At 38.5% G+C, this 72,089-nt stretch overlaps 1 protein-coding gene across 1 annotated transcript; it reads right to left on the bottom strand.

Annotated features, from left to right (window-relative positions):
- Positions 1–16,743: 16,743 nt before the first annotated feature.
- Positions 16,744–69,649, bottom strand: MPDZ (multiple PDZ domain protein; the record flags this gene model as incomplete). Its single annotated transcript, XM_009698489.1, has 34 exons — positions 16,744–17,160; positions 18,021–18,144; positions 19,158–19,270; positions 19,391–19,495; positions 20,422–20,544; positions 21,627–21,667; positions 22,331–22,427; positions 23,819–23,905; positions 27,053–27,200; positions 27,461–27,654; positions 27,762–27,845; positions 28,182–28,327; positions 30,762–30,939; positions 32,363–32,437; positions 32,531–32,623; positions 33,727–33,807; positions 34,147–34,237; positions 34,527–34,618; positions 36,716–36,912; positions 37,543–37,702; positions 40,404–40,475; positions 41,681–41,782; positions 44,403–44,486; positions 45,014–45,124; positions 47,272–47,449; positions 47,931–48,023; positions 48,829–48,933; positions 53,396–53,437; positions 56,329–56,527; positions 60,761–60,884; positions 61,798–62,082; positions 64,991–65,149; positions 67,695–67,811; positions 69,440–69,649. Coding segments are annotated over 34 exons (4,257 nt in total), but the record flags the coding sequence as incomplete, so codon positions are not given.
- Between the last annotated feature and the right edge of the window lie 2,440 nt (positions 69,650–72,089).

The following is a 72,089-nucleotide window of genomic DNA, read 5'->3' as shown; positions in this document are numbered from 1 at the left end:
ACTGTACTGTGATAGTTTCTACATCTAAAAGAGTTTCAGAGTTCCTTCGGTCACTTTGGTTGAACTAACTTTATCATCTCTGTTCTCTAGTGGTCACCACCACACGGAAAGGATCTTCTGTCAACACCTTACTGCACATCAAGCACAACAAATGGTAAGCTCTCCCTTGTCCATGATATGTCTTCTGTTGTCGCAGTTGTTTTTGAAGGGGCAAGGGGAGTGAGGCCTGGGGGCTAAGATTATCTGTAAACAAGCTCAGCTTTCTTTTTAACTCTACTCACAGGTCACCACGTGCCTCTCTTCCAAGTCCCCTTCCTCTGCTCTCAGCTCCTCTCCTTCAGACCTCCTCTCTGAAGGAGCTGTCCCGCAAGGTGCCAACCTCAAGATGCAGCGCACGCTGCTTCTCACCTCTCCTGGCGTGCCTGACCCAGCCTTGCGCAGTCCAGCAGCCTGCTGGCATCTGACCCAACCTTTCCTCTGCCGTGCCATGGATGTGGAGCATGATGGGATGGGACCTCTGCTGACAGCAAACATGCACCAGACTATGGGCTACAACAGTCCTGTTTCTCCAATCCAAGCTGTAATGCCTTTTGAACAGAAGTGGCGCACACATTTTACCTGGCAAGCAGAGGTTATTACCTGGTCCTTTTCACTCCCCTAAAGCAAAAAGTATATATAATATAGACTCTAGGTTTTAAATTATCATTATAATTTTTGAGTTGTCACAGTGTGTTAAAATGCAACACGTATGCAGTACAGTAAATAATAATTGTGTAATAAGACAAGACAGAGAATACCTTTAATAACGTGCAAATATGTACCCATGGCAGTGAAAAGGAAGCTATTAAAAAAGCTCCTGAAAGCAAACACTTTGAAGGTACTTGGAGTTTGGAGAAATTATTTGGAAGTTTGTAATAAGTAACTGTGTGAGGACTATTTGACTTTAAAGCATTGCGAGAGCTAACTCACCCAATTTCTACTCAAGAGACTTTATAGTGAGACATTGCAATCTGCTTTATATGGCTCCATGTTTCTAAATAGTGCATCCAACAGCAACAAGATGAGGGTAAATACAATTGAAACAGTGTGTATATATATGGACACACTTACATAAAACAGTATCTATATACTATATATGCTTTTATATAGAGATATAGTGTATACATTTACTATTATATATTAGACATATGTATGTACACTATAGTATAGTGTACAGTATAGTATACTATAATGTAAATATAGTATATATGTATACATGTATACTATATATACTGATAGTATATAGTGTATATTCATACTGTATATATTTCTCTCTCTCACACCTCTGACTCAAAAACCTAATTCGAGATTTGTATCTTACTAACTTAGAAATACTGAAGCTAAGACACAAAGAGTAACCTGTGGTTTTGTGACCACTCACTCACGGAGAAACAGCAGAGAGAAAAAAGATCTATCCTCTTCCTATGATGTCTCCATTAAATAAAGAAGCATAAGATGCAACATCAGAAGCTACTGATCACAAAAGCAGCAATCTACTTCACTAGATCTTCCCTAAACTGCTCCAGCAGTGTCTCAGTAGTATCTTCACAGCTAACCAGGGCAAAGTGACACATAGAGCTGACAATCCTTGAAGAACTATTGCTGTCATGTTCAGCAGCTGTTGAAAAGCACAGAAAAAAAGAGAAGGGTAAGAAAGCCAAAATTTGTGTTAACCTAGCAGACCCCACTGGCCCTCATCCCCTGTATCTGCAGCTATGAACTGTGAAACGTTGCCCTGCATCACAGTGTCTGAGCATTGTCTGAGCAGGATGTGAAATCCAGTGCGTGACAGGGCCAAGCTGGAGTGCAGCACCTGGAAAGTCCTCTCGCCCGAGAGCACAGTACCATTCCCTCCTGGTGAAAGACACCAAGTTTCAGACTTCAGCAGCATTGGCATCTGCACTACTTCTACCTACTGTGGGTGAAACACTGCTGCTCCGTTCATCTGCCTGAACCCTCTTGCTCAGTCCTTCACCATTTCTGACTTTCTGGCTGGAGCAGATGGTACTGATTTCAACCCACTAAGCTCTAAATAAAATTTGGGCTTTGCTGATTTTCCAGTTGCTTCTCCTTTTAGCACTGCAGCTTTACGAGACACAGAAGACAGGCAAGTGCATCTTCTCAAAAGAAGTTCTACATTATAATCTTGGATATGAACCTCATTCCCTGTATAGTCCTTAAATAAGCTAGAATTGTTGATGGACTCAGTGTAACTAGTAATAAGTATAGGGTCTAGGTCCAATTCAAAGAAGAGGTGATTCATCTTTGGCAAAGAGCCAGGGATACCACCTCCTAGATGCTGTTTATGATCTGTCATAGTGACTTACTACATTAAGCTGAGGACTGATTTGTGAAACTGCAGTGGCCAAGTAGTTACTTGGAGAGACAGAATCTACATGTTGTAGAGATGTACATTTCAATGGCATTTCCTGAATGTCATCTAATATTTCCTTCCTAAAACATAAGCAAAGAAAAAGGATTCATTGTTTTGTGGCTGTAAAACATGGAAGCATGTATGTTGAGGACAGAACTAACGCACATACTTAAATCTGATCACTTAGATGCTGTTGTGTATAAGAATGCACAAACTTTACCTAAGGCACAGCCTAGTTCCTCCCTATTTGCATGCAGTCTCTTACATGCAAACACATTCATTATGTCCTTCATCTGAAACAGGTTAGACTTGGAGCTCAAGTGAATGTTGCCTCTTTTTATCAAGGCACAGATATCGTAATAACAAATCTGTTATTTAAAACAGTTTCTAAAAATTATCAGCAATTTTGATTGCTAACAACTACCTTGTATTGACAAAACTTTATTGCAAGTATATGTATTTTGTCTGTGTTTCCCTGCTGTTTGGATCAGGAATTTATTCCTAAATTTTTTGACCATACTCCTACATTTCTGACCATACTAATTCACCTCATGTAGTAGATCACCCAAACTGGACACCTTTTGGAGACTAAAGCTGAAGCTGTGCCACAGGAGCACTCAGCTGAAGAAGCCACATGAGAATTAGTAAAGAATAACTACACTGAAAAATAAGTAAGATGGGTATCTTCAAAACAACATTCCCACCCTACAAATTCATTTATTTGGAAACATGTACCTTATAAATGCAGTCTGCAGTTTAAATGCATCTCCTGTTGGAGTGTTTCTCCAAATCTCCTGGAATAATGAAGTCATAACTAAACAGTGTTGTGGCAGGTAGATCTCAGCAAAGTCAAGCCATTGGAATAGCGTGAACTGCAGCTGTGCCTATATTTGACTGTATGACTTCCTCAGGATGACATCTGAAGCCTCTATCAAAACTGAAATAAAATCCTGAATTCCATGACATTGTTTGGAATAACAGACAGTCCTCAAAATATGGTAAGACTTTTCTGGCAATTTACATCCTATTTGTCCCAGAAAAACAAAAGTATTTAGTAAGGATTTTCTTTATATTTTATTGGGGTATCTGAACAAGTTTCTTCATAAAGTTCATGAATTTATACCTTCAATTGGTGGAATCATGCAGCTGGATTCACATTACAACTACACTTTGGCTTAAGAATATAAATTTGAATGCAAAATGGCACTTGCTCTGGCCCCTTGAAGGCCAGGGAGCCCTGATGCCACCCACTGGATGGATCATCCCTTAAAGCATTTGGACTGTTTATCAATTATTTTTCCGTAACAGTAGATCCAGGGGATGTTTGCAACACAACTTCTGGAAACTTTCATTGAGCAGATGGTATGGAGTGTGATACTTTTAGTTGGTTTGGCTACAAGGCAAATTTATGCTTTATAAAGATGATTCAGATCTGCTCTGCTTGATTTAATCACTAACGCAAAGACAGCTGCTTACAGAATGGCAGAATCACAGAATGGTTGAGGTTGGAAGGGACCTCTGGAGATCCTCTAGTCCAACCCCCCTGCCAAAGCAGGTTCACCTATGGCAAGTTGCACAGGTGGGTTTCCAATACCTCCAGAGAAGGAGACTCCACAGCCTCTCTGGGCAGCCTGCTCCAGTGCTCTACCACCCTCAAAGCATAGAAGTTCTTCATCATATTCAGATGCAACTTCCCGTGTTTCAGTTTGTGCCTGTTGCCTACAGCTGCCTTAAATCCAGTTACAGGTTTTATCTACTAAAGTGGTAATTACAGACCTTTGAAAAAAAAAAGCAAGGAGGGAAACAATAATTATACAGATGGAGAGGGAAGACTTTCCATCTGAAATTCAGATGTATTTTCCCACACCACCTAGCTTAGGAGCCTATCAATAAAGCATACAATACATACACTACTTCTCTCTAGAACTGAGCTTGGCTTTAAACATTAGCCATCTTTCAGATTGCTGCTTGCTTTCAGCTCGCCTCATCTCTCATCTGAATGCCACACCATAACCTGAAGGCAGTTACTTGGGGTAACTGCACTTTACAAAAGACACGTCCTTTTGCTTTACTTTGGTGGTGTCCCTGCTTAATCTTAACTGGGCTTTAGGAATCAAAATGCACAAATCTGAATCTCTGGTGTGTCTGTAAGATGTGTGGAAGACAATGAAATGAAAACAGAAAGGAGATTGCTTAGTAGATCTCTCCACTGATTTTTAAGTGATATAGCACAATTTTCCCAGACTACCTGTTGTCAGCAGAAATACCTAGGCAGGAAATTTCTTGATCTTTCTGAGCCATGCCTTACTCATGTGCACTGTAAGCACTAGAAGAGTGATTATAAAGCACCAGAAAGGCAATGCCAAGCCTTCCTGCACCTTTCCTGAGACAGGATAGCATAGTGTGTGGCTCCTGCAGTTTTCAGGCAGATACCTTTGCTCATCCTCACTTTCTGGGTTGTCAGCAACCACACATACCACCACTTATGCAGTGTTTTACCGTATCTGTCTTTCAGACACTTTCATTCCGCTTTTTTGGGAACCACACAAGTTGTTGACAAGGATTCTGTCTTTTCCAGCTTCCATCTCCCTCCTGCCAAGCCCATTTTCCTAATTAAGTATATGCTGGGCAGTGTACACAAGCAATTACCCACATGATCTTGGTGCAAGCAAGTTTAAGACCACAGCCACAGCAGAGAGGAAGTTGGGTTTAATCATCACTACTAAAGTGTGTGAAGTGTGGGTTTGACAATTGTTTTTGTTCAACAAACCATACAATTTTCTTGTGTGGTTGGCTTTCCTAGGTCAGGGCTTGAGCCTAGCTCAAGCTTTAATCAAAGTCACAGGTTTTGTGACAAAATCTCCCTACTTTCGACCCTTCTTCCCTGCCCTGATCCTTCCTCACAGATAAAGACTACATTACCCATCATTTTGAGACTTCACTGTATTGAAGATACAGCCTCAAAGACAGCCTTAGCCATCTTTGGGGACTGAATACAATCAGCAAGGAGGATATGTGACTTCCCAAAGACTCAGTGGTAAATAGGTTAAGGAAAATAATTTTGGCCCTCCAGCTATTGAGGTTGTTTCGTATTCTGTTGCTTCTGATGCTTACGCATGTATCATTCTCACCTGGCCTCACCACTTCACCCAGAGGCTGGCCATTGCAACTCGCTTGACTAAACTTTTAGTTACAGCAGTGTTCCTGGGATTTTGATTAACAGTTAATTCCCACAGCAAAAAGTGCATCCAGGAAAAATTTCCCCATGGTGATTTAAGAAGCAGTCCTGCATGTAAGTGAAGTCATACCCAATGCAAATGGAACAGCATTTGAAACAAAAGGGAGAGCCAAGTGCCCACGGCCATTTTATCATCTGACGTACAGAGGTGTAAATATGAAAGGTCTCTGATGTAGATTAATAGGCATCACAGGTATGTAAATGACCTCCAAGTTTGGCACTGTGTAGAACTTACTTGTTCTTAGATCTTAAAATATCTTAAAGTGTGACTTTACAACACAGAAAAAAACTGTTCTTAATTCCCTACAAAAGTCCATGTCCTTTTGAAATAAAGTTAGTTAGAAGAGAAACCTTACACGTACTTTAAAATGAATATTAAAGGTCAGCAGTTACTTACTTGGAAAAATCCTTGCTTCAGGTTTCACTACAGATAAGAAATACTATCAGAAATCAAAAAAAAAAACTAAAGCACCAGGCTGTCTTCTCATTTTTCCTAGGCTGCACTGGTGCAATCCCACAGCTCTCAGGAGTGGTAGTTTGGTTACCTAGGCACATGTGCCTTTACTTGCTTCTCCTCTTGCAGTAATTGCAGGTCCTTCACAAACAATAGCATCCAATAGCACATTTAAAAACTGGCTAGGATTGTATATGGGCAACTCAATTACATTTTACTACCTGTAATAAGCAAGAAGCATGCTGTCTTTTGCCCAAGTGTATGTGCTGTACCCCTTTGCCTTTACTTAGGAATACTCCCAGTTTCAGGCCTCTCATGGGCTTCTGGGCACAACCTCACTACTGTTCTGAATCTACATGAAAAAGACCCTTAGTGCACTGACAGTGGGTCCCCAAAACGGGGACTCTTACCCCACAAGGGCTATTGAATTACATAACTCTTAGTCTGCAAGGCACCATCCCCCACCTCACCCCATGAGGAAAAAACAAAACATCACAACAGCCAAGATGCTGAATAAAGGTTTCTGTGATTCTACCATAATCTGCCTATAAGTTGTTTATACACACATGCACAGACATACACACACAAAGGTTTTACATGTCTCTTGGCCTTTTCACTTTCCACCTGCAAGTTACTGGGTGTTGGAACGATGTCAATATATGTCACTTTAAGAACAATCTTTTATGTAACCCAGATTAAAATTTAACTGGCCTGTTTCACTATGCAGTATGTGCAGCCTTTTCAATGGGATCTGATAAAGATCAGTTCTGCTGGAACTTGTTTTCAAAACACTTACAAAAACAGCTTCCCTACCACTGGCACTTGGAGCAAAACAAATCACAGAACAAACTCTAAAATCTGCTGCATTTCAGCATGAAGTATAGTAGTGGTCTGGACATGCTTAGTATAGTTTTATACATGCAATAAATAAATAATGCCAAAAAGAGGCTGGAAGAATTTGTGGTACAATGTCAGTCACTAATCGTGCTTTAGCTGCACTGCAACGCTAGTTCACCTTTCAGTCCTATGGGTAACCGCTTCGCTGGCCTGCCGACTGCAAATAGCTGTCAACTAGTAAAGTATGCCGGAAGCAGGCTGGAAATGTGATTGACAAACCTTACACAGCAATATGTTTGCATAATTGACTCTTACCACCAAAAAGTTGAGCCCTCCAAGCTGCAGCTGAGGGACTGGCATGGGAGAGAAAAGGAGGGCTGAAAATCTTCATTTAAATTGTGAAGAAACAGACGACCAACCTTCAATGCTCTTAATTCTCTTGTTTAAACATACACCTCTCACATACTGATGGGAAAAGGTGAATTTCTACAGAAAGCTGGTAGGTAATGATATTCTGGATGTACTGTAAGTGTTAGCAATCCTCAAAGATACCCATGCATCTCTTGATAACAGGCTGTCATTTCTGCAAGAAACGGCTTACTGGCTGAAAGAGTTCACCTGCACATCAGCCCAGTCCACTGGGAGTTCCTGTGAGCTTCTATCAGTGACAGCCAAGACTGCAGTCCTTGAAGTCCCTGTACCTAAGATGAAGCATGCATATAGCAAATAAGCCACTATACAGTTGCATGTTTTGGTATTAGTCTGTTTAATGTACTTTAGAAGCAAGCCACAAGATCCAGATGCCCTGAGCTGATTATGAATCTGCCCTTCAAGACAAGCACTTAGGAAACATTACTCTAGGAGTTCAAAACCTTCAATCTTCAAATTTTAGACCCTGGCCAAAAACTCTTGAGACATGTTATCGAAGTAGGATATGGCATTTGGGTATGCAAACCCTGTTAATAAATAACAGAAGAATTTGTGATGAGCTGCACAGTATTTTGAAACCAAAGTCAGGAATGCAGTTCTCAGAGGAGATTACCAAGTTTCTTACCTTGCACAGCACCATGCATCCCTGCATATATTCCTCAGGACTGCCAGAAAAACTGTTTATGGATGTGCAGATCAAAAGTACTCACGTTCATTAATGTTTGCAAAAGGAGTGCAAAACCTATGAAAATGCACAGCATCAGCAGGCAGTAAACGATGCCTTTCTCCTAAGACCTTTTTGTGTTTCCTAAACCCTTAGAAAAAACTTCATACGGGGTTTCCTGAGAAGCTATCAGTAAGCAAGTAGAAGTTGTACCCTTACTGCTTTTCATAGCAGAGATTAAAAACATCAGTTCTTGGCTTCTCACAGGGATGGTCAATAATGATTTCTTCATTACCTTAAACTCTTCCTGGAAAGCTAAAAATGCCAAATAATTTTGCAAGGGATAGAGTAAACTTCCAGAAAGTGACAGGCACAGATGACTTTTTACCCTTTCTGAAGATGAGTTCTGTTGAGGATATGTTTTTGGAGGTATAATTTTGGAAAGCATATAACCCTATGGATATTTTCAGAGGCATATTTTTACTTCAATTTTAAAGCATTCATTTTGTGATGGCCAGCATGAAACATCTTGGATTTAATGCACATTTTGTTGAAGCTTGTGGCCTTCAATAAAGATCAAAAGTAATAAAAAAGAGGGCTGGAGTAAGGTAACTGTTCATGCTACTTCTATGGTTTTTTTGCTCGCGAATACATCAGTGTAGACATTTTAAATACACCAGAAGTTAAAAAAACTTTCTCCAGATAGAACAATTTCCATTAGGCTGCTGATCAGAGCTGAACACCAACAATAGACTCCAGTGTTTGGTAGTTTTGGAGAGTTCCGAGTTCATTTAAATCTTTGCAACCCATGCTGTTTGACTTACTTTGATTCTCTAGTGCTATCTAGTGGCTAATACTGAAAATGATTAATGTGTAGAAATGCAGCTACACAAAAGTCAGCGTCTATGGACAAATCTAGGTCCCTCTTCCATGGCTAGTCTGACTTCAAGGTGTGCACGTGGCGCTGGGTACTACAGACAAATAGCCTCTCCCACAAAGTTTCAGCACCCCAAGCTCCCAGGCTAAGCGCCCAAGGTGAAACCAGCAGCTGACTGCATAAGCACTTCTTTTCGTCTCGAAATACTAAAGAAATACTCATGCAGGTAGTGTTATCTTGGTTGCTGGTGGCCACCTCCAGGCCTATTTGTGCCTAAATGGGTGATCACTTCCCCACCCCTATTCCTGTTCACTTTTGAACTCGAAGTTCAGACTAGTGCAGTGCCAGCCATGTTTCACTACAGAGAAAAGCAAATAGGCTGCCAGGCACCAGCAAATACCTTTGTCTCCTTGCCATCTCTTGCCTGAGATTTTTCTTCATTCATCTTCTCCTTGACATTGAGAAAGAAACAAATCTAATCCAGGGTTGCCATTTTTGGGCTTGGACAAAGAGGTCTGCTAGCTCGGCCAACAAATTTAAGATTTAAGCTCAAGCCTGAGTGTCAATAACACACACAGGCACGTGAGTTCAAACTATTAAGTGAGTAAAATTGAGTACAGTTCCTATATACAAAAGGAACAGTCGTATGAATGTGAGATCTTTGACATAGGCCTAAATAAAAAGCTCTTAGCAGTGAGGAAGTCCGGAGCATATTCATACTTCATGAGTTGCTTTTAGCCCCACCAACACTGCATCAGTATCCCAGACCCAAACATTTCTCAACTTCAAATAGGATTTCATTGCCCTGAAAGCACAAACTATAAAGTATTCCATTCTTAAACATACCAGTCTAATAGAAAAGATGTACACTCACATTAGAAAAAGGTTCATCGGGAATCACGATAATCTAATGGGGAAGAAACAGACAATCCATCTGCTGCAGTTTTCCCTGACATTAAAATAAATCAAATATTCACTCTCTTTTTTAAAATCCTTTGAGATGAGACCTATGGATAAAAAAGGGTTAGAGTGCCTATTTTAATTTCTTCTATGAAAAAAAAGTCATGCCGGGAAGGAAATATCTGCAGGCTAATACTACTATTGCCCAAACTACACATATATACACACATACACATGCATGCACATACACACTCCCACTCTCTCACACAGAATATCGCCCCCATCCCCCACGCCCAATCAAAAGAAATGGGAGCAAAGGAAGTGCAGACAGGAATGGTCTGGCTGCTGGCAAAATAGCTTTGAAGAGTCTCTGACTTTTTAAGGTGGAAAGAAGAGGACACCATACGACAGCAAACAGTAAACTGTTCATGAGTTATTTCTACTAAATGTTAATATTCCGTAAATCTGCACTTAAAGACAAAGGTCCAGGTATATTTTTTCTTCCAGCTCTAATAACTGCAATAGGAAAAGTAAAGGCCTTTTTCCAGAGGGAAAGACACTATATACACAGAATCCTCATGGTCAGCTGCCATTTGACACATACAAAAGCCATGTTGTTCCTAGGGAGATAAGGCACAGATTGAAAAGACAGCATGCTTAGTCATAATACAAAATTCAGCTCAGTCCAGGAGGTTCCCACCTTGTCATGAGCAACGCACTTTCCTGGCCAGGGCACACTTATACTTACTGCAAAGATTTTGTTAGACACACAATTTAACACAAAGGCAATCACGAGTGTCATTCACAACTGTGAAAGGGGCTGTAAAAACTTCACTAGGAGGCTGTGTCCACAAACACTTTTGTGAAGTAATTAACATACATATTTGGTTAGAACAACCTCTGACTACATAAACAATAAATTCGAGTGAATTACTTCTCATTATGTATATGCTTAAAAATGGAAGTATATGATAGAACAAAAGATAAAGGTAAAACAAATGCAGGTCTTCTGCATAATCTTTAAATTAGAGCCAAGACATTGGACGCTAGATCTTAAAAAAAAATCCCACAACCAACTAACAAAACCCCGACTTCTAGGATTGCGAATGAAGTTTGTCAGATTTGTGGTACACATCTGTATGCTGACTGAGGTGAGCCAAGTACATCAATCCCATCAGTGAGTGACTCTGGAGCCTGCTATGCCTGGGGCTGGGTTTCTAAGAACCACATCTCTCAGAGAGCAAGTCTGTCAGGAACAGCATCAGAGCTTTTGTTCACCTGGGCCCTAAAACTGAGAATTTTTCATATAGACAGAAACCTACAGTTACTCTTCCAAAATGCTGCTGGACCTTATTTTCCATTAAAGCATGACTTGCAAGGGAAATGGTGGACCCTAAGCCTTATTTTTACAAGACCTTTTCCAGGACATGGGAATTCAAATAGTGAACCATCTAGGTGCATGCAAAAAGAAGAAGCTGTAGATGCAGCTGGTATTATCCCGCATTTAAAATCACCATGAAACAACACTAATTTACTACATTAAATGTGTCACTTGTCCTATTTAAATCCCCAGCTACCAAAGATGAAGTCTCCGGCCCAGACACTAGGTTTGCAGTCACTTCGATACCCCAAGAGAATTCTAACATTAAGAGTGACATTTTCTTTCACTACCTGTATTTGTATACATTTATCAAAACAAAGAAAAATTACTTACCTGAAACAATGACTGAGTAATTTTTTTCATTCCAAGAACATCAGAATAATAATACCTTAAAAGCTCTTCGCAGGTGCTTTACCCTTGAGAAAAAGTATAAAATCTGGGAAAAAGAGTTGGTGCGGACTTACTAAAAAAGCATAACAAAAATATGAACACTATGACTTCTAACCATCTTCTGGTTTTGGTGACAGTAACAAAGGTTAATGCTTCCCCCATATGACAATCTTTATTATCATCTGTTCTCAGTGGTTCCTGTCACAAACAGGAATTCCAGTGAAGATTTGCTGCTTTAACCATTAGGATTATATTGATATTACATAACTCATCTGCAACACTGACCTTTCTACTCCCGACACACATATTCACATTTAACACAGAGTAATGAATATATTTTTTTAAGCCAAAACAAAATGTGTATGTCTTTGACAGTTTCAGACAAAGATTCTCCCAAAACAGAGAACAACTCATTTCCTATTAACTACGCAGGATGCTGCTCCCATTGCTTTTTGTAAAATCCCCAATAATGTGAAACTCAGAATTGTTGGATGTGGTGGCTATGGCATCCCTGTGATGAGAAGGTACTTGAAAGTCATAGCCTGCGAAGACTTTTAACTTGCCTCAGCCTAAGTGCTCATGTGAGGTGTTCAACAAGAAATTCAGGATCCCTTATCTCTGCCTGGTATGCAGTAGTGGAAATCTGACAAAGCATCCTGAAAATGTACCCTGTGGACTCAGTCCTCCCAGCCCTTGTATTGTGCAGTCTTCTGTGGCTACGAACAGTGAGGAGCATAAAAAAATGCTATGAAAACACACCAGACTGTGACACTCTCCTGGTGACCAGTGCTGAGAGTCTCAAAATGGTATCCCACAGAAATAATCATGAAGAACATGCACTCCCTTTCAGCTATAATGCCTACCTTGCTCAGTCAAAGTGTACTCTTAACTAAATTGAAATACACTTAAAAAAGTGTAGTCTTAACTAATAAACTGTGAAAGGCTGAAATACCAGAAGACATTAACAAATGCTGACAAATTCAAAGCCTCCCACCTTAGACAAAAACCTTTCACTTTTCTATCTATGGGTAAACTGGACATTTAACTGCTAGCACTTAAAATATCCAATGTAGCACTCTCAGTGAAGAACACAGGTCAGATTTGCTGTATGTGGTTCAAACACTCCTTTTAGGAAATAATATTAGGAAATAATAATAAAAAAAGTTATATATTCAAACTACCTATCCGAAGATGAGAAAAAAAAAAAGACTGACCAGAAAGCAGTTTGATGAGAAAGACTAAGTGAACGCCTGCTTAGTTCACTTTCCAAAACCAATTTGCTGCTGCAACTTAACAAAAAATTCTGAGTTAAAAATTAATAATCCAGTTTGGGTAATTCTGTTATCTTCAACTGAGATGTATGCAGTTTTCAGGATTAGTGGCTTATCAGAAATTATTCTCCTCTTCTTTCTACTGAAATAAAAGCAGCAACACCTATTTTTTTTCTGCCCATTTCACATGACCATTTTCACTGGGAGTAGAAAGTTCAATAATATTGTGGAAGATTTTACCACAGGAGAATGAAAACCTTAAAGGTCCATTCCAACCTAAACGATTCTATGATTCTATGATTCCATGATACTAAAACATACGGCAAAAAGTTAGGAACCTCAACCTACTTAGGCATCATCTTCCACTAGTAGGTATACTGTTCTCAAGCGTTCAAAATAGGTAAGTCTAACCTGACACTGTTAGCATTTTCCTGAATATTGGTGGCACAACTTCACACGCTAACACATAACTCTGCAACAGTGGCTATGAACTAAAATGCGTTAAAATCAAGACCTACACAGCTGTTGAGGAACATGCATGGTCCCCAGTTCAGAAAGAAATAAAACCAGCTTGTATATACACTGCAGGTGTTGAACATGCTAAGGACAACATTGTTCACAGTTTTAACAGCATCTGTAAAGGAAGTGAAAATTTTTATCTATTCTTAGTGGTTTCAAGTGCTGCCTAAGACAGAAGTGCTCCCAATATGTGATTATTTTAGATGCTTCAAAGAATTTTTTTTCAAAAAGCAAGAAAAAGTGTGTGTAGGAAATCACTACCTGCCTCTTTCCAATGTCACTTTCACTTTGAGAGAAGGCTTTCTTTGCAAAACTTAAGAATACTTAAGAAGTATTAAGTTCTTCCACGTTACTTGCAAGTCTCTGTCAGTAAAACAAAACATCTTTTTGCCACTTAACAACAAAGACAACAACTTTTTTCTTCTTTTACATTTGTTTGGTTTTGGGTTCTTTTTAGGCAAGTCCAGGTCTAGGTCTGCAGAATATACAGATTCTTTTTTTCTTTTAAAAGGAGGCTGCATAGGGTGCAGGGAAGGGGATCCTCAATGGCTACTAAATTCCACCCACTCTCCCAACTGGCAATTACCAATACCATTGCTTCCACAAAGCTAACCCAGAAATGAACAGGAAAGCAGCCATACCAATGATACCCGCTCACTGCGAAGAAATGAAATATGTGCATTCCCATGAGCCAGCTGTCCTTCGTCCAGACCCATGCTTACAAAAAGTGACCGTCTCTGTCATTAATAGCACTCTAAGATTCCTAGCATTGAATAGGTAAGAGGTAAGCAGAGTCAGAAGAAAGGACTGGGTATCTGAACAGACAATGGGCTGTAGCCTTTAAGATGCCAGGCCCTTCAGCTCCAACCCTGTCAAGTCCCATAGTTAACACAGTCACATCGAAAAAACGTAACCAAAACCGGAAGATTTGGTAGAACTGAGGCCACAGTACCCAGAACCTTACAGGACTAAATCCTGTGATATGAAGGTTGCATTGAATACCAAATGATAAAGAAAACCAAACATCCTAAGCCTGCAAAGTTTATTACATGTCATGGTCGAGTGCATGGCAGTCACTAAGCAGTGGTCATGCAACAGCTTTCCTGGTGTGCGGCTCAGGGGAGATCCTGTGCTCTGAAGCAGCAGCGTGGGTCACAGCTAAAAGCAAAGTCCCAGGCTCCCTGGCTCACTGTTTTGATCCCTGATGGCAAGTCTCATGCCTGAAGAAATGCTTTTTAAACAGACCCAATAATGACTAATGCTGTCTGTTTCAAAAAAGCAAGAGTGCTTCATATTAATTCCTAGATAGTTCTGGTATTTGGTCTCATGGATTTGCTAAGAGTTTGCAAGCGAAGATAAAATCTTAAAATCCAAATAAAGCAATTTTTAGCAGATGCTTTAAGGTTCATAATAAGAGTAATGCCTTCTTTTTTTTTATAATTAATTTAAATTGTTTTCAATTACTCTTTCACAACAGAATGAACAATGCAAGCATGCCATTGTAAAGCAACCAGAAACACACCTGTGACCCTTTCTTCATCATGACAGTTGGAATTTATTCACTTAAATCCCCCATTTCGACACAACAGCAGTAACAAAGTATCTGTACACTACTTCTGTTACAAATATAGATACTATTTAAAGTGACTTTACATACTCTAATGTAGGCATTTCCCACTCTAACCAAGGAGTAAGTATAAAAGAGCAATTCAATAACAACATCATCCAGTAACAGTACCATCTGTTTTCTTTCATCTTAGTCTACCACATGTAACTTCTAGAATAGTTAAAGAGAAAAGAGGGTGGGTTTTTTAGTTAATTCAGTTAGACATAGCTATCAATTTGTTAATACTATTTCACAGACATTCCTAATACTGTTTTTATGTCCCACTAAAACAAATGCTAGCCTGTTGTATCTTCCCCTAATAATTGCCCGCATTTTCAGTTCAGATTTCTCTTAAATGACAACTGACATGGTGGCCTTCTTGCTACAATTTTTTTTGCTAATTAACGCAAATGGTCTTGCTGCTAATTAGCATGCTAATTAGCTCGGTATCTTTCTCCCTTAAAAGACTGGGTGAAATTTTTCTGCAGGGAGGTAAATCATGGGCAAAGTGTGCTTTATCTGCCAGATTCCTAAGAGCCAGTTTGAAGGAGCAGTGGCAAAGGCAGGCTACAATCAGCTAAAGGTTTCAGTGAGTGCAGTTTTTGCATAAAGTTTTAGTGAGGATCCCAGCTTAGGAAACTGAGGATGTTGACAGATCTATTGACCACACTGCTGCCCAAAGAACAGCTCCATGGTTGCATCACACTTACTAGACACTGCATTGTATTTGTGTCTCTAAAATTATTAACCCCAAAACAGTATTTGTGGGTCTCAAATCTCCTCTTCTGTTTAATGCTGAGGAAGAAAGACCTTAAGGGCTGTCTTACTACTCACCTCCACTGGGAGGGATTTTACTCACCCTGAACTCCAGGTTTTAGGCCTCCTCAGTCCAAGGAGGACGCTACCTTTGCTGCTACTGATAATGGCAGCAACACTATAACATCAACTTCTTCCACCTTGGCCTAAGCAATATCCACAAGTCTCTATCTGCAGCTAAGTAAACCAGCCCTGAGTCGTTTGTTCGCAGCTCTGATCCAAGCAGCTCACAGAAAAATCTGCACTGAGTCTGTACTTAATCTTGCACATTGAAAGAGGACAACCTTCGCTTACACACATTTCATATTGGGAAGGTCACTTTCACAGTCATACAGGCTAGAAAACACTACTATTATAAAGGAAAAGTCTAGTTCTTCTAATACTGCAGTTGCTGGGCACTTTCATTCACCAGGAATACCTTCCACTAACAAACGGATTTTTCAGCCCTGAGCACAAGCCCTCTCCTTTCAAACAAAAACACACACGCCCCTGCCTAAAAAAAAAAAAACCACGACAACCAAAAACCAAACCCTCAAACTTAAGCCAATCCAAAACACAGTTTTCATTTTTTGGATACACCATGACTTAGCAAATTTAAACACACAAACAGACAAGCAAAAAACCCCACCCAAGTTACCCACTCAGCTCCTTCTATTTGGGCATTGAGAAATAATACAAATAACCATCTAAGTTCATTAATCATCTGCCTCCAGATTACATACTTATCCTTCTTTTCCCCAAATCCCATATTTTGTTAATACTTTCTTTCTTCAAAAACCTTATTTCTGTTTTCTGACTACTGCTGCCCACGCCACCTCCTTGCTGACTTGGTGACTTTATCATTTTTCCAACGTATTTCAAATATCTAAAGCCTTTTAGCAAAACATTCCAGTTTCACTGTGTGGTTATTAATGCAAACATTCCTTTTTTCTTTTTCTTTTTTTGGTGGCTTACAAGCATTCATTATAATACTAATAGGAAAAATATCCATGTCTTTCCATAGTTGACATAACGCCATCCCAGTGGTTTGACAGTAAGAGAAATACTTCTATTGTAACCATATACAAAAATATGGTTAAATGTTATTTTTCTTCAGTGTTGTAGCACAGTCCAGTGAAGCTGGAAGAGCAAGAAGGTTATATAAACATTTCCATTCTCTTTGCTATATGGAATGTAAATAGTATAGTCTTATTGACTCTACCCCTTTGGGCAGCCAGTTCATGACAAAACAGTCAAAGTGACTGTTCCTTTTGTTCTTTTCAGAATAGCAACCGCTTCTTCATGAGTCACGCCTTCTAAACTCTGCCCGTTCACAGCAATGATTTGATCCCCCCTCTTCAGGCGTCCATCTTCTGCTGCTGCACCCTGAAACGATACAACATGTAACTGCAGATTCATGCCTTTCTTTTTCTCTCTGCCACACCGTCCTTATGGTCTCAGTAAGATGGGTTCAGTACACAAAACCCCTTAAAACATTTTTGATTTTCAATGATTCAAATACAGTCAATTATAGTACAGCCTGCTAGCGCTGCAGCATGCCCTGCCCTAAGTTTTACAACATCTAGAAATTGAATCTATGGGACTTTTATATTACCTTAACCCTGCTCGTCCAGCTAGTTTAACATTTAAACTCTACTATCATAGAACTAAGATTTTCAAGACCTGAGGAAATTTTCAGCAACTGGTATAAGAAATTCAGTAATCAAAACCCAGCTCCATACTTTTTTACCATAAAAGTCTGCGATTCTTGATTCCAGTTTTCTCTGACTCAGGGTTGTTTCCTAAGCCAGTTCAAACTATCAAATCCAGGTCAGTATCTGAACTTCTCCAAAGATCCAGACTGAGTTCAATTATTTTATCTTGGTGTACCTTTCAGACTCTCAGTCAAAATAAAGAAAACAGTCCCTTCTACTACCTGAAGAAAATACACTCTAAACATAAGACAAGGGGGCTGTTTTTCTAAGTATGTGCAAAACTCCAGTTTTGAGAGTTGAAGACGACTGCCATATGCGGAGATCCATGCAACTGGAAATTCTGAAACGTCCTAAGACTATAGCCTTCAAATGCTGCAAGCACATTTTGACCAGCACTTGCACTAAGGAAGAAAAGCTGTGAGAAATTGCAACAGTCCTTTGGCTTCAAACTCAGGCCATGATTTCAGATAGTAGCTGCTGTGAACTGTGAACTAACTAATAAATGGATTGATGGAACAAATTTACACTTACCTTTGCAAACACTGTTTTCACATAAATGGGTAAGTCTCCATGGGGACTGCCATAACCGCCCACAATACTAAAGCCTAGGCCATCTGGTCCTCTATCCAGAGTGATAGTCTTGTACTGAGGAGGTCTAAGAAAAGGAGAAAGAGTATTGTAATGTTGTCTGAACTTATGATTTAACATGCAGAATATTCAACAAAAAGTATTTTTCCTTTGAAGCTAAGCAATACATTTCCCTTTCCACAATAACTACAAATGCTTTTATTATAATGAACTGGCTATTTTAGTTCATGTAAAACACTTTAACTGTCTAATGCCCTAGTTATTACTTAAAGGTAGCTATTTCAAACATCTCTTCCACCCAGTTCAGGGCATAGTTACCACTGCAATGTCACACTAACAGTGCTTACTAGTGAAGTAGAGATGCAATACCAATATCTCAAATCTCCATAACAAACATCTACTTTGAAAATCCCGTAACCCATTATACCACCTAAAAAAGACTAAAATTAGCCCGAAGAGTTTATGTTGTAAGGTTTAATTGCTTCTCTCCTCCTTTAATATATGACTCTGTATTTGTATGTATGCATTTATACAGACTATTTATAGGTACATTTCCCCACATATACTTTAACTGTAAGTTTGAAGTTCTGTCTTTCAAAGTAGATCTGTGTGGCTAAAGAGCCTCATTCTCCCTTTCTCTGTTCCTAGAAGAAATATACTCAGATTTATGACAGAGTTTGAGACAAAATTTGTTTAGATAGCTGTACTTTGCAGTATATCAGAAGCAGTATACCTTGTATACCACAAAAGTCGGATGCTCCTGATAGCCGAATGCCAGAAAGCAATTATGGAAACACAGATACCACTGTGGAAAGGGCCTTGCTATTTAAGTCTGAGAAAAAACATTTCAGGTGTAACAATAGATCCTAGCTACCAAGGCTCAGTGAAACAAAGGAGGCTGTATTTACAAAGAAGAAATCAAATCATATCAAAACTTTACACAGGGGCAAAATAAAGCAGCACAGGAAATCACACGATGAAAACAACTCATTCATTATTTGCTAGAATTTCTAAGTTTTTTAGGTTGAGTTCCACCTAAAATAACAGGCTACAGAGGTTGTATATTCTATAGTTACTGACCCTAAATCATCCTGAAAAATGCTGGTTGAAGTTAGTCCCGCAAATGAAAGACTGGACGTAGGTGGATCTTGCTGTTGACCAGTTACGACACTCACTTCTCCTCCAGCTACAACCTAGGAACAACAGAGCTTGTAAACCAGTAAAATGAGAATGCTGACACTAAATTAATTCATCGTAGCAGCTGGCAAAAGAATACTCAGAAAATATTCCAAATGTCACTGAAGATTTTTTACCTGCAACTCAATAGTGCCTGAAGCATTTTTTAAGAGGCTAACAGCTTGGGAGTGAGTCATGCCCTCAGTAGATGTTCCACAGATGCTCACAATCCTGTCCCCAACCTGCAGAATAAAATGTAGAAAATCTAACTAAGTTTATTTACACAGATTTATTTGTCACTTTGTTTCAACAACAGCAGATCTGTGTATTTGCATTTAGCCAGATATTATCAGTGATATAGGGCAGGAAAAAAGAAATTAGCAACTGTTCACAGTACATTTTCTCTTGAAGGCAAATCATCTTTGAACTATGTAATGACCCAATACAAAAGTACAAAATTCAACATCACAATTAGCACATTACACCAGTTTACTGTATTCTGTCTAAAAAAAGTAATGATGCTTTAGAGAATTGATTCTACATACTTTTACAGCATATACAAAAAGAGATGCATTTTGCACATCACTTGAAGATAGACTGTAGTAGTAAATTATCATCAGAGATTGTATGTTTGAATTCATCCTGAAGTAACACTGTCATTTTCCAAGGAGCACAAGTCAAATTTAACCACCTCTGGTAAAGACTGGATACAGTATGCATGTAAGTGCTGTATTAGACAAGACCTCCCACTTTAACTCAGAACATAAAAAGTACTATCTCTATCTTAAGGCAGATAAGCATAGAAAACATGAGAGATAAAACACACTGCATACATATAGTTGCAAGAATGATCGCCATGCTCATCAGTGGAGCTCACTTACAGAATCCATCATTCTGAACCACTCTCTCTACTTTTCATTTTCACAAACTGACTATCTCTGTGATTCAAGATTGCTTTAGGACTTCCTTCCCAAAGTCAGTACATTTCAACAATTACCTTTTACCATGCTACCAATCTGAGTTACTGTTTCATCAATCCAAACAGCACAAATTCTTGTCACAGCCAGAAGCACTTATGATAGTATCATTAAACTGCTTATTGCCTGCCTAGAGTAATTACCGTGCATTACCCATGCAAACTTTACAATCTTCTTAACAATTAACTTACTCTGAGTTTCTGAGTCTGAGCTGCAACTCCATTTGGATGCATCATGGCAATAAATATAGGAACATCTCCAAGAGGACTTCCTACACCTCCAGCAATGCTCACTCCTAGTGAATCTGCAGGGCCCTGTTATTGTCATGAAAAAAAATTAGATTTTTCTGGAAACGAAAACACACACAGGGAATTGCAGGCTTATCTCAAAAAATACTAAAGCCTCTATGTTATGAAAATCAGAATTCCTGTGTCTCAAGCCATTTTTTAAGCTCATACACTTTGCACCATTTTATGAAAGCACAGAGAGCACAATATATGTTTCTTCCTATCAGTGGTAGGTGACAAGTCGCTGACTTAGTTTTATGTTTTATCTTAATCAAACTAAATACTTCCAGAATTCACCGTCAGACCCTTAATGTCAGCATCGAAAGCCTGGGCAAGGAAAACTGGACAGATGGCATTGCTTGTCCTTAATACTGTCTATTTCAATCTTCTATTAAAAACCTCTCAAAGACTAGAATTAATCTTTATGCTCCCCCTAGTGTCCTACTGTTGAAGAAGAAAACTGACTGTTCAGTACCATACAACACCTCACCACCGAACTGCAAAAACTGCTACTGTAAACCAGTATTTGCACATTCTACTGTAAAAAGAGAATGGATAAATACAATCCATGTAATCAAGCAAACTAGATGCCAGGCAAAGTCAAATAAATACAAATATTTTGGACAATCAGAAGCAGTCTGTGACTTAGATCTCATGTTCCTGTAAATAAGGAAGTCGACAATTTCGTAAGTTGAAAACCTGGCAGATGTCATGTAAGTAAGAGCCTACCCATTACGTGTGAAGAAAAATATGAAATCCTAAACAATGGGCTTGTAACTTTGGTACAGTTCCCCTGACTTCACTAAAAAAGAGTCTAGATTTAACTCTGTCTTATAACAGTAAAACCAGGCCCCATTATGTCTTACTAATTCTTCCTCCTTTTACTTTCAAAACAGGTCACAAAATGTGATAGCATAAATCACACTGATTTTACATAAAAATATAGGCAGTGGAGACCTGAAAAGACAGGCAAATTAATTAGCTATTGCCCTATCAATTCCTCTAAAAAAAGATTAACAGGGCCAGATTTCTTCCTTTCTGTAAACATATCCATTTACAACATCTACAAAACCTGTTCCTGATAAATATCACTTCATGCTGTAACTTACCTTTTTTACTTCAACTGTTCTTAATCCCTGTATTTCAGAAGCTGCTGTCGAATTAAAAAAAAAAAGAGAAGTTAAACTCGTATTTTTAGAAATTTTTTCCATTAAATTTATCCAAACCACTATGATGATTCTAACTTTCTGTTGGTTTATTATAGACATACATTTTAAGCAGATTTTGAAAGTGGCTGCCATTAACATAATAGGATTGAAATACTTCTAGAGCGGGTAAAAAAGTAATTCATTCTCCCCATTTAAATAACTTTTGGAATAAGACTGCTAAACATGCTCAAATAGGACAGAAAAAACTACTATTTGCTAGCAATAGTTTGGTCAGAAGAAACTTTGTTCTAAATTTGAGCACCAGACAGCTATTCCACATCTATTCTAATTTAACTATACAGTATCTGGATTTCTATGAATAAGACAGCTTGATTGAAGATGTATTTACATTAAATAGAAAATTATGGCTCAACTTAGATTCTCAACATCTAAACTGCTGGTATAACAAGCCACTAGTTTATTTTATAAAAAGCTATTCAAAGATACATATGATGTACTGTACAATAACCACTCCTGCAGAGTTTTAATGACTAAAGAATCACTTTCAGGCCTACAGCACACAATGACAATATTTTAGGGAAAGTGAAAGATCTCAGCTACCAGTTCACATATATAAAATACTGAAAGCACAAAAGAAACCTTACTGGTATTCTTCTTTAGACCATTTTCAAAGACCTCAGGTGCACTGGACCCAGAAACCGCGAAACTGAACGATGAGAGACTGCCGCTTCCTTCACTGACCTAAATACAGTGTCAGATTGGGATTAGAGAGCAGTTTCAGACATCCAATTGATAAGAGTAAAACTGTAACTCAGTGTATTCAGCGGATTCTGCTGTATTTTACTTTTTCTGTGCCCAGCTAAACCTGACACAGTGAACCTCCATATATTTCTTGGTCACTCTAGAGGGCTCCTTGTTTGAAACGTGATGAGATCAACAGAGATTGCATGCCTACAACCCCATGCAATATTTTGAAGCACTGCTTCTGAGGGCCGGACTGTGCCCTTATATTTGCACCTTCTATCACCTCATAGAGATCTTCTGGTGCAAAAGTTAGCCGTGATTATCAAGGTAGGGACAGAACAGAAAAGACAGATCTTTATACATCCTCACGTGTACTCTCACGTTCACCCACTGCATGAGCTAAAACCAAGATTAGGCTCTTCACTCAGCTTCATCTGCACAATCTCCAGAAAGATTTTCACTATACAGGCAGGGTAATGTAAAGGAACAAAATGGCTCCCAGTAAGACTAGTTCACTGACTGTTACAGACTCTTCAAAACATGCAACATGTGAGCTTCTTCTTACTTAATCACTTATATTAAGACTACTCACAGTATCCATGTTCTCATTTTGTTTGTCATTTCCTGTTTTGAAGAGAGCCTAACATTTCAGTTTTATCCACTCTTAACCTGCTCATTTGAAACTGTTTAATTATGATTTGTCTTAAAACTATTTACCTTCAGTACCTCATGATTTGCACCAGTTTAAAACTAGAGAAAGTTCTAAGGTAACTTGTGAGCTCTCAGAAATATAGCTCCTAGTAGAGAGAATCATGATGCGAGCTCCTACCACATGAAGGATGCATTCAAATGCAGAAACTGATGCAAGTTTGTAACACTCCACCATTAGAGCAACAACAGAATAAATAAACTTGAGAAAAACCTGATGGAAAGGGTACAGGTTTCCTGCTTCTGATGACCAAGATTACAGTAATAATATGCAAGGAGTAGAGAAATTCCCTAAGTTTATGGAAACAATACTCCACTGCATGCCAAGCACTCCTAAAGTAACACAGAAGTTTAAAGACCACTCCAGTTTCTTCTGGTATTGATGAGAATCAGAGCAAGCTCTGCTTCCCAGGCTGGAGCCATAAAAAACAGACTAGGTAACACAGAAAAGCCATTTCTGGATTACGTTTTTGGCTGGATTATGTCTTTAACAGATACAATATGCTAAAATGAACATATAAAATGGTTACTGAAAGGCTGCAAAGCAGATGAAAACTGCTTTTCTTCATCTTGGATCAGATATGCGGAAAATCATTGTCATCACAAAACCAATTCTTTTTATTTGCTTTCATTATTTAACCATCATTTCTTCCAAACTAAACAGTTTTACAGTTACACACCTGGCTGCACTGCGATGTTCTCCTCTCGGAGTGGAATGGACCAGCTTTTATTCTTCCAATCTCTAATCTTACCGTACCTAACGAACACTAAAGAAACAATCACTTATAATGCATCTCTTCTGTCTACAACATGAAAGACTATGACAATATTTAAGTCACTAATTAGATGGTGGAAGAAGAAAAAAATATGGACAGAGGGGAAAACAATGGGCTAACATCCTTGTGACGAGCACTGAGCAGACAGCGTTCATGGCAGGATCAGAGCCACACAAACTAAGTACACCATGATATTCAATACTGAGCAGGGTGCTTTTTGGATTAACCAGTATTACAATACAGATGTGAAAATTACACAAGAAGACTAATTCTTACCGTTCACTTAAAGGGGAGTAGTTTTGACTTCTCAATTGTAATGTCAACACATATTTTCAAGATGTCATTTTTCAAGCAATAGTGAAATTGACTATTCTCACAATAAACACTAAAACCAGTGTAACACCTCTAAGTACTCACCATTATTTCTGTTGATATGACTGAGAACATGGTATTTTAACTGGTAGTTACTCATCTTTCTCCTGCTTTTGAAATTATCTGTTACTCTGGATCCATACCAACATAATGAAAAAAATTTTGGGCAAGAGGTTTTCCAAACATTTCTCTGTAGTTTAAGTGACCTTTCTGCATCTGACTCCCAACAGGAAGCTGGGTGATACGGACTGTTTGCACATTGGAAAATCCTTCCTCTACTCTTTAAGCTTTTAATTATACTATTAAGTTTTTACATAACTGCATAAAATGCACATATCAGAAGAAAATTCACCCTGAAATCAAATATTTAGAAACCAAGACAATAGGCTGATTTTGGAAACAGATACGTAAGTTATTATCACAAACAACATTAAGAAAACTCGACTTTGGAAATAATACAAGTAGTGTCAAAAGAAGACCACCTATCTGCAACATATTCAAATACAGAAGTTTCAAAGTTTCGTTGCTATTATGCTTTTCCTTCTTTCTTCCACCGGGAAGTCGTTAGTATGAATTTCTATAGGCAAAGACCTTAATATTACCTAAGTTTGCTTTTATTTATCATGCTTTAGCTGTATTATCCTAAGAGAGAGTCATGTATTTGCCAGAAACCTCACAGTAAGAAATAGACCGATATATAAAATCATCAACAGGAGATAACCATTCAAATAGGGTTTCCATACCTCATATCCTGTTGCTATTCTCTCAGAGGTGACACTAAAACAGATTTATTACTAAATTGCTTTTTACTTTTTAAAATAATGTTGACTTCTCTATGTCCTTGGAAAGACTTGATCAAAGTTCAGGCAAAACCATTCTCTCCTGCTTGTCTGAATTGACTTGTATTAAACCATATGGACAACTTTTATCCAAAATGGAAAACTGAGGAAGTAATCCATGTACCTAAAACTACCACATCCTCACATAAAATGCTAACCCACAGATGAGATTTAAAAGTTATAATGTGTGAAAGTGGGAGGTAATACTTTCCAACTGAACTTGTGAATAAATCAATTCATATTTAGTTTTATGATAGCTTCCTCTCTCTTCCTGAAAACTCCCATTTGATAAATCCGTAAGTCAAATGAGAGGAAAAAATGAGCAGCTTTTCACATGTTTTAAGGATACTTAAAAAGGAATACTGCGAGATCAGGTGGAATTGTCAACCTCACGACACTTTCTAGTGGTCTCACGCTACTTAAAATACATTGGGATTTTCCAAAGATTATAAATAATATTCTAGCAAAATACATTTCAGGCAGTTCAAGACAATTTGCTCCTAGATCTTACTCTCGTGAATGAAAATGGAACTGACACCTGAACTAAAAGTCGTGACTGTCTACATGTGAATGATCATGCATTACTCCATTCATACTGTGTGAACAAAACAGAATCGTTAACAATAATATATCTGAGGTGTTTTAAAAGCCTCATTTCTCAGGGTTAGCACAATTAATTACAAGTACTACTGAGTGGGATGAAGTATTTGAAACATGAATATACAAATAATAAGTGGGAACCAAGAATCTTCAATTAGATTCTCCAAAATGCTTGCCAAAATGAAAGAAACTTTCCAGATAAAACGGCATTTTAATTTAGAGGGGATGTAAAAATGCAGTGTATGAAGAAGGAACACACTGTCCTTAGACAAAATAAAGTATCAGATAAGAAAGGAAAAGTATACTATTACCCCAGAAACACAGATCCAGTTCTGGCATTCTCACTTATGGGCACATGCTGAAAATACAGAGAAAGTGCTCCTACCTCCTCTTTCTAAACCCACTCTGTGCCCCCGGCCTACCCCCACCAAAAAAAAAAAAAAAAAGGGAAAGCTTGAGGAACTGTTCAACTGTTCAAGACCTGCAAAAATACGCCTTTGAATGTGAGTACAAAGAAGCATGATCATGTGTCTATGTATCCAGGAGTCAGCTATGAGTAGTGGCTGTTAAATTTTTTCCAGTGGAATGGTGTTCCTTTGGAAAATGCTGACTCGATGGAATCCTTACCATGCAAGAACGTCTCAAAATCCTGGGTGGAAAACAGACAAGCTGCCTGACCAGCTGAAATTCCTGCCAGACCACAGGAAATGTTGTATACCTGACTTCATTCTGATTTGAAAACTGGGGGAGGACATCAGAAGCACAAAATCTATTGAGAACAGAAATTCTGGTTCCAAGAGCCACACATAGGAGTTATCTTTGTGAGACGGCTATTTCTTATACTAGATGCCTTGGTCACTGCAAAATGCATTGTAATATTTAATAGATGTAAGGTGACACTAGACATACAGAGAAAAAAAAAGATGAACATTATCAACTATGAAAGTAATCACTTTCTGGCACTACTGTGATCAATTCTCGATCACTTAAAGTCAGTTCTGCGTACCTTTCTAAAAACGTGAGGAGACAGTTAACCAGTTATTAGTTTTTTGGAGAAAGCGCACTGTTAAGTTTTGGGTTGTTCTAGGTAATGGTCTTCTGTTGCCATATAAACATATGGCTCTCTGCACCATGACTACTCTCATCTTCATGAGGCAAAGTATCAAATTCTGAATGCTCCAGACTTCAGGAAACTTAAATTTGGACCCACAGTTCATTCTCACTTATATCTCAATAACAGTCTGAACTCAGTCTGAATAAAACTAAAGCTTTCAAAAACTCTGGATCTCAGTTCTCCACTTTAATCCACCATCTCTTTTCCCAATACCTTTAGCAAAGCTGCAACAGCCTCCTGGTTAGCATTTCGAACATCTTCTCCATTCACTGTCAGTATCTGGTCTCCTTGCATCAATCTCCCATCTGTATCTGCTATTCCTCCTTTGACGATGTCCGAGACAAACACGCCTGTATCATTTCTGCAAATACACACACGGATTTTGCATCTCAGTATTGTTTGAGGGCCATTTTTATGGCTTGCTATTTGGAACACAACAAATACTGTCTCATTTTTCTGTTAAGAAACACTGGGCTAGCTCCTCTAGGAATGGCCAATTAGCTTAGGCACAAAAATGACATGTACGGCCTTCAAGACCACAGGATCTGAGTATCAGATCCCAACAGAAACATGAGCACACTGAGCAAGTCCCAGACATTGACTCTCCAGGTACATACGTACCTTTTCCCAACAATGCTCAGCCCAAGGCCTTTGCCAGGCTTCTTTTGGAGCTCTACATTGAGTATATCATACATGTCTTCCTCCTTGTACTGGGCCTCATCTCTGTACACAGTCAGACGAACTTTTTGGGGAGTCTGTCTGAGGACATTTATTGCTTCATCATGTGTGGCATTCCTGAGGTCAATCCCGTTCACCTGCAATGAAAGCAGACAATGATAAAGTGTGCAAGACCTTCCAGGAGACAAATAGAAGATGTCTAGCTAGCAAATGACAATAAAAGTGACCAAAGAAACCACCACACCTCTAATATCTGATCCCCAGCCCACAGTCTTCCATCTTTAGATGCTGCTCCTTCTTCATATACCTCATGGATAATGATTGCTCCCTGTGGATAAAGAAAACAAAAATAAATTGAATGTTGAAAGAATATGCCCCTACTTTGAACTAAGAGCAACTGAAAATTCCTACTATAATTCACCCGTGATAAACAAAAGAGTCAGATGTATGATGAACAAATTACAACAATATGTAGGAAGTTCACTTATATTTTCAATTTTAACAGTGCTTTTCTCTTCCTTTTTTTTTTTCTCCCCTGAACTGGTACCTTTGATATCGTTCTCTAAATGCTATAGAAACAAATTAAGAAAAAATCTCTTCTATCAGACATTTCAATTTTATTCTTGTATTTCACTTGAGTGACACACATATTTTTCCAACCAACCAGCAAAGTATCTGCTCCTCCAACAATGCTCAGACCAAGACCAGTCCGCCCTTTGGAGATATCAATGGTTGTTTCACATCCAGGAATGATGGGACAAGTAGCAGGGTCAGAGGCTAACGTGGCTGGAGTGGAAGATCTGCTTGTGTCTAAAACAACAATTAAACATCCTGGTTACAGTAAGAGGGCTTGATATTAGAAAACTGACTTTAAAACAGCATTTTACGAATCCATTGATAGCTCTACAGCAACAGCTGAACAGCTGAGCTACAGAGAATGATGTTGCCAACTCCCCCTTACCCTCAGGCAAGTACTATCCTGTAGCTTTAATCACATTTGTCCCGTTTTCATACCATCAAGTACCTGCAACACAGTCTGGATAGCCAAAGAAGCTACTCTACACAACAGATTCTATTTAGGATGGAATTTAATTTAAACATCTACACCAGCAACTATGCAATGTAGATCAGAGATAAATGAAGTACACAGTATGTATTAAATACATAGATTCAAGGATGTCAGCCCTGTACTTTTGCAATGGGTCAAGTCAAGGTCCATCCAACTAAATATTCCATTTCAGACTCAGATCTGTACCATGAGAAAGAATGTGAAGTATGAATCAAATTTAGCAGTACTTCACAAGTCCAGCAATCCATGATCAATTCAAAGGTTTTATAAACATCATTGTATTTAGTGGCGCTGAAAAACAACTTTTTACATCAGTCCAACTTTTAACTGGCCACTGACACAGCTGTGGGATGCAGTAAGTTTGGTGGTGTAAACAGATATTCTCACAGTGCAAATACATATGGCATCCTTACATAGCAATTTATCTGTAAATTCAGTATCTCTGGTATGTCACAAATGGATCTTTGCTTCAGTATTTTAGTCAGATCTGTACCCTTCATCAAAAAAAAAGCTAAAATACTAGGAAGGGATATTGCGTAGCAACTAAAGGAAAGAATCAGCAATTAAAACGTCTGCGATGTTCAGATTAACTCTGTCACTGGCGTCCTCTGTGCTTTAAAGAAACACCAAAATTACATTTTTTCCAAAAGGTAAAAACAGGCATCTAGATCCTTTTGAGGCACTTTAAAAGGGCATTCATTAAAAGAAGTTCCACTGAAACTAAAGGAGGACCTGATCATTCAGAAATATGGATTCATATTGCACAAATACTTAAGTATAGTGTGAACAACAGGTCCTGCAAGACAGTAAGCCTCAAAACTAAGAGCCTTGGCCTCTGAAGGGAACCAGAAGAACAAATAAGACTTTTTAAGGGTAAAGCTTCTGTGCAAGTACAGAGCAGGTTTCTCTTCTGCTCTGTTATGCAAGTTCTTTATGCGTATGATGAGCAACTGCTTATGCCTAGTTCGAGCTAAGTACGGGAGTCAAGGTTTAAGTATTGCAATTCTGTCCAGAAGGCGTAAAATGTACACGAAATACAGGAACTGAAGAATTAGAAGGGAGTCTTGGTATGAAAGGTTGATTCCTTCTAGATAGCTGCACCTGTACTGGGCCAAAAATTGCCTGCATAGCACTGCTGGAAACACCAAAGTTGGGCAGAGATGTAGTAGAAATCAGATGAATAGGGAAAAAATAGTTAGGGATGGGTTGCTTATTTGGAAGGAGTCAGTGCAGAGAAAGTAAGATGCAGGGGCAGCAAAAAGGTGGGTTTGGTAAAAGAAAGTGGGGGAATAAATTACACAATCAGGTGGAGAACCAATAGGAGGGAGATATTCCAACACTTGGGTTGTGGATGCCTGTGAACGGTAGTGAAGCCACACTGCAGTCACAAATCCCTAGGATGGTGAAGGGTGCACTGCTGGTATCTTCATCAGGTTTTTACACCTAAGACTTGCTGTGGCAGAGTGGAGATGGAAGGGATAGATTTGGACAAAGCAATACATTTTATTGTAAAACTAAATGCAGAAAGGAAGACAAAAGAATTATTGCCCAGTAGGTCTCCTATGTGTTTCTTAAGATTTCTTTATAGCAGTGTAACTGTGTATCAATACTACTGCTAGTAATAATCAATAGAAACATGACTCAGTAACACTTGTAGTGATGTGCATATAAATGAACTCCGATGTGCGCATTACTCAATTTAGTTATCATTAGCTTCTTAGTAATGTGTTGCTTAACCAATAATCATCATCTATCAGTCGCATCTTGACTCTCCACTCTAAAGGGGGAGAGCCAAACGTGGCTAGTCATAAATGGCAAGACAGTCTCAACCATTCCTCTGTTCTAGGAAAGGTGATATGACTTTTCTCCCTCATTTAAAGAAATGCCTCCCACTTAGATCTTCATGACAGAGGCATCTGCTGCACATCCTTTGGGAGGGAGGAGGAAATCCCTCCATTCTCCCAACTCTACAACAGGCGAGTGGGAAAGCAAGAAGTAGGTCTTTGTTGTGGAGCCTCACTGCTTTATTTATACGGATCTGCAATCTGAAAGTACTAGAAAATGCAACTCAGAAGACAGCTGAGTGCACACAAAAAAAGAAAATTTGTTTACAAGCTGGATCTTCATTTTTATGTCACAACCCCAGTGACGACAGACACACAAAGAGAATCTTACTTTTGACTGCTTCTGGTTCTGGTGAGCTGGAAGAAGGGACAGCTGCTGGTGGCTGCATATTCCTTCTCTCTGTTGCGGCAGTACTGGAAGGTACTGGTGCTGCAGCCAGGCTATCCATCTCTGCTGAGTTGATGGTAAGCCTCACCATAGTTTTGGATGTCTTCAGGAGACTAATAAACTGAATGATAAAGAGAAAAGCTGGTGAAGAGTATAACTGCACTGTTCAGTTGTAGAACAAAAATAAAGCGGAATAACTGTTCTGCAAACTGGAGATACAAGTCACAATCCTGCAGGTGTTCTTGGTAATGAACAAGGACAAATATTGATGTTTTTTAAAAGAAACAGCAGTAGAGTTAACTGTGGGCTAGACTTGGCTGATGTTAATTAAGCAGTTTTCATGAAACTTCACCAAACTATACCAGATGAGAATGTGGAAGCCTTGCCATAGTTTCTCTGGACAAAATACTATGTTCATAGCAATTATTAGAAAAATCAGAAAACTAGTGTTGTCTTTTAACACTTGGGTGGAGCTCAATTCCGATCCTACAGAAGTCAAGGTCAAAACATCTACTCATCTAAATAAATGTGCTACTGCCATCCTAGCTCCTTAATCAGACACACATCTGGAAGGAAAAGCTGAAAATATTATCTGAACTATGGGAAGGAGAGAAGGACACTAGGGTATAATGCAAAATCTACTTTAAAGGGATACTGAAAAAACTTAAAAATTAATTGCTCACAGAAAAGACACCAAATCCTCCCAAAACTTTACAGTTCAGTAGAATTAGAAGTATTTTCAGAAATTACTTACTCCACCTCTCTCTCTCTTCTTCCAAAGCCAACCTACTTCGCTGCAGATAAATCCACTCTCACTTACTCATTTACTGCTTCAGAGATAGCAGTGCATCAAATAGTGAGATGGATGCTCTCCTAATTGCCCTTTAACAAACAGAAAGTAATCTTCTCATACCTAAAGAATCACTTTTCTTGGTAGAAGGCAGGTGTTAGAGAAAGCCCTCCTTTATTCATTAGAGAACTCAAACTGACTTTGCAGAGCTCGAAGTTAAAAATAAATCTTGTTATTTAGGAATAGAAAGAGTTTTCTCCAAACTGTTGAAATCATCAGGCATGGAATATAATGAGGTCATTATTACTCACACTCCCCATGTATAAGTTCATGACCTGATTTACCACTGATGTAACTCACTCATGTAAATTTGCACATATTTATTTTACTGGTTCTAATACTTTTAAAGGGGAGTAGCTATGAACAGTTATTATTGAGTGACAGGTCACAGCATTTATCCCACAAGTAAGTGTCTTTCAGTCACCAGATCTGAACCATGGGGAAAAAAAGAAATCACATTTGTAGCAGAGAGAGAGATGATACATGTAATGCATTAATGTAAAATAGCAGGCTTTAGGTTATCCTGCAGTAGTTTCCTTATCCAGATAATGCCTGTGGATCTTTGGTTCTTTAGCCAGCTTTGAAAATGAAGTCAGAATATAGTCACAAAAAACCTACTGGTTTGTTTAAGACACAATCACCTCCTACATTAAGTGGTGTGATTTCTGCAACATTCCTGACACTTCAGAAGCACCTTTTCTACTGGATATCCCACAACGATTTCATCATCCACTGCCAGGATCTGATCTCCAACTTTGATTCGTCCATCCTAGAAAAAACATAGAATAAAAAAAGATGAGCTCTGGATGCTACTCCAAAGAACATTTCTTATTGCCTAGTTGGATTTTAAATGTTCTCATACCTTTGCTGCTGCACCATGATCTGTTAAGCTCTTAATAACTACTCCATTAACTGTGTCTTCTTCACTAATGGCAATTCCAAAGCCTCCTTGATCCTGAGGCAAACAGAAAAATGCAAATGGTTAGGTATTGTGTTTATCAAAATTTTAGAATACACTCACTAAAGACTAGTGAAGCCTGTGGACATAAAAAACATTTGGGTTTTCACAATATATCAATATTTTTGTTTTAAACTAACCTATTTCTGAAATAGATTTTGCCAACCTACAAACAGTATATTGGCTACCAAGATAAATCTCAAACACTTCTAAACTCAAATCTACTCCTTTGAAACTTACAAAGTCAATTGTGATTCAGTTGTTAAGTCAATAGATAGAAGAAACACAAAATATTTGGAAACTACAAACAGAGGTAAATAAAACTTCATGATATAGCTTAAATTCATTATTTGAAACCACAGAAAAAATATACACAGGAATGGAAAATACAGAGGATGGAAAAATGTATGCTCTTCCTGTGAAATTAGTAAATGTTTGTGGCAGAGTGAAATTTTCCTAATGTATTCACCTAAAATTAAATCATCCAGATACCATCATCTGTAAGATATTCTCCTGGTTAACAATGGAATGCTAGATGCTTTCCAAGGAGAAAAACTTACCAACAGTCCGGAAATCTCTAGCTTTATGTCCAATGAATGCAACTGCCTTATCCATGTCAATAAGCAAGAGCAGCAATTTTTCAACCCTCATTTGGAAGCTTCATAGTTACAGAACACCTAGCCATTTTCTCCCAGCTGCACAATTTCCACTAAATATGTATGTTGTTTGGGGAGATTTGGTTCTTACAATCCGGTATTTTGTTTACTTTGAACAACTAAGGCAATATTTTTACCTGAGGTACTAGCAGCAGCTAGTTAGCAAAAGTTCTGCAAATAGGACAAGACGTGACTTCTTCCAGAGACACACAGCAATTGGCAAATTTATGTGAAGTTAGAGACTCATGAGGTTGCCAAAGACAGTCATTATGTCAGGAAAACTTTGGGGTCCATTCACAAGTAGGAAGAGAAGACATCTAGAAATCTCTATTCTGACTTCCAGTAAGAGACAAAGTTCGTTTGCCATAAGAGGGACTCCATTACAAAAAAAGCAAGCTAGTGAACACAAATGTGGCTGTTGTACCTTTCATTTTCAGCCCATACCTTAGGGAGTTCCACATACTGAATGCTTTTACATGAACTGAAGTCAGAACAAGCACTGGAGTTTGCAGCACTGATGTCAATCTAATAGAAAATGAAAATATAACTGTGAGCAACCATATTCAACATTTTGCATCAAAATAAAGTAGTGCACAAACATTTAAAGTGGATCTAATTGTTTTCTGGATTCATTTAAAAATCCTATTCACGGGAATGTTAGATTTACTTCATAGTTTAGATGAACACAAAATAAAACAGAATTGACCACAGATTTACTAAATTTAGCAGCTTTACTAAAATCTCATTTGTTTTTCACTTGGATTTCTTTTTCTTTTGTACTATTTGTTAAGCAGACAGGGCACTCCTCTATCCAGAACAATGACAGTATCTCAGTCAAATGAGAAAAACAAAAATTTACTTTACCTCTTGATGTTGAAGTGTCTCTGAAGTACACTGTGAGGCCTCTACTGACTTTGCAGGGCAAACAGCCATCTGACTTACTGCATCTTTATTTCTACAATAGATTCAGTTAAAGAATGTAGTAAGAATGCAGTAAGATTGTGTAATACAGTACCGTCTTTCTTAGAACAAGTTTAGGTCTAGCGCTTTCTTTTACTTTATTTCTGGAATGCACAATGCAAATATCAAACCAGAAAACTCAAGACATATTTAACAATTACTAAGAACTGGGTTCAAAAGCACATCTACCTTACCAAAAAGAAAAATAAAACAGAAACACTCTGTGTCAAACTTGAGCATATTAAAAATAAACCTTTTCAGTCGAACATTTAACCAGAACTTACCTAATAAAGATTATCTTTACTTTAGATGGTGCACATTTGATTATTGAGGAAGCATTCTGATGAGTCCTTCCATAGAGTATTTGCCCATTTATCTATATAAAGGAAGGTAGCAATTATTTCTCAAAACATTTTAATTCCCTCATACTTTTAACAAATCTTTAAGCCTTAAAAAAATCCATTATCCCACATCACTGGCTAAAGCAGCAATTGTATTAAAATAACAGCATATGTTCTGTCCTGCTTTCACTCCCAGTAAAAAATTCCTTATAATATGATTTCCAGCTAACACTGTCACAGTGCTAAAGACGTCATTCTCTGAGTTACACTGGCTGACTTGGCACATCATCTATTTCCACTTGCCATTGATCACCTCATGACTGATGTGGTGATAAAGCAGGGCCACGGAAAATTCTAACCATAACAAATAAATGAATTGCTTATATCCAGCAATGAGATTGCTATTACTTATTGAATGCCAGCTCTGAGCCAGGCACTTCATACACAGGACTCTGAACACTGATGCCTTTACAATCTGAAGATTTGACCTGACAATCATCGTCTTCATTCGGCAGAGCAGACTCACAGAAACCCCCTAAAGCTCCTACGATTCAGGTATGATTGGAGGTATCAGTGTGAATTTGCAGACTAAGGCCACTATTCACTCACATTTTATTAGTTGCATTTGTTCTTGGAAATGGAAAACTACTGTGCAGAAGTCCAGTCTAAGAAAGGGGAAATGACTGGGAAAGAACAGCTTGGACCTACACACAGGGAAAATAACACAACACACACCGAGATAGTACTAATAGAGGCAGAGAAGCAGAGAATCAGTGAACAGTGAGCAACAGATGCAAGACATTGAACTGAGGGCTGAGCAAAACAGCAATCCCTCAGCTCCCACGCAGACTGTGTCCACCAGGCATGGTCACAGGGCTACTGAGCCCTGTCATTTACACTGGAGGTGAAAATCCAGATACAGCACTGCTTCCAGTGTTTGCCATGGACTTGTGAAGAACCATGGTCAGGTTGTCATCTGGGGGATGGGGCATGGACCACCACAGCTGATGAACAGCTACTTGGGAACATAAGGAGCAAGCTCAGACGCCTCCAGTCAGAAGAGTTTGAGACAACCTCTTAGCATCACTTTGTAGGTTTACAACATGGACAGTAAGCAAGAAATCATGAGAGCCGACTCAGATGTGTTTCAATGTGTTCGGAGGATACCCAGCATCTGCAATGTCAAGGTTTTGAAAACAGACATTTTAAGTGATTCAAGAGAACCCTCTAGCAGGTAACATTAGACTCTGCAACTAACAGGTCCCTCCATGAGACTAGGTCCACAGTGCCACAAATTCCTTAGTTTCTCTCTAGTCTGCAACCACCAGCCTACACTGTTTATTCTCTCAGTGTCTCCCTCAAGTTTCGTTCAGTTTCACCATTCCCTCCCTGTACTATCTCCCCAGTGCATTCTCAAACACCTCCACATACAGTTTTGAAGTTACACAAAGCATTTCTGCGAGGCTAATGTTACCTACTGCTATCAGAAAGAATGGGAAAAGCTATAGCAGAGAATGTATCTGCAAGTATCATCAACTGAACTGTGGTAATATATAAATATACCTTATGCTCATATACTTATTGGGAATGTTAGCTGCACATTCAGCAGCTGGGTCTCTCCACAAAGTCACTAGAAAACAGCCCGAATGTGTCATGAGATAAAAGTTCGTAATACAAATGGATCTGTTCCTGTTTCCCCAATTTAATATCCATTTTGCATGTTACACAATGTAAAAATATTCTGATATTAGCACACCTCCAGTAGACAGAGAGCAAGTCTGGAGCACTCCACAGATGGATGGACTACAGGACTTCTATATTGTCCATGGTCTGCAATACACTGTTCTTCCGTACACCTCCATAACCCAGAAACTGCTGTCATCCCCCATTTTTATCCATCTTAAATACACATACACTTTTACTTAATACTACTCTAACCAGGGAAAAAAAATCCCAGCTGCAACTAATTGGCATGCACCAGAATGAAAATCTGGTAGCACAGAGATGTCAACTTGGATAACTTGAGGACTTCCAAGTCCACTAAAGAACATCTATATTGCAGTAAGAATCTAGTATTTTAGTGCAGTTTAAGTCAGTGTGTTTGAGTTTCAGTATTAATTGCAAAGACTCACCTCTAGTAACTCATCTGCAATTTGTAACCTGCCATCTTTGCCAGCTGCTCCATTTGGATCAATTCCCACTATAAAGACACTCATCCTGGATCGGTCTTTGTTACCAGCAAGACTAAGTCCCAGACCTGTCCTTCCTTTTTCCAGCTCAATCATGTGTAGCTCCCCTGGCAGATCTCCATAGCGTTGCACGATCTTTTCTAAAGGTAGAAGTGTGTAAAAATGTAAACGCGTGGGCAGCAGAGGTTGGATTTACATTAGAAAGTTTCACAAGTCATCTAGAGAGTCAAGATCAGTGGCCAGTGGGCAGTATCAGACAGGAAAATCCAAAATTGGATAAGAAAATTTTAAGTGTATACCACACTGTCTTTTAAAATGAGCCTTAGTTGATTTATAACAGCATTTCTAGTTCCTTGTTTTCCTTCTAACTTTGGAAGACATTCAAACTTCTCTTAAAAAAAGACTTTTCAAACATAAAAGCAATAATCTTTTCTCCAGTAACACCTTCAGGTAACAGAAGCTATCACATCAATCACTGCCATCAGTTACCTAAAGCACACTGAAATTCTTCAAGTAGTCCTACATGTGAAACAGTGAATTTGGATCACGGAGGAAAACAGAGGTTGGAATGCAATGAAGAAGAAGAAATTAGTCTTACATTTCACCATGTGCATCTGACCAAGCACAACTAAAAGCTGACAGCAACATTTAACACCCAAACCACAAAGCACAGGAGAACAAAGTAGTTCAAACTGGACCCCCCTTTTTTTCTGCTGCAGTGCTATTTCAACACTGAATATTTCAAACATTATCACAAAGGATAAACTTACGCCAGCTGTAACCGAACTCATCCTCCTCCACATCGTCTGGGACTCTGCTAGAAGATGACTGTGCAACATCACAGCTCATTCCTGAAAATGCTGAAGGAGGGGGCAGAGGCAAGTTACAAAGTGAAGTCTTTTCTGGCTCTAAATCGGACTGACCGAATGCCTGTGGAGAATAAGAAAAATGCAGTGGCTGAGCAGATGCAGACTCTGTGTAGGGCAAACTAGTATACAAAAATGTCAAAATGGCGATGACTATGGCTTTGAAGTTTAAATACCAAGCAGCTGGAATTCTAAATTAATAACACGGCACAGAAAGGCTGCAAGAGATCAAAGACAGAAACAAACACCAGGCAAGGTAAGAGAGAACATCACTCCAAAATGTATTCATAAGCAAACAGAACACACAACAAAAGCCCAATTCAGTAAAGTTTTATGTGCCACTTTACTTTTTGGAAAAAGTCTCTTATGAAGACTCAAGTGATTTTTTTAAAATGCCATATTTGTAAAAGACTTCTACTTCATTTTATTTTTAAAAGCCACCACATGTAATTTCATCCTATCTTATGCTTTGGAAGTCAAACGGGAGGAAAGGGAAAGGAAACAAAGAACTACGTGATTTCAGAAAGGCCTCCAGAAAAAAGAAAATAACTGGTTTATTAACTGAAAGGACAATTCAAAACCAAAATGAAACAGACAGTAACTGAAGAAATCAACAGTAACTGGACTTTTTCAGTCTTATTTACTGGTTTCATATAAGCTCTACAGGGAAGATCAAATAAAGGAAGATACAGATTAAATCACAAAGGAGACAAATACTTTCAATCTTGATGTATGTGGTCTATTCAGATTCACAAAAAGTTAAAAAGTATAAACACATGACTACTGCAATATAATGGTTAAACACCCAAATCCACAATCTGGAAAGCCTCCATTCAAGTCAGTTTCCCTGAGGAATATGGACTCTGATCAGGGACTTCGCTAAGTGTTTGTAATTTGCGTAATTTTGGTTTCCTCAGAGTAAACATGTAGGCAAGAAACTTGGGTCTGAATATCATCATTCTGAAGCTTATGCACGCTCAAGAGACTTTGATACTTGGCAGATCAGCTGCCCAACTTTAGATGAAAACCAAGTATTTTTCCAGCACTAGGCTTTTCAGGTATTGCCCTAGTTTCATGGCCCTGTTCTCATTTCAGCTTTCATTACCTCCATTAGCAAAAGTTTGAACACAATATCTCAGATAGTGTCTCTGGGTGCCAAAAACACTGAGACAATTTCTTCTTCAGAGGCAACAGTGAAATGGACAACAGCATACACCTTGGAAGACTTCAATCCGCTTTAAATTGACTCTGTTGAAAAAACTAGAGTCACCAATTTAGTCATGCTAAGATTTAAGGAAAGTCCCATCTCTCAGGGAAAATTAGTTACCTTCATTCTCTATATATTCCCAAAGGTTTAAAGAAAACACAAAGGTCCTATTCAGTTCCCTCATTCTGCTTCTGCTTGAAAAAGATTTTCCTGTCATTCAGGAACATTTTCTAGGACCTTAACTAAGAAGTCAATAACTGTGGGAAGTTTTAATATGGCACCCAAGCCAACCATTTTTATAAAAAATGCATATTAATGATATATGATTTTTTGTATCATTATGTCAGTCACATTGATCCATGCTTCAAACCTAAGACAATGCTATCCTGATGAGATGATACCTTGTGTTACTAAACTTCATGCAGGAACTATTTCCAATGTATGCAAATTATACTCTAAAATATGCTAATAGTTACAGGGCAGACATAAACCTCAAATGAAGTAGCAAAATTTTAGCAAAGACATTGTTACCCACTGGAATTAGAGGAGGGTGGAAACACTACTTAATAACATTCAAAGTCATTTTTCATAATCAGAAATCCATGCATCCACCATGGAGAAAAGCTGGTGACAGACCTCTACCTCAAGGACGGGTGAAGGGAACAGTAGTTCTAGAAACACTAATTTTTCAGAGTGCTTCCTAGAGTTTTAACTAGAAAGCTACATAACATACTGAAAAAATTAAGAAATACAGTGTGAGAGCAGCCCAGATCAGCAGACCTTACAGTAGTCTCTGTGTTTTAAAACCAAAATTAACGTATCACTTTAGTGGTAACCCTGGTAAATGACAGTGTCCAAGAACTTTGCAAAATTAAGGAAAAACTGAACAAAGAAAAAAGAACAAAAAAATTGCTCTCGGGGACCTCCGGAATATCTGTAAAGTCTGGATGTATGGCTATATCCTGACAGATTAGCACTTGTGAACTGCAGCCACCATAATCTGATTGACAGAAAAATACTTCTTTCTTTACCTTTGTGCACATATACATAAATCCAAACATGTCTGATGTTTAAGCAAATGCTGAAACAAAAGTAAAGGCAAGGTTCCTTTCTGAGGAGGGTAAAAAGGGTGTTACAATGCCATCTGGGCAGAGGGGACCACGTTCTGCCTCCAGAACTCAGCCTGCCATGCATGCACCACCAGCAGCAGAAGCTGGTGCCTGCAGTTTACACACACATAAGACTTTCGCTCCCTGAATCGGGCCACACATAAAAAAATCTAAAATGCTTTAACTCATGAAATACTTTCAGTATGCTGTGGCACAGTATTTCATTTAAAACGCGAAGCATCAGACAGTGCATGAACCCATTTGGCTACCAGGGTCACTCCAATCACAGCCAAGCAAATATTAAAAATGGTAGCAAGTTTGGAGCAGTACCACTGTCAACAAACGAGGCACATGCGGAAGAACAAGCAGTACTCTGGAAGGTATCACAGGCCATGTACAAAAGTACAGCACACATAAGGTAGGACCCACTCACTGGAATCAAGACAAACCTTGAATGGTGTGGGAGCAAAAGGGTTAGTTGGGGAACAACGGAAGGTAACCCTAATTGGATTCGATACCTCCTACAGTAACAGAAAACAGCAATCCACATGTTACAGTACCTTTGGCTATACACAGCATTATTAATGAATAACTCATTTTCAATTACGGATTCATTTTACTAACTGCAGCAATTTTATTAACTCCATTTATAAATGGACAAAAGTATTTAAGGGGTTATTAAGGACTTTGATTCAGCAAAGTTTCTTACTTTACATGAACTTTACTTCAGCAGAAACAGACGCAGATGACAAAAGGTCATTCTTAACGTTAAAAAAGGAATTATGCAGAAACTGCAAAAACATTAGGTTTTCTCTAAAAATGTGTAATTTTTTTCAGAAATACTTTTGAAAATATAGAAAATACAAGCCATCGTTCATGTTACACTTCTACTCCCTTTCCTCAGAACTGTAACAAACACAAAGACAGATTTCAAAAACACACATGCAATTATACACCACACATCATATCATAAATGTTTGTTGTACATTTGATATATTCAACAACATGGGAAAACAGACAAAGGGCACAATCACTCCTAAGATGTACCACCAGCTAGAAATTATTTTATTAAAACAGAAATGCATGCACATAAGAATTAAGCCCTTATTTATTATTGTGTTAGGGGTTAACTCTGTTCCAAATACGAGTAAGATGCAGTAAGCACTAACCACAAAAATATGAATCTAACTTTTTTCATATTCCCAAAGATGTCAGCATCCTGTTCATGGTGCATTAAAAGAATTGTTGAGAAGCAGAGGGAAAATATTTTCAGCATCATAAAACAAAAGCTGCCAATGTTTTTTTTTTTTCATGCAAAAAGAAAAAAGAGATATCAAAGCTGGAAAGTTCTAACCACACAAAAAGAAAATGAAGTACATAGCAGCAAAACACATCATGCTGATGAGAGAGTTACACTTAGGTGGATATTTTAACATATACCACAGGGACTGATTTTGTAATTGGAACCTACTCCTTTGGCAGCTCTGATTAGATCAGATTTAGTGGTTATGATTAATGGAGCTGGCATTTTTTAACTTCTTCAAAACTTTTCTATGTGCATGCGTGTCTGTGTCTTTAATTCACTACACAGAAATTCCACTCTCATCAGCACGATATTTTACCCAAATTGGTATAAAAGTATTTAAAAGCAAAGAGACACTAATGGCAAAGAAGCACACATATGAAGTTTGGTGAGTTAAAAGCAGACAGTGTGTCATCACTCAACCTTGTTAGTGTTGAACTGAGAAGAATCAGCAAACGGGTTAGCACTACTGAAGACAGCTGGTCTACAGAAAAGACCGTTCTGAGGGAAGGGCAGGGAAGGGTTCTAAAAGGAAAACATAACAGAAACCAAGCAAAAACATTTTTAAATGAACCCTTTGTGACTCATGAAACAAAACATATTTATTTAGCTGTTTGTGCTAACCAAACAAGGTCCACCTCCTGCACTTTACTACAGACATGGGAAGATAAGCAAAACTGTATTTGCCCTGTGTTTGTATCAGCTATGTTTAGTAGAGCATAGAGGAAAAGCAATGATCCTCATACCTGTTCTAGCCCAGAAAGCACATAAAGTGCAGAATTCTGCAGCATGAACAACAGAAAATTTGCTTGCTGTAATATTTGCACAATTTTGTCCAAGTACCTCAGTATATGGGATACTCTAACACATTAGTTAAATATAAAATTGTGGATTTCTGCATTAGAATAAACACAATTCTTTATAATAATGCAGTACGTTTAGATTATTTTGAAAACCACAGATTAATTCTCATAATTTGATTTAGGTCTTTTGGTAACACACTAACTGGGTATTTCACAAAAGAGAAGGTTTAGTAGTATTAGGCATCTCTAACTGGATTTCGAATCTAATAAGAACTTTCACAGATTACTTTGTATGTGTGTGCATGCATCTACAATTTTCTGAATTTACAGTTTAATGAAACTAAAATCTCCAATCTTCTCCTTAAACAATACAAGGTACTTCCTCATTATTATTTAACACAAAAAGAGTTTTCATATTTAGACAAAATTAAAGGATGTAATCAACCACTTATATTCGGTATGCAGTTTTTGTACTGTACTGTAATTTTAAGATCAGAACCTGTTTAATAAAGAGAGAACAACTCTGATTTTGTATAGTACATTGGAAATACTGTTCAATGTATACTTAAAAGTAATTTCTACACTAGGTGTATCCATCTGGCAATCACCTAAATGTCTTGGGGCCGTAAGTTTAACACTGCTGGAAAATAAGCAGCATAGTGGAAAGGATGGTAAAAGGCTTGCAGCATCAACCGGTATTTTTATATCACAGTAATTTAATCCAGATATATGTGGCGGTTTAAAAATTTTCTTAAAGCATTCTGTTTTTTTAAATGCTCTTGAAAATAGAAAATATATTCTTAAACATTTATTCTCAAATATTATTTTGCAAAACAAGAAGTAATGTAATTTGGCAAGACAACATAAGTCTTGGTTCTACAGTATCTTCAGCAATGAGAAAGCAGAGCTGTGCATGAACAAGGTTTCTTCACCAGTGAGTCACTCAAAGTCAACAGGCACTTTCTCTACAGTACAAGATTTTCCGCTTACACATGCAATTCACATTTGATTCTGACTTTTATAAAGAGAAGTTTGGGAAAAGTAATTTGCCAGTGTAACGATCCTATTACATTTGTCATCTGCATAAAATTTTTAATTGTATCTTGATTAAATTTCAAGCAACTAAAACAAGCATCACAAACATTTTGTATATAAACAGTGAAATCCTAGTAAAAGAGAAAACAAAAGACCAGCCACAGTAATTCAAATCCTGCCTTTTGTATTTTTTCGTGATGCCATAGCACCTAAAATAGTACTGCTAGCTCAAATTCTAATCCATGGACCAAGCATTGTATTAATACGGTCTGATTACTGTGCTAAAACATGAAGCACTTGAGTTTGCCTAAACAGCTACATTTAACATGCTTTCTTGCACAGTCTAGGACAAGAAAAGCAAATGGTAAAATAAAGGATATTTTCCCTTTTATCTTTTTTTTTTCCCCCCAAACAAAACCTAAAATAACAGGATTTATTTTACCTTTTTTTTTTCCCCCCAACTAACATGTCTTCAGCATTTCATTAATGTGTCCAGGATGCTAAGGTATCAGAAACTAGCTAGCATTTCATATAGCACAATGCTCTAATCCTACAAATTACCTGGGACAATAACCACAGTGATAGATTAATTCTTACTCAGAAATACACAGAGCAGTACCAGTATGGAACACAGATTTGACGGATAACTGCTTGCTAGCAAAACTATCAACTAGTTTTTCACGGTGCATTTGCATTATTAGGGCTATTCTGGACTACACTTAGAATCTCTTTAACTACTACAGAAGCCAGGCAGAAAAAAAGGGAGGAAGAAACTGCCTCATTAGCAATATGACACTTGAAACTGACTGCCTTGCTAAATACATAGAGGTACCATATTAAAGACAGCTACTGTGTGCAGATAGCTAGCCATCTGGGTGACTGCACAGGAATGAAGGCGGGAAATTCCCTTATAAGATCTTAGTATAAAGTACAGATGCAAGTTTCGAAAGATGAAGACAATAAATATGCCATTTACAAAGATCACAATGCAACGCGTGTGTACAGTAAGAGCATTTGCAATATTTCTGCTTACAGAGAAACAAAGGTTTGTTAATAAACAGCCAAGAAATAACTAACAAGCTTAATAATTGGAAAATAAAGAAAACAAAGAATCACAATTAATAATAGCAAAGAAGCATTCTCTAAAGAAAAGTGGTGATAGAGTAATGGCATCATTCCCATCACAAACTGGCCTAAACATTCAGCAGTGGTAGTTTTGTTCACATCACAGCAAATGCAAAAGCTTTACTTTAGTAGCTTGAGTATCAATAACCAACATTCAACAGAGCTTTTTCATGCAACTTTACCTTAGATGACTGATGATAAAATGGGTTAGTAGTTTTCTGCCCACAGGGAGCAGAAGCTGAAGAAGGGCTATATAGAGACTCGGGCTGGGGAACAAGAGTTATGAGACGACTAGTAAATAAACATGCAGCTTACACAGACTCTGCAATGAGGCAGTTTAGTTTCTAGTGATGCAAGCAACTTATACTAAAGCTCAGTAGCTTTTGTCTGCAATGTCCATGCAGCTTAGTGACAGAAAACTTCCGTGTACTTCTACGTCCTTTCATTAATGTCCAATGAATTTTTTAACAGGCGCTGTATTTCTGCATGCACTCCTCAGACATGCTTCAATCTCTAAGAGCTGGTTTTAGTTAAGACTCCTACTCTGCCCCCCAACAAATTATCTTTCTTGAGGCTTTTCAAAATAGTTTGAGGACGGCGTGCTGGAGGGTAATTCCAAATCCAAATCGATTTCATTCTAGATGGAAATAATACTTAAATCAAATCTTTGTTCCTAAAATAGCCCAGATGGAACTTTCATGATTAAATATCCCATTCCCAAACACCACCACCTTGAATATTTGTTTCATCTATTACTACGTATTACATCTCTTTTCACATTCTTTATGCTTACCCTTGGTCTGCTTATAATGCTCTGTACCATAAAGACTACAGGATTGCCTGCCTTCCGTATGGCTTCCACAGCTTGTTCGTGGCTGGCATCTCTGAGGTCAATTCCATCCACCTGTAATTGGAAGGCCTCATCTTAACATTGCAAGAAGCTACAAGAATCATGAATCAGCTTTGGGTTTTGGTTAGGGAACTCTGACTAAAACCTAAGCCCAAACGTTTGTTACTGGTGGAGAGGTTTCTACTGACTCAGCCTGAGGTCCCTCACACACAGGCTTGAGATTTCCAAGAGCACTGAAAGGACATAAAAAAAATATTCTCCATGGTTTTAAAAGCAAGTTTTTCAACATTCTTGGTTCAGGCTCCATACGTTTTCCCACAGGCAATGTTATACAAGAGATATGATAGTGAGAAGAGATAAGGTAACCTGAAACGAGTGATAGCATTTGTCAAATACCGCCTCCTATAAATCCTATCTTGGAATAACCTACCTGCCAGGACTTTATGAGATCTACAAACTGAAACTTGTTAGGTGCTGGAGGGTCTTTCATTACGGGATATTATGTCAGTACAGTGTACTTTTTTCCTTTCTTTCCATTCTCCCTTTTTTTTTTTTTTTTTTTTTAAGAGCAAGATAAGAGCAATTTTAGCTACTAGACACTTTCCCCAGAAGTTAAATTTTCAGGTCAAAGCTGAAAAGCTTTCTCTCATCTAGAAGAAAGCATTTACAAAGGATGGCTAAGGTCAAATTTTTCCCTGGTTGCTTTTCTTCATGCCTTCGTATGTACTGGTGCATAAAACAGCTCATCTTGCGAGCCAGGTAAGAACTATGTTATGGTGAGGTTAGCATCAGTAAAGCATTCTCACAATGACCATAATAAAAGCTAGAAGATAACACAGAAAGGTTATTTATTAGTGGCAATTCCTGAACAAAAAGTTATATAATGAGGATTACTCCTACCTTTTTAGTTGTCTTACTCTACCTGAAACTTAACCATCCAATGTAAATTAAAAGAGCACAAAATCAATCTGAGAGAAAATTCTAAACCTATGAGGAACTGAGTAACACTAAAGCTCTCTTGACTCCCCATGTCTGAAATACTGTACGCAGTAGCAGACAGAAAAGCCTAGATATGCCACAACTTGAGAAACAAATAATTCATTCAGAAACAGACACATTAACACAACATTGGCTACTTAATTTCATTCATCCACTCCAACTTCTGCAAGCATCACTGTCAGAGACAATTACTGCATTCATAAAAATCCAGGTATTCAGATATAATGACTGCTTTTTAACTTTGTGGCCATCAAGCTAAATTCCACCTCCCAACTTGTTATTACCGGAATCTCTTCCATCCTGTTGCTGGAAGTGCTACCTATATTAAAGTATTACTTCAAGATCCTTTATATGGATCTTGTAGCAGACAGTAAACTTCAGTTTAAGTTTCACCATGTAAACCAAGTCCAGTCTGTTCCAGGGGAAGAATCACCATCTCCATCACCCTGCTTGTTATGTTCTTACTGATGGACAGTCAGCTAAGGACTCCAGCAGGATGAAGAGGAGTGCAGTTCCTAACGGCCTGACACTGGAGACAAGGTGAAGTATGACTTATTGATAATCATCACAGGAAAGACACATTCCTTTCAGTATGTTCATTCTTCAGTATCTTTAGGTGAGAAGGCAGAAGTGGCTGCATGAGCACAGGACTGGCTAGATAAATCTAGATAAATTTCTCCCTGCAACAATACTGGCTACCCTATCCTCAGGCATGGGCACAATGCCCTTAACTTCCTCTGTATCAAATCCAGCTTTCTTCATGTCAGGAGGAAAAAAATTGTGTCTCCCTTAATTCTTGCACAAGAATGATGTGATCTGATTAAGATTTAGGAGGGAAATAAGCTTGGCATTTATTTGCATGATCTGCTATTCACTGGCCCTTTCTGTTGCTACCCAACATGCAATAGTAAAACGTTTTAGCTTCACCAAACTTTTTTTCTACACATGCTGGCTTTAAAACAGGCAGGTAGAACTGCTGGGTTTGTAGACCCCTGCTCACACAGTCAGTCATCTATGCTTTAGGTTGTATATTCAACTTAAAGCTGCCTGCACACAAACATGAGCAGATGGTACTACACTCTGCATGGCTCAAGTGGTGCCAGCTGGAGCAATTACACAGCTGTCAGCTCAGGACCACACATCCATCTCAAAGGCTCCTGAGATGCTGAGGATATTGCAAGCAAAAGGCACTCGGCTGGTACCTCCACGATCCGATCTCCGGTTTTCAGCGTTCCATTTTTGCCAGCTGGGCTGTCTTCCAGGATATGCTTGATGAAGATCCCTCTCATCACTTCTCCATTACTCAGGCGGCTCCCCATCCCTCGTCCTCCAACAATGCTGATCCCCAGTGACTTGCTAGGCTCTCTCCAGAGTTCAACTCTGTTGTGATAAACAAGAACCGAAATAAATGAAAATCTGTTGTGATTATGACACTGCTGCACAATGAAGACACCTGGATTTGCACAGTGGTTTAAAAACACTCAGAAATAACTTCTTCTGGGAAAGTTTTGTCTTTCAGTGGGAGTTATCTACTGAATTGCTCAGAAAGTCTGTAATTGTGTCTATTGTTCACTTTATTTTGGATTCTAATCAAAACTTTGAATCCTTCTCTTACCTCTTCTTAATGGCTCCCAGAGAGTCACCCTATAAAGATAAATCACTAAAGCAATCAAGAAACCACTAGATTGCAGGAATTTAGCCCAATGGTAGTAAAAATCAACAGCAAATTACTCCTGCAATGTACAATATACTTAGGTGCAGCAACTCTGTTGTCTTCTTATTCCCCTTAAAATGTATTACAGGTTTCAGAATTTTTGAATTCAGATGAGATTTTATACTGTGTAACCAGATCTGCACTTACTTTCTGGGCTGGTTCCAGCTACTGAAAGCTGCATTTTGAAGTTCACTTTCTTCTCCCTCCCCCTCTTCACGCTCTGGAAGCTCTGGGAGTTCCCTGCTGATGAACAGAACCATGCAATTCATTTTTAAAGAACCCACATAATCACTAGATTTCATTGCAAAATTTCATGTACTGGATCACCCTGCCAGCATTAGAATTTGTACACAGGGCTCATGTTAAGGAACTACTTTTTCAGATGTCTGTTAGAACACATACTGTATTTGGGGATTCCCTGTCCACTTCTCTCTGCAATTAAGTGGCTAACAACTGACAACCACAGAATAAAAGACACTGCATTTTGGAACTAGGACTAAATCAAAGCTGAAGGTAATTATTTATTGTTTCCAAAATGGAAGAAATTACAACAGCAGCATTCAAAAACAGTTATTGCTTTTGGACATTAATTTCAAGAAAACAAAAATTATTAGTCACTTTGTATATTTTGACCTGTAACGAATTTTTGAAACTCAAGGAAAAGGACAGCACAATTCTTGCTTTCCAGTGTATGTTGTGGAAAGACTATCAATGCCAAATTCTCATGATGGAAGCACTGAGTATTTGTGGCAATAGATAAATCAAATTGCATGGCATTTAAGAGAAGTTTAGGATGAGGCAGTATTCAATCTCAGTTTGGGGTAGATCAAATACCTATAAAACAGCCTTGTAAAAATGTCAGAAAAATTTGCTAGCCAAAGTAATAATTGTATTCTGAACAGATTTTTATTGTAATGGTCTGAAGAAAATAATCCATCTTTCAGCTGTTCTAAAATAAAACTTATCTTCCTGAACTGTGCAAAGTGTATGGAAAGAGTTACGTCTGAGAGTTCTATGGGAGAAAATAGTAAGTCTTTTGACTCACCTGACAGTATGTGAAGGAAAAAGTTCAAGTGGCACAGCTCCCTCTGTCTGTCGTCCCAAACTGGCCCTGTACTCTTCCAAATTTTCTGCGGGCACATACGTAACACTGCAATAAAATGGGACATCATTACAGTAGCATGAGGACTGCAGGTCCTACCTTTGGTGGGTGTGAGGAGTGGATATGAGGAAGCCACTCAAGACCACTTCATATAGTCACTGACTTCAAAGCCACAATGCTGGTATGTTGGGAATAAGGAGTTATATGAAACCTATGTGACTTTGCAAAAAATATGCATTTATGGTCAAATTAGGTAGCTGAACAGCATATAATTTTCTTAGGGCTGGCCATTCCATTTTAAGTAAATGCTGCTTGAACAGCAACAAGAGTTCAAGAGACAATCCAGCTTCAGTCAAAACAGAGATTCCTCATGCAAAGACAAACACTGAAGGATCTGTCAGATGTGAAGCACCATTACCATCCTAAATGCTGGCTGAAAATGCTTCTGGAAATTGGCTTGCAGTAGGTTTTGTGCTTTCTGTGCAGTTTTGTATCTATTTTAGGTTACTATGCTTTTCGTGAAAGATACTGTATGGGTTTGGACGTACAACTGTGTTACAGCTCACCACCTATGCCGGAGGGAGCAATCCCCTGCTCAACTCCTTCCTCCACCCCTTCAAGCACTTCCAGCCAGCTTGGAACAGACAGTCACGTTTCATCAGCCAAATGACACGCAGACTCCTGAAGCCCTGATGTAAGCCAATCATGTCTGAATGTCAGAAACAGAAATGGCCCAATATACTGGGGAGGGGGAAATAAAGAGAAGGAAAAAAGATTAAAGCACGAAGAATATTTCTGAAAAAACTTGCCTCTACACGCAAAAAGGACATCGTGATCTAAACAAAGCTACTTAGATGGCCCTCCTTTAACAATGTTCTGTCTTCTTAAAAGCCTTTAGTTATTCAATAAGCAGCTTAGTTATCAGACCCAAGCCTGCCAAGAAGCGAGGCTGATGGAAAAAGAACACAAAAAAACCTGGCTGTCCTCTTATCCATCAGACAGTTAAAAGAAACATGAACATATTTCCCCACAGAATACATGGCGGGGTTGTGGGGGGTGGAATCTTGACCACTTCACAAGGGCATGTAAGCTGCTGAGAAGAGACTCCTTCAGCTCTGAGTCTCCCACCTACCTGGAGCTCTCTCCTGTCTGTCACTCCCCGATTGTAGTCATCTTCTGCCTGTCACTCCCTGACTGTCACTGATTCCCCCTCTCATTGGTTTTCTGCTGAATAGAGTCAGCAGCAGAAGGCAGAGCAAATAAACTTCTACACTACTAATGCCATCCATCCAAAACACTCCACCAAAACTATCATAAGGACCATCTTTGTATTCTTCATCTGTGCCCAAGCATGTTTCCTACTTCTGTTACATCTACCCTATCTAGAAAAGTACAGAAGATGGCGATTAAAGAAGTACCTAGGGTGCTGAATGGAAGGAACTCTCCTGTTCTTTTAATGGAAATTTCTAAATCACCCATATTATCACCAGCTTTTTCTCTCCTTTAAATCTCCTCCCTCTTCTGCTTTGGCCTTTTTTCAAACATGCATGTGTCATGTGCTTGACACAAAGTGTTTTCATTTTGAAGTGCTGGGGAGTTAACATACCCTAGGGAACAAACACTCAGCAGAAGGTCACTGACTCTCATCTTGTCTTTCCTGTAGGCATTCCAGCACTGGGAAACATGCAGGACAAGCAACAGTTACTCTGCGAAGCCCTAGCAGTGAACTAGACAGAAGCAAGAGCGAAAAGAGTTTTTGAAAATAGTCACTATTACTTCTCAGCCATCTCCAACTCCAAATGTGTTGAACCATAGCAAAGTGATAGTATTATGGTCACAAAACTGTCATGGGGCAAATGCTGCTGCAGAAACACCACCCAGTAAGCCCCTAAGAATACCTTGCCTCTACAAAAGCTATGAGATGTGCAAGCTGCATTTCAATGAAAGAACATGTATCATTCATCCAGTTACATTCATCAGTTTCATCCCAATCAAATTCATCAATTCCCACCCTATAAAAATAAGTAGGAAATAATATATTATCCCTCAAAAGACAGCTGCAGTAAAGAAACCAGAATTGCAAGCAATATTTCTGCTGGTTAGAAGGCTTGGACAATCTCTTTTTTTTTTCGCAGCTGGAAGCTATTGTTCACGGAAAGGAGAATGGCAAGCTCCTAAAAAAGAAATGGATATGCCCAGATTCAGCCTGGATGTAGACAGCAAAATGTGATCACTGATAGTCGAGCGTCCGACATCTTTCAACTCCTATCCAGTCCTTTTGTGCAAAGAGTACATGGCAAACAATTATGCAGAGTCCCAAGGTCGAAGGATAGCAGTAGTCCTTACCTCACACTTCTGTGTAACATCAGCATTACAGACCAGCTAAGCAGGGAAAAACCATATGTCCTCCAACTTCTGGGATACTTTGTTGTTTTTCATTATATACATGAATAACTGACATTGTGCTGGGACATTCAAAAAGTACAGCTCAAAGGATGCTCTCAAATAGCCTTATATGCTACTTACAAACATCTCCCAAAAGCTCTCTTAGGTAGGTAAACTTCCTTTCCTCTGTACAGCACAGGAACTGAGAAGAAAAGAGGTTCACTCCACCATTTTTAAAAATGCATCTAAAATTGAGGAACTGAATTACCTTATTGATTTCCACAGGAGTCAAATATAGATAGTATCACTGGGAGCTGTTACATTTTTGCTCTTTGGAAAATTACATCATTTCTATTTTAGTGCTTAACTACAGTTCTAATTGCCTAATTTTAAGCATTCAAAGGAATATTCAGTATGCTTTTAACTGTTCAATCTTATCTACAACTAAACTTCAAAAATGCTTCAGCTACTTCATAAACTAGAACACTTACTTGCATTTTGCAAAAAAAAGCATAGAAAAGAAAAGTAAATTACATGGATCAAATGCATGAAAAGGTGTATTCTGTGTAGGAATTCACCTTTTTTTCTTGCTCATGATTTCCAAAGTCCAATTAACTGCAAAGATTTCCCTAGCTGCTCTTATTAGCTAAGCTGTATTACTGATGTGACTGTCTTCTCCTCTCTTCTTTGCATGTTACTATTGAAATGAAAAGTTACAAAAAAATCCTAGCTCTGATGTAAATTAGTTTTAGGAAATATGTGTACCAGAAAGCCATCTTTGCTTAGTAGCTGTCTGTCCTGCTCCTGCCTTCTTTACCACACAGCAAGCTCAGATTGTACTAAAGACCTTGGACTTGTATCTGCCAAGCTTTTTCCCTGTTTAGTACTTCAAGGGCAGATATGCCACAGTTATCAATCCATCAATTGCTGGATCGCTACCGTAGCTCACTTCTTGCAGGTCACAGTGAGGTCTGAAGACATCCAGCATCACCCTGAACTGCTCCAAGCGTGACTGGAACGATGAGGGGCCCAGAACAAGAAGTGTGTTGGGCTCCTCTGGTCAACTCTGTTGACCCTTGTGCTGTAAAGTGGAAATAAAAATCCATCCAGGCACCTGAATGGTTCCTCTGCAAAAGGGATTGACAATTGCCTTAACATGGTCACAGGGGAGACAGTAAGAGAAACAAGTGCCAGGAAACAGGGATGAAGACACAGAAAACAGGAAGTAAGTGAGTGACTGCTCTACTATTGTGTTGCATTTCTTACCTTCTAGAGAAGTTAAGGTTCAATAATTTCAAGGGAAAGTATATGCAGGGTTTAATCATTTCCTCTCTTTCATAGCTGTACAGTTTGAAGGAGAAAGTGTTCTGGTTTCCTTTCTTGGGAGCTACAACCACCCTGCTCCCCCCAGAGATACGCACTAGCAATGAAAGCAGTGACAATGGAAACACCAAAGGGTGTACATATGAAAATATCTTGTAAACACAACACTGCATGCAGTAGAGAGGAACATTTATCACATGCTTGACTGAAGAGTCACACAAAACCTTGAAACACCAACAAACCAAATAACAAATTATGGAAGATGTTCAGGACAAATTACTGTCATTAACATTTAATGTCTAATTTGAACCTTTTTATACATGAAGGAAGTAAAATGTAAGTGCCACAGAAAATATGACACTGAGATTAATCCAGATATCAGTACATCATACTCATGCCAATTCTAGCAGTGAACCCTCTATACACACACACACACACATACGTGTGCTCTTAGCATGTCTGGGGTGGCTATCATAGATGAAATTTAAAAATATCAGCTCTAATTTTTCAGAATACAGGTGTTTTCACTCCAGGCTTAGGAAGTATGCTCCAATCTTCAAGTTTAAAGCCATAAATACATATATGTATACACACACACACTTTCATACCTTTTTTAAAAAATATATATACACATATCCACACATGCAGCCACACGTGCATGCATACACATACACACAGAGAATATGTACCTGTATCTGGATATATCCCTGACGTTACTATGGATGTCATAAAAGCATGGAATGATTTTACAGACAAGTTGCAACATAGAGCCACAATGAGTTTCTGAATCGCCAATACTCACACATAACAGAGGGCCTGATCATCAGCAGGTGCTGGAGAAGATCTAGAATGTGAAGCATACGATGCAGCATCTTTTTACAATGGTGTTAACAAATGTCAACGTCTCATGCTGAATCTGAGAGGCATATTTACGTAGTTAAAAGTGTGAGCTGCTTTTTTTTTTTCCTTTCTCCTTTTTATCTTCTTTTTTTTGCTATTCCACCTCCGCTTCACCTACACCTCCCCCAGAAAGCATCTGCTCTTTATTATTGTCTATGGCAGTGATTATTAACAAGCACGGAAAATGGAATTGCAATCTATCCTTTATTTCTTGATCAGGAATTCATCCCCACATTTTAGGCAGGTGAATTCTGATTCAGCTCTGTAATTATCTGACAGATGCTACAAGCAGCTGCTGCTGAGCACAAAACCCTGGGTATTATCACAGAAACATACGAGCTCCTGGCAAGGTGAAGTGAGAAGTGAAACAGAATGCATTCTGGTAAGGCCACACATCTGGTTTTCCACACTTAAAGGGGAAAAAAATAAAATACCTAAGACTGAATCTCAGATTTCTCATTCTTGAACTATTCAAAATCAAATTTCCTTTAACAAAATAAAACAAAGCCTTTATGTGGCAAGTAAGAACAGCTTTATGTTTTCTCATCAGATAACATTTGCCACTGAAATACAACTTTGAAATTAAAATACTTCTGCTTAATCGCTTTTTGGGGACACCCTGCTACCAAAAAACAGATCAGTCTAAAAATTAAAGTGCCAAATTTGCAGCCCTGTATGGATAAAGAGGAATGATATCTAGATGGCCACACCTGAGTGCTTGTGCACCCTTGTTTCCCGAGAAAGACACCAAAAAGATTCAACTTGCTTATTTGAAATGTTTGCCCTTAAATCGCAAATCCTGCATGGTGGTGCACCACACTAGCTCTGAAATGACATCTATACAGCAAAAAGAAAGAATTATCATGAGTTAATGCTCCATATCTCCAAATTTCTGAATTGGGGTATTAATCACATGTTTGTACCATAATATTTTTCTGGGATCCTGTACTGGCCCTGAAAGTACAAATTACAGGAAAGTTTAATTATGCTGAACAGGTTTGTATCAAAACTACGTAGGCCCCAAAATACTGTCTTCATTCTTGCAAGACTCCTTCAGAAACTACCAATGGATTTGGTCTTTCAGTTCTTTGAAAGCAAGCTGCAGAAGCCAGCTTCAATTTAAACCCTTATCATGGGAATGCACCAAAGAACATAAATACGAAATGAAAGACAAAAATCTTTAGTAAGAATATGAATAGAAACTGCCCCTTTTCTGTGAGATCTTTCAGAAAGGGAATGCACTTTTATGTGGAAAATCTGAATATTCATGTCTAAGACAAGATTTTGGTATTTCCAACATACCTGCAAAAAGACTAAGACTACAAAACAAAACTTATAGTCACATAGTGTAAAATGCAGCAGCTATAAAAGAATAAGTACAAATAATGAACACATCTGTGTTTGATCACGTAACTACAGTACTAATAAAAGACCCCTTGCAAAAGAATGGTGCTGTAGCACTTGCATATCTAAGCAGATGTACACACACATGCATGCACACATACAAACGTGATTTCAGTCTTGGCAGTCAGAATTATAATACAGTTTGAAAGCCTACAATAACAATCAACGTCACATTTTATCAACACTGACTCACTCATATTCATGACAGCATTAACAATAATGTAATTCATTATATGAGCAGATGCCATTATTTAATCAAGCTTGCATTAAATCACAGTCCTAAAGGCATGACAGCTATGGGGCAGTCAATTAAACCTGCCACTCACAGTGAAGATACTTTGTCTATCTGTTGCCAAAATGCTAGGTCTCTTCAAAGCTAGAATACTTCTGGGGAAGAATGGAATGCTCTGGAGTCCATTTTCAACTGACAGAAACCACAGTTACCTGCAACTGCACTGAGACTGAACTAATCCCTTTTAAGGCCACCCTCTTGAAGTAGAGGCTTCTATTACCAACACCTCCATTAACCCCATTTGCAGCTCTGACCCAATTCACGTTACCATGGGTTTGAGAAAAACAGCTACTACATTTTTGGAGCTGTCAACCCAGCACCAGTGTGTTTAGAGCACTGTCCACAAGCTTAGGAACAACCTCATTTCTAGAATGTGTATGTGTGCAAAGTTAACTCCACAACCATAACAGCTAGAAAGAATTGTACTTTAAAGGAAAGTTAAAATTCTGTAAATTGAGTGAATTTGCGAAGAAGAAACTTGCTCATCAAGCAATCAGATTTTTTAAAACTTGTACTAATTACTGCAAGTTTAAAGTAGTACTCCCGAGAGCAGATACTGCACTAGAGCAACAGTTTCTTCTTAGGTACTAATAAAAACTTGGAAGTAACTTCACAAAACAGACTGTTTCTGCTGCTTGTCACAGATGTACTGGAAATGTTTTGAGTATTACTTTTCTGCATTAACATCATGTGTCATACTTTCTGTATGGCAGCCAAAACCAAAACCCATTACAAAGATGTTCATCAAATTAAATCACTTGTGCAATGGCCAGGACAGTCCACCTTTGAGAAACACAAACACCCTGAGGAAATCCTTACCTTCCATAGAATAGTCATACTATGAATGCAAAACTCTGCCTAATCCCCTTCCTTCAATAAAACCAGGCAGGGCAATAACGATGATGATTACACTAATGACAGTAATAACTTTTCTAAGAACAACCAAAGCCTCTCACACAAGTGATTCTATCTTTCAAACCCATGAAGCTGTAATCTGAAGGAGAATTACACATCTGAAACGGTAACTTAAAGGAAAATTCATGTTGTAAAAACAAACAAAATTTTCATTTAGAATACTTCCATAAATTACCAAATTTTGATTATTAGCCTCTTCCTACCACAATTCATCATCTACCTACTTTATATCCGGTCCAATGAGCGAATGCCTCCTCAGCATAGCCCGGGCTTGTGCATTGGTTAAGTTAGTGGTTGACTCTTCATTAATGGACAGGATGCAGTCCCCCACACCAATCCGTCCATCACGACTTATTGAGCCTCCATGGATGATGCTGCGGACTATCATTCCTGAGCCGTCTTTATTGGAACTTACTGTCATCCCTATAGTGAAAAACACATGGAACAGTTAATAATGTCTTTGAGCCCCAGCTCTGAGTGCCAAGAAAAAGAAACTTAACCTGAGGCAGGGAAGGTAAAAGCCAGCCAGCCAACTTGCCAATGTCAGCAAGTCTATAAACATTGCTCTCATTCACCCTTGCATTTCCTTCTTTCCAACAGGAGACAGCAGTTACAAATCCCAATCACGGAATCTTTACCTTGTTTCATTTCACATACCAGGCTCAGTATAAAAAAAAACAAGACAGTGGAAAATTTAAGCAGAAAATAAACCAAAAAGGTGATGAAATTGCTTCTAAAACAGTCAAATTTACCACTTTTCTGGATGGTTCACCAAGTTTATACACCACATTTCGGTTCAGTTTATGACGGTTCTCTTTGGAAAGGAGGTGAAATGACTAAATAGTTAATTAGGAGCACAGGGCCAATACAACCACACACTTATTTTCAACAGAAAGCCTGAATCAGATCCCACTGAGACAGTGGCTGCCTTCCCACTATCCTAGGTGGGGCATAGCTTAGGCCCAGAAAGGCATCCTGACTTTTGTGAGGGCCCACACACTACTGATTATCTGATACAGTCCACTACTTGAGTTACACCACGATCCCACCTGTGGCACAGCAAGACACTAATTCTCAATGTTTACATGCACCATTTAACTCCACTTTCTTTTCACTAATGGGAAATGAGAGAGAGATGCTCTTCCCCCTGCTCCCCCATGGGGAGCCCATCGAGACTTACTTGTGATGCTGGGCTTCACGTGTCTTTGTGACTGCTCTTACATGCATGAGTTGCCACTGTTAATTCCAGGGCACGAAATCAACCTTGATGACAGTTTCAGGAAAAACTGTTCTTCACTAAGGCAATGGAAAGGTGGCTGAAAGGCCAGCACTATCTTTATACTGCCAAACTCATTTTTATTCTTTTTTGTGCACTAACATGGAAGCTTTCCTTTACTAACAAGATGAAGCCACTGAACTAAGAGCATCTTATAGACAAATATCTATTGGAGAAGGAGGCCATGACTACCCCACTATGTGCTCTCCTGGTTTTGCATGTAAACATCAGGCTAGCAAGCACTGGGATTGCAGCTGTGTGTCTGCAAGCCCTTACCTTATTGTCCAGACTATGAGTGGAAGGAAGATGACAGCTACCCAGAGCAAAACCTCCAAGAACACTGACTACGAAGAAATTCTAACCATTTATATACAAACATAGCTCCACAAGCAACTGAACACTTTACTCTGTGACCTTAAACCTTGGGTGACTGACTGGCTGAACAGAGTTTAGAAGGCAGCTATAAGCCCCAGGCTACCCAGACTCAGTCAATCATACTAACATCTGCCTATGTATCTGTCTCAGATAAAATTAAAAAAAAACACAAAAAACTCTAACCATTTAAAGAAGAACACTTATCCAGATATTCACTTGTACTTTTTAGGACTCCTTTCAGAAAATTAAAATCTTTTTAACAGAGTCAGCTCCTCACACCCACTTGTAGTTGAGATCAACATTGCTGCCTAAAGTATGCTAAGGTGGCCCTGACTAGCAAGGAACCATCCAATGAGCTGCTTAGACACAGGAATACATGTACCTCTCTGCTTTGGTATGCAGAAGTCAAAGTTTATCTTTTGGAAAAACTGCAAAACTCATCTAATGATGGTACTTTATATTAAACTGGTAAAAGAATATGGTGTTACCATTGACTGGAGTTTTGTATTTATGATTTGCCAGGTGATGATGTCAGCTGTGGTACAGCTGTGATACATGCACATATCAGACTTGTGATACAGACACACAATGCCAATGATTTATTGCCTTGCTATTAGAAAAAACAGAGGTAAGTTGCCTGTCACCTACCCCTCAGATGAGAAACGTTATAATGTTGTGCACATTACACATGGCATTAACAGGTGCCATCCTTGGGTGGATGCCCCAGCATTTACACTCGCGTACTCCTTCCAACAACCATCTCTTGATAGATCTGCTCACACAGGTTACCCAGTCAGATCTGACTGAAAACACAACTCTGCAACAGAGTGTTCTCCACCAGAATACAGGCAGCATGCACATTAAAGCAAACTGCGAAGGAAACAGCTGAAATGTGGTTTGAAATTCTGAACCTAACTTTGCTGCTTGGTTAAGCCAGTGACAAAAAACAGTATTACTGAGGCTAACGTAATAGCACTTTAGAAAAACATCACCCCCAGTTCCAATGCTGGCATCCTCATACAACAGATCTGCAAGGCTGATGTCACACTTTGCACACCTACAGTTTCAGGTTAAAAATGCAAATGCCACTGTCATGCTGCCAAATGAATCACATAGGACAATGGCGCTTCAGCTCTTTTTGCATGTGGGTGCTCCATCCTCTTACCTTTTAAAAACCACAACGAAAAGGTTACAGCTTCAGCTGTGGCTGGATTTGAAGAGCTGTTGCAAGCTACAGGTGACACCATTTAAAATGAAAAAAGAAGTGCCAGTTCTCAACCAAAATAACTGAAGGAGCTTCAGCTTTCAAAATCATTCACAGCTCTTGTTTAAGCTCCTTTTGTAAAAATGAAAGTTAAAAGCAGTGCAGCCATGTGTGGAAATTGGTCACTGAGCCCAGGCACCTTCCCAGGCCAGAGCACACACAGACTGGAAGAAAAAGACTACAGTCAAAAGCCAGTAGAAAGCATTATTCACATTCATACCGTGTATATATGAGAGGCCAGTCTTACTTTTCATGCCTGTAATGTCTGCCCACATGCACCCTGCTCCATGTTTCTATTTTCATGCTGTATCACACTTGACATAAAATTTGCTTTCTTTGTTCACTACACTTAAAATACTCACAGACATTCATGAAAAACACTGCTTCATTGAGTTAAGAGGCGATTGCAAACAAAACTTTTTTAACAAAATCCAAATGCCTGGAACTGCACTGTGACCTGCACTTTATACTGTCCGGCAATGAGGCCAGTAAGCAGTAGTTCACCAAGCACCTCACACGAATGAAAGTCAAAAGTCAAAAGTTACACCCATATCAGCCTTACCTACATCTTTATATTTTGGGGAGGCTGATTTTAAACCACATCAGTTCCAGATCCAGTTTGGAGTCTGGCTGATACGAGGCAGACTGAGCACCCAGACATCAGAGGGCAGCTGATTCCAATCGGAAGCACCCACTGAATTACAGCATCACCATACCCCACCCACCTCTGCACAGCAAGGGAGTCCTAAGTGGTGGTTGTTTATGAACAACCTGCTCTGTGGACAACCCATCTTAAAGCATTTGTGGAGTCACTGCAAACAGCCAGCGTCCACACAAATTCCTGTTCTACCAACACCACAGAGACTTCAAGGATGTACAGTTACCCAGAAGAAATGGCACCAGGAACCTAAAGCACAGCAAATGAACACACCGGCCAGGAACGGGAGGGGAGCACCACTGCCTCCACTACAAAGTTCCCTGCGCTGGCTTTGGGAACTGGCCTGGGAGGATGCCATGCCCACTCTCCCCACCCAGGGCTGCACCAGAGACCAGGAGAGGACATCAAAAAATGTTTCCATCTGTTGTGCCTGTTCGCTCAAAAATGTGACTCTCATGAGTATGCTCAGGAAGCTGCAGACTGCAGAAATTCAAAACTCTGAAATTCTCTAAAAAATTATAATATCATTGAGCTAAAAATACTACCTAGTAAATGTATCAATGATCTGAATTTCAGAAATACTGAGGCACTTAAGACACAAGTACAAATAAGTAGCAAGGAAGCAAACAGTTTGTTTAGACCCTTTCGACGATCTTCAGAAAGCAAGATCATTTTGTGTTTACATATATTTGAAAGTCTAGTCTGCAGCTCTTTGACCAAAGTGTTCCTCTACAGCATTCCCTGCCTATATCTTGTTTTTCCACTATATTTCTTAAATGTATAGATAATAAAAACCAATGTATTAAAATTGCTCTGTTAACACTTAGGAATGACTAAACTCCTTTATGGGAAAAAGAAAACCCTCAGTGAGACTGGACACTTTACTTTTGTGTTCACAGTGGGAGCAAATGGATCCACTGCAACCATAGCCAAAGAGGGCAAGAGCAGGAAAGAATGAATGTCTTCTTATGCTTTCCCCATTAAAAGAAAAATGTTTAGTCTTTACTAGTAAAAGAGGAAACATATGAGAAAAACAGAAAGCCACGTTCCTGAACAGGTTACAAAACACATTAGCTGCCTTACCTAGACTTGAATTGCCTTTTGCAATAGTGATAGTCTTCTCACACATGTTTTTGTTTGAATTTGGTGTTGTGGAACTTCTCTCCAAAGATACTGGGCCTCTCTTTTCCATTAAAAGCACTTGATCCTAGCACAAGGGAAAATAACATCAGTTCAGAATACTGAGATAAAAATACAATTGGACATACTGACCTCAACTCATCTTACCTTATACAAAAGCTAGGTGTATAATTAATACAGATTTCTTATATAGACATTGGAAAAGTCAGTCCATCAAAGATCAAATCAACATACATGAGCTTCTGTTTTCATTCAGGTAATACAGTAAACCTACCACAAAGTACGCTTTTAATTTAGGGACAACAGTTACACTCTTAACATTAGCGGGATAAATTCAAGGGCTCTCAGACTTATTCAACACACATGTGTGATAATCTGCCACTGCTAAAGTAACAAATCTTGTAAGAAACTGCAGCTCTTTTAAGAATTTCTTAATAAATCACTGAAGAAAAAAGAAACACACGTCACAGTGACTACCATATAAAGGAACATTACGTTTGCACTGTGGCATCTGAAGCCAATTTGTGAGCTGAACTGTGCAGGTTCACACAAACATCAGATTGCAAAACTTTCATTCCACTCCCCCTTGGCTTCCTAGGCCCAGTTTCCAGCTGTGCACCTCCTCCTTGTGGCCATGCCTCTGTGGAGGTTACCAGGCGATAAGAAAAGCCCCCTGGCTTACCTAGCGGGTACACTGCGGTCCAGCAGTGTCTACAGCTGTGAGGTACAAACAAACTTTTATATACCCCTGTATCACCAGACTCTGGGACATGACTATCTTGATGCCATAAATTATCTCCTGTTTCGGACAGGTCTAAATCTGTAAGTTTTGATGCGAGCTACCACGTCTGACAGACATTTATAATCAAAGAACCACACATAGCTGTTGGCCAGTGTAAATTTCTGTAGGAGACTCTATGGCGTAATATGGCCTTTCCATAGGTTTTTTTTTATTATTATTTAAAAAAAAAAATCTTTACTTTTCCAGTGGGATCAAGCTGCACGGTAGTAGCAAGGCTTGTACTTGGTGCAATTTCAGTTGTCATCTGAGATTCAGTCCATGTTGCTGTGTTTTCACTTTCATTTTGGTTGATATCCGAAACATCCAGAGGCAGATCCTTTTTAGTAAAACCAGTTGCAGTTTCCAGACTATTGCCCACGACGGGCTTTTGCTCTCTCACTCTCTGATTCAGATCCATGTTGTACATATTTTTGTCAGATACATGGAAATCAGCTGCAGCATTTGAACATTCCTCTCCAACTGACTGTTAAACACAGGAGACAATGAACAATCAACATTTTTTTGTAGTATAATTAAAAAGTACATTTCGTGCTAAAATCATCAACAGAAACTAATCTTACAGAATTTAAACATACTTGTAACATCAGTGTCTTCAGTAGATCCCCATAGGCATTTTGCTATAAAATTTACTTGATCTCTGAGACAATTTCTTGTTTTAAAATACCAGAAATCAATGAAAATAAGTTACCGCTGAAGATCAGATTCTAATCCACTAACTTCAGTGAAGTAACGTCTACTCACACATTCTCAAACCAGACATAACTCCAGCAAGTTATTAGAAATAAAGCGTTTAATTGTCTTTCTCACGTGGAAGAACTTTGCAAGACCAAGGTCTTTACTTTCAAAACATTTAGCAAGCAAAGAGCAATTTCAAGCACATCAGAAAATAAGCATGTAACCTAATCATCCATTTAACTGAGTAGAAATATATTTAGATATGCCTTCCACACAAAGAGGGAAAAGTAAAAACTCAGTGAAATCTCAGCCAAAAATGAACACACAGATTTTGAAGTGTGACAACAAGCAAATACAATGAAGGAGTTACAGAAGCTTAGCAGTTAGTACCTATTGCAAGGGTATTATGGCTGCAGTAGTAGAATTAAGTTCTCTATACAAAATTTGTTCAGACTTTCAAGATTCCAAGGTCCTGCATTTCAAATATTTTAAGGGATTTCAAGAATCACAACCTTCTGAAAACCAAGTTCAAATATTCTCTAGTTGAACTTCCAAAATAAGTAATTTTAAAAACATGTACGCCATCAGATATTAGAAAAATTTATCAAGGACTTAGAGGTTGGACTTACAGGCTCTGTATCAATATTAAGGATTTTTCTCTGAAATGTAGTAAGATGTAGTCACAGCAATGACTACCTCTATCTGTCTTAATTGTTATCCACTGGCCCTATTAATTCTTCTATTCCTTTTCCAAAAAGTGGGGAAAACATATTTCCCAGGATTTTGGGCTATTTTGCAACATTTTGTATCACCAGCCTTAGAATCACTTTTTCTCATTGTTCATGAAGTGCATAAATGCTTGCTCTGTCCTCAGACAATCATAAAAAAGGCTGACCTGTAAATAAGTGGTTTAAGTAACAACTGAGAAGATAATTTAGCAAAGCCTAAATACAACTAATCTGCGTGATGTAATCAATGAAATAATTTCCTACCTTTTGGAGAACAGAACACCAGGACTATAATGTATTAAACTATTTCAAAGACAGCTGGGCCATTACTTTTAAGTCTGTTTTGTACCCTTTTCCAAAACAGTGAAAACAAGACCCGGATCGTACTCAATATTTATTCCATATGCTGTATATACATATTAGAGTTGCAGCATATGTCTGTTATTTTTGTTTCACTTAAAGAAAAGCCAATGCTGCAATTTTTGAAGACAAACACGATTTCAGGAATTTGTAACTACAACTACAGCAACTGTGTGGCCTCATTAGAGCATTTGCATTATTTTAAGTATTTTTTTTATCACCTGTTCTGAAAGTGATATCAAAGGCATTCAGAACCTGCTAACTGCCCTGCAGTCAGAAATAGCTGAAATACCTTTGCATTCCTCATAGCATCGAATAGCGATTTTTTCATTTTTACTGCATTTCACTTACTTCAAGAGTCTTCTTTTATGAACAGATTTTCTCACGATGTTTACTTTGTGAAGACACTCATAACTGCAGAATATAAAAATGCTACTTGATGGGAACTTAATACTCACTTCATACTGGTGCACAGAGAGTAACACTGAAAAGTCAGGACCATAATCTTTAAAAAAAACGTGTAAACCAAAGCCATCTTTAAGTTAATGCTGAAAATAACTTAAGACTTTCTAAAGGCTCAGCATGATATATAATGTAAATCTAGCCACTATCTCATAAAACGCTTCTCAGCATGCAAAAGGCATAATCCATTTAAGTAACAATTACAGAGTTAAACTACGCAATCTGTCCCACTGGCACAGCAGAGATGTGCTCTTCTGTGGATTAGTAGAAACGATTAGAAGATGAATTTAGCTTCCCAACCAGTGCCTCATAAGGGCTGAGCATATTCCAGACAGTATAAAGGGAGTTACTGCATCTCAGGTGTGGAGGAAAAAGCAGCAGTTACTCTATTCAAGACCACAGACTGCAAAGCCTGGAAGAAATCCCTACAATGTTGCTTTCAAAGATGAACGCTAGGAGAAATTACTTGGAAGACTCTAGATTAGCGAAATAAACCTATACATTGTCAAGAAAAAGAACATGAAAAACCATGGAGAGAAACAAAACACCAACTCTGATACAATCAATCCAGTCATTATGGGTATAAGACCAGCAAGAAAAAAGATACTGATCTTTGTAATACTCAGAGAATTTATCTTTAAATAGAAATTATTAGCAATCAGAGGTTTGATATATACATATTTACTTTTAATTACAGTATCATTATGAACATTTCATTCAAGAACACAGTAGATGAATTAGTAAACATACTAACTATGAAGTTTAAAGGCAAAGCTTAGGATGAAAACTTACTCCTGCTTTTCATACTCAAAATATTGTAGAATAATGCAGTTACTTTGTGTTACCACTCTTCACTATGCTCTGAAGTGGCAGACTGCTTACCACAGCCTTAACACTACAAACATCTCACCATACTTTATCTGGCTATAGAAAACACAAATCCAAGCTTTCAACCTTCTAACTGCCTCTCTCTTCAACACAGACATCTGAAAGACATCAGAACTACCCTAAATAAGACTGCACTTTAATCTGGTAACAAACAGTGCAGTTTGAGCCAGGATGACATAAAACACTTATATCTAATAACATAGCCTTTTCACACTTATAATCAAAGTTTCTCATCAATAAAACCATCCTCCTTTTTACCTTGGGAGTTGACAATGGAAGAGAGAAGCTGTAGTTCAGCTCACCGCTACAGGCACTGCCATGCAGAGCTATCATTGAAGTCTGGAAGACGTCACTCTCTAGAGAATACTGCGATTCAAAGGTGGACTCATCTGCTAGATCTGCCTCGCCGGAGTCCACCTAACAACAGAAGTAATTCAATCAGCCAGGCTATCTGTTACCTTCACACCACATAAGCCCTGAACACACGCACCTCAGCTGCTACATACTGACTGACGCTTTCCTTCTTTTTTTTTTCCCCTCCATGTTTTATATTGAAGTTATATTTGCATAGCACAGTAGGGAAAATTTCTGCTTCCAGTTACAATTCATGTTACTACTTCTTCAGAGGTTGCAAAAAATCTGAAGTAAAGTGAAAGTCTCAACTGGAATGAGTTGCAGGGCTAGGGCAGGCTCATGCCTGCTAATAGAAGTACGAGGTGTTTTCCTGCTGTACTTCATAGTAACAATATTTTTATTTCTTTACAGCTTTTTTTTTCATTTTAATTATCTTTCACAAGAATTAGCACTGAAAAAATAATGAGCTTCACCTATTGCCACCTGTCAGGAATCTTTCCTCCACACAACTTCATACGTTTGGTTGTTTTGAAAAGGGTATCAAATATAATCTTCTGGAAACTGCAATGCTTTCCAATACATTTATAAGAAAAATATATGACATGCTTTTTTATGATTTCCAAAATATTTAACATTTGACAACAAGATTAATATGGACAATTCTCCTGTCTTGCATGAGAAATAAAATTTTAAAAAGAGTTCCAGACATGGACATGGGTAGTATTTTTTGCCTTTTTTTTCTTAAATGAAATACAACTTTTTTCAAGACCGATACACTTTCAAATACTAGAATAAAATTAAGTCCTAAAAGAGTTAATTTACAGTGTCTCACATAATACATTTTGATTATAATTTCACCTCTCCTGGCAGAGCTCAAGAAAGCAGTGTATGCTAACAAAAATGATCAGTGAGTTGAGAGCCATGACCATATGATAAACTTGCATGAAGCAGCCAAGTGCACCCATCTGCAGAGAAGGGACATAACTTGTTTTCCAGCCTCTGTGGTTAATCATATTAGGAATTCTTTATGTCAGATTCACAACAGTAATAGCAACAATCTGCAGTGAGTCAACATATTGATTCCTTTTTGGGGTAGAAATGATCCATTTTTTTATTGTCTCAACCCTAAAGACTTAACAGCTAATTCAAAGTGCTTCTTTCATGTAACTTACTCTCAGCTTATCTTCTGGAAGATGCAGACTTGTGTTACCAAAGCTATGCCCTAAAAAAAGGATTGTGAAAAATGGGGACAGACCTGTAGAATTTGAGTGTAGATTTATCTATGAAAAATAGTACCTCATGGATGCACTCTGCAAACACATCTGGGTGACTGCACATTCAATTTCATATTTTGCACATTTAATTAGACATAGATAGATAGAACTGACAATTTAACCATATTATTATCTGCCATAAATTTTCATTGTTCTTTCACAAATTTTTTTTTAATGAATCACAAATAGAAGTCAAATTTTTAAATACTTGGTTTAATCTGATCTTTTCAACACATCTTTAATTAAAGGATATGTATAATATATAACCTAGTTTCTTCATACTTCTTCTCAATGAATAGAATAAGGTAAATACTATTATCTAACTACTGTACCAAGCTAACAAACTGCAGAAGAAAAAAAAGGTAGTCTTGTTTAAAAGCAAGTTATTAAAACTAGCTTGTCATCTGCAAATGTGAAAAAATGGCAAAGATATTGGAATCAGTAATTCAGACATTTTTGCCTTGGAACGATCCATTTCCGGGTTTTGTTTGGGTTTGGTTTTTTTTCTAATTAATTAAGTTCTGGTGTTTAGTAGAAACTGCTTCCTTACTCATGTCCCCAGAAAATGAGGGCCAAATAACTTCAATATCAAACCCAGATCAGTACAAATAACCATGAGAACGCACAATCGGAATATGTTTATATTCTGGGTTTTGGGGGGGTTCCGTTGTTTGTGGGTTTTTTTTCCATAGAGTCCTATTTCCTTTGTCTTTTCTATCTGAGTTCTCATTGGTAACTTCCGGGCTATGTAAGGCACTGAATGCTCAGGTAAGCCGCATTGTTTGTACAAGTGAACACCTTCTGACCTTGCAAATCTCGTAAACACTGATTGATGCTGAAGTCTAAAGAACATTATTACGAGGAAGTGTTGGCAGCTTTTGGAGACAGACTGCATTCCTTGTAAGGCTGGCTTACATGCAAAAACAGAGTTTCAAAAACTTTTCAAGGTACAGGAGTGATGTAATATGATACATAGGCAAAGATATTTATTTACAAAATAAGCACATGATCATTTCTCTACACGAGGTGAGATTTTCAAAGGGATATGCAGTGCATGCAAGGAGAAGTGGGTAGCCATGCACTTTTGAAAATCTCAGCAAAATACTTCCTTTTGTTCCCGTAACTAACATATCATAGGCCAGATTCACAGCTCATGCAAACAGCCAAAACCTCCACGTACCAGTTTCTACCATGTGGGGATCCATCCCAGCTATGGTGGATGACTAACATGGTGACAGCAAACACTAAAAATTAAGCACGAACGATGACAAAGTAACCCCTTTTATTACAAAATGCAAAGACTTAAGAAATCTGTGGTAAGTTGGGCCACTAACCAGAGCCAGCTCAGCATGGAAGAGGGCTGCATCAGCTGGCCCCTCCTCCTCAAGTGACTGGGCAGTGTAGAAAAAGCAATCTTCCTTAGCAGAGACATAGCCCTCCTCTGGAGAAAGCTGCAGAAAGAACGAAGCTCTGAGTTGGATGAGTGGCCAGGACACAGGGCGTGCAGAGTGTGTTATGTGTGGGGTTTTAGAGGCAAATGAATTCCAAATGCAGCAAAGAGTTCATTTCAATCATAGTCACCATGTTGGGCAGGTAAAGAGACAATCTTTTTTTCAAATTTACCTGAATTGATTCAGCTTCCCATCTCATTTTACAATCCCATGTAATGAAAAAGGCCTATCCAGCTATACCACAAAGCCCACAGCTTAGTCTAAACTCATTTCAATTTCTGCTTTTATTAAACATATACTAAAACTGCCATCAGAGCTGCCACCAGGGAAAAAGCCTAACAGCAGAGGCCTTTACAACCTTGCTAGCCACAGAGTAATTTTGTTAGTGAGCAGGAAGACTGCATCCACTGCCTGTGTTTAAGATAGTATCTGCCAGGTGGAACAGCTTCAAGAGGACAAAATAAAATTCTGACTATAAACCAACAGCTTTTTCCAACATAATTTGATGTTAGGTGCATTCATCCAGTACCGCAAAGAAGCCAGTGATTATTCACAATGTTTAATTAATTGGCAAGCATAATACATGGAATATTGAAGTGCAAATGCTGAACATTTACAAACTGCTGGAAACAGAAACAACCTCCATGTATTTTCTCATTTAGAGTGATATCTTCTTAAGTATGAAAATGTTGATTTGCAAGACATTTTAGTGGGTAATGCAGAGTCTCCAGTAAGAACTGACTTTAACAAAGCAAGTTAAAGAAGTACCCTCTTACTATGAAAAGCAAAGTTTCTAGTAACTTAAATATCAGCCATTCCCCTCCACGCCCTCCACACAGACCTACTAAGAATGAGAATCTGATACCTGCATCCACAAGGACTACAAGATTACCATTTCATGAAAAGCAAAAATGAACCCCAAAGACTGCACTTGGGCTTAAAAATATAGTGAAAGGTATTTTCTTTATATATAAGTACTGATGCCATTCTACTGATTTGAATTTAACACACCAGGGATGCTGGTCCACTAGCTACTTTACTGATACAGTATCTCAGTAACGCTAAGCCTCCTTCAAACTCACTTTCCTAATTGTTACAGACTACCTTCTGAAACCAAGTCTAAAATTATTTATGGCTATACTAAAATAACCAGTTTGAGGTATATGAACTGAAGACTACTCACCATTGCTTAAACATAAAGCGTGCAGCCTAAATACAAAGACTGCATATTTACTATACCTTGCAAAGCAAAAGAACAGGCAAATTCCAGGCAAACCACATAAAGTTGACTTTATGTCACCATCTCACACATTCAGAGAATCTTGTAAGTGCCCAAAATTAACGCCTGGCAACTTGCAGCCCTGAAAGACCGTGCTGGTTGCAGGATGCTTCGCTGTTTTCTCAGCTGCAAGACAGGTGTGCTAGGTCCTGCAATCACTACCCCAGTCATACGCTACACAGGCCACTCCTACATGCAAGGAGATACAGGAATATGTTAAAGATACCTTCTGGATGTTTTAAGCCACCCAGCTGCACCCCAAAGCACAAAAAGTGTATGCAGAAGTCAGGATCATCATCTCCCAGCTTAAACAACATGAAAAGTACACATCGAATTCCCAAATCCTTACAGGCAGTGGTTTGGCAACTCCTATTTTAACTGTTCCTGTTGGGGCTCCTTTCAATGCTTGTACCGCTTCCTCCAGGCTGCCATTTTCCAAGTTGGTATCGTTGACAAACATAAGCCGATCTCCAGGAAGAAGTCTGCCATCTTGCTCAGCCACACCCCCAGGAACTAACGAGCGAATCACAATTACGGTGTTTGCTGGATCAACAGGATCCTAAATACATAAAAGGAAGTAAAATCTTTTGTGTCTTGAGAAGCTAATTTTTACACATGAGCTTTTATTAACCTAACAGAGTTGGATCATTAAAAAGGTTAGAGCTCTGGTCCAGACTAGCAGGAACATATCCTCCTGTCCATACTGCTCACATGTTTAGACTTCCACCTATTCTTAATTCTTAAATGTGAAAATTATTACTCCTTTCTAGGTGATGTCCCATCATATATCTCCAGCACAACATACTGCTAAATTGCAGAATGCTGTTCATACTGTAATGAGTAATTACACACCAGAAATTCAGATACTTCCTAATGCAATGACAGCATTGCAGACTTCATCCTCCCTTACACTCAGTGATTAGGGAATACAACTGGGCAGAGCAGACTGGGGCATAGTTAATACATGCATTCTGGTGGAACAAAGGGCTTATTTTCAATATCTCTCTTACACTTCACAGCACCGGATCTTGCTCAGCTGAGAAAGCACTTTTTAAAAACCAAGTCCTTGTGCATGCTAATTAAACACTTTATGGGAGACAGGAATATATCAGTACAGCACTCTAATAAATAAGACACAACAAAGTGGTGTTTGCTTTTAAAAAAGAAAACTGCTTTGAAGTCTCCATCCTCCAAGGTACTGATTCTTATAAAAATGCTAGCATTAAATAATATCATGGTAACATGAACATATGATTCTGTTATAACAGCTATCACAGGTGCACATATTTGCATGATTCTTATAGAATTAGATTCACAAGGAATATCATTACATGTTAACACTTTCAACATATGGCAACTCACTTGATTGCATGCACAGAAAAACACTAGAAACATAGCAACATACTAGCTTTACTGATAGCATAAGGAAGAGAAAAGCAAACATCTGCAAACTGGCAAGCAACTGTAACAAGCTTCCTGGCCAAGACGTACATCTGAAAGGATGCACTCCATCAAGGCAGCACCCAAAACCACAGGAATTGGAGGCTGCTGAAAGCTAGTGAGAGAGAGTAGCACTGAGGGAGGGAGGGAGCAAAGGACACCAAGAAGATCGTTAACGCTTCATGGCGATTAATGCAGTAAGAAGAATGCCATGGAGCAATAAAACACCTTACAAGTGGAAATACAACTGGCATTGCTGAAGATCATGCTTAAGCCTGAATACTGACACCTTCCTCACTGTTTTAACATCAAGTATTTACACTGTCACTTTAGATGACACTGCATGACACATTTTTTGAAAAAAATCACCTCTCTGGTGTATGTGATAGTCTTCCCTGGGGAAAGAAATTACGCAGACTTTCCTACAGGCCTGTCATTCTATAAAACATGAGGAATGTATTAGCATGAACGTAACTGTCCTTAACTTTAGTTACTGTTCATTGAAAATTAATTGAAGATTTGACGGAAAAAGCAAAATACAAAGATAAATTCCACTGCAAACTTATTGTTCACAGTCTTAGATGAAAGTAGAAACTTCTGTGACAAACTGAAATGCTTTAACCACATGTCAAAGGACAGAACACAGGACAAATCACAAATATTATAACATCAAAAAAAAGGTAAGTTTCAGAAAGCTGACTAGAGTTGTAGCATATAATCAAACTCACATTTGCAAAATTTATAAAGCAATTTAAGGTACTTCCCACAACCCGTCAGTATTACCGTTCATAAACAAAATTCAGTAACCAACCACACAGGCAACCACCATTTGTATCAATGCTTCAGAAGAGGCTGAAGCAAAAATATGCTTTACTTCATGCTGACATGGACTCCAAATACTCAGGCTCAGCTATGGTGTCTCACTGCAGAGCATCATGAGTAACACATTAAAGAGTAATCACTGTTTCATAAAACAGACACTTGACTATGCCTTTATCCTTCAGATTATTAAACTACACTGCTCTTCACCTTTATCAGTGTGCAAATGCAAAATACTACTAAGGAACAGGTTAATTATAAGCAGTGCCCTGTGGGCATAATTTCCACCTGGAAGTGACTTCCAGATGCAAATGTATATACTCTTAGGGACAAGATTCAGCAGAGACCTGGGAGGAGACCAGGTCCTGCAGCACCACCAAACAACTGGGCAAAAGCCTACAATGACTGCAGGGGAAAACTACGTGAAGTCAGTTAAAAACTATCCTGTGTGACAAGTGGGAACAGGAAGAACATTTGCTCTGGAATCCTGATCAAGTGCTGGCAGGACACAGGCACTGAGCTGCTCAGCCGACACTCCAAGAATCACAGCTTGAGATACCCAGAAATTTTGAAGTCAAACACAAAATGAACAGGGGCATTTAGACACATCCTGGACAGACAGCAGCTAAGCAAGGGATTTTGGAACTGCAGTTCTGGATTTTAGTAAATCCGGCTTTAAGCACCTAAGTCCTTTATTGGATCTTGCCCTAAGCACCTCACTGCAAGTGCAAAATACATAG

This window comes from Cariama cristata, unplaced genomic scaffold (genome assembly GCF_000690535.1).
Source record: "Cariama cristata isolate BGI_N322 unplaced genomic scaffold, ASM69053v1 scaffold1014, whole genome shotgun sequence".
Classification (NCBI taxonomy): Eukaryota; Metazoa; Chordata; class Aves; order Cariamiformes; family Cariamidae; genus Cariama; species Cariama cristata.
The sequence above is the reverse complement of the archived record's forward strand: the minus strand, read 5'-3'. Positions and strand labels throughout refer to the sequence as shown.